Here is a 72089-nt window from a genome sequence, read left to right on the forward strand (position 1 = left end):
GATGGACAGGGAGGCCTGGCGTGCTTTGGTCCATGAGGTCGCAAAGAGTCGTACACGACTGAGTGACTGAACTGAACTAAACATCTAAAGTTAGTCAAAACTACATTGACACCAGGGAAAAAAGAGGCACTAACTGCCTTCTTTAAGGTACAAAAAATTTTTTCCAACTTTTTAAAAATTCCATTAATAGACAACCATTCTCCAGCATAACTTTTTGACAACTGGAAAAGCTGAGAGGCTTCTAGAGGAAGACAGGGTCACTTCTCTAAACATAGCTTTGAGATGAATACACCCTGACCACACTATTTAAACTGGGCAGCTGATGGCTAGAGGGAATCTGGCTTGTTTTCAAGTTAGAAAGTAACATAATACCTTGACCAATATCTGGCCCTCATTTCAAATCTATAGATTCACAAATCTGCTCAACATGAGGCATGAGCATTGGGGTTTGGAGTCTTGGAGTCTACAGCCCTCTGAACCTGAGCAGTTCTATGCAGCTCACTGGCAATGGCCACACCCTCCCATATCTGAAAGCCAGATGGAATAAATAGCACATCCCAAGGTTGTAATGATCAAGTAGACAGACGGAATTATCTGAACACTGAAAAGAGCGCCACAAATGCAAGACATCATTTGGTAAGTAAAATGTTTTACATAGTGCATGAAGTGAAGTCTCTCAGTCGTGTCCGACTCTTTGCAACCATGGTACACTGTAAATTCTGGGCTTTCCTTGTGGCTCAGCAGTAAAGAATCTGCCCACAGTGCAGGAGACAGAAGAGATGTGGGTTTGATCCCTGGGTCAGAAAGATCCCCTGGAAAAGGGCATGGCAACCCACTCCAGTACTCTTGCCTGGAGAATCCCATGGACAGGGAAGCCTGGCAGGCTACAGTCTACAGGGTTGCAAAGAGTTGGACACAACTGGAGTGACTCAGCACGCATACACGCACACTGTAAATTCTAGATATGTCCTGTTAGTTAAAAAAAAAAAAGTTCCTAAGATCTGTTGTACTAAAGTCTAGTATGAATTTCTTAGTAATTAGCTACACAGAATATTTCCATGGTTGGCCGACTCCCCACTCACTTCTTATCCCACTCTAACACTTCCAGAAACAGTTGAAATACAAACCCTAGCCCTGCTAGCACTCTTACCAAAAAGTTTATTCAGAAAAGATGCTTAATTAATGGGAAATACCCTTTAGCATTAAATGATACATAAGCTAATTAATGCATTAAATTAAAGGGATATCATATGGAAGCTGAAGCTCAGTATGTTACTCAAAGTCTCAGTCACTGGGGGTCCTTAGGCTCACTAATTAGTAAAAGGAGGGACCTTTAAAAGGTTTCCCTAGTGGCTCAGATAGTAAAGTGTCTGTCTGCAATGCAGGAGACCAGGGTTCGATCCGTGGGTTGGGAAGATCCCCTGGAGAAGGAAATGGCAGCCCACTCCAGTATTCTTGCCTGGAAAATCCCATGGATGGCAGAGCCTGGCAGGCTACTGTCCATGGGGTCGCAAAGAGTCAGACACTACTGAGCGACTTCACTTTTTCACTTTTACCAGATTAGCATCAGCAGTGATTCGTGTTTCAGTCCCTCTGACGCAGCAACGTGCCTTCCCCTTTCCTTGCAGCATACTCTCAGCTGTATGCTTGCCTCCTTGGACTTCTCTGACCTCCACCCACTGAGCATCCCCAGCCTTAGAAGGTGGACTTCTGTCTCCAACGTCACTTCCTGCTCCCTAGTTGCTTGGCAAGACACCTTTCTCCTTTTGACCTGACTTAGGTTACACAATATCAACATTCATTCATGATGTTGCGATAAACTGTCAGCTCCCAATGTGCCACCAGTGTCATACACACTGCACACTGATTACATGCTTACTGTATACCAGGCACTGGTGAATACAAAGATAAATAACTTCTTGTCTGCAAGCAACTTACAACAACTAAGATATTAAGGTCATTTTCTCACATATTAAAAATATGTAATTTTTAAAGCATGATTATATTTTATAGAAGCACAAAAGGAAGAGTTTGTATTCTCCTCACTGACCTTTCTCCCAACACTTTCTAGCCACTTCCCCTCCTTTGTTTTATCTATTACCTTATCTCCTCAATCTACCTATGTTACAGATCTGCTTTTTTGGTTATTTATCATTGGCTATCTCCAACATCCAGAATGTAAACTGCATGTGAGCAGGGACTCTCTTCTTATTCACTGATGGGTCCCCAGCTCTCAGAAGACCATCTGGTCCAGAGAAGGCACTGGATAAGCAGATCTTCCAGAAGAAGTGGCATTTGAGTTGAACCAACAAGAGGGGTTTCAATAGGTGAGAAACGGGGGGAGGAATTGGCTTGGACAGCAGAGTATAACTGAAGTAACGAAGTGGCTCAAAGATGGAGAAGTGAAAGAACTGATGGAATTTAACTATTTTAAATAAACTTCATGGTAGAAAATAATTTTTGTATGAACAGTAGCATATTTTAGGTATTTCAGTGATATTTATGGGTCAATCTAAGTACTTTTAGTGTGATCTAGATCCCAAAGGGGTAAACAACAAGTTAGATATATCTGTTAATATCAAGGAGAATAGATTGAATCCAGAAAGTAGGGAAGCTGGGGAATCACTTAATGATGATATATTTTTTTTAATGCTTAAAACTTTTAAAACAGTATTTGTTTAAATGGTTTATATCCAAATCATTCCTCTGGAATTAACTTGCTTCCAGGAAATGTTTGATGCCCCACTGTTTCTAATTGCCCTGATTAGGCTGTGATTTTTATGTCTCTATCTTTTATGTCTTTTTTCTCAGACGTAAGCCTCCTCCAAGCACTACGACTGATTGGATCAGCTCCAGGATGAATATCAAAAGCTGGGCCGTAGCCCAGGAGATGTGGGCCCAGCTTTTGTTTTCGTCCAGCCTTCAGCCACGTCTTCCCAGTCCATTTCCTGGTACAGAATTTAAAACTTGCTGTCTCAAATGTCTCTGAGGGGAGGCGTCTATTGTCCTCACCGGGGTAGCGGGTGGATTACGGCCGCCATCAGAGCTGCCTCAAGCAGGGAGTTCTGTGCGTGCTGAAGAGCAGTTTATCCAAGCTCACCAGGTCTTAATTATTGAGAGGGCACAGCAAACAATTTGAAATTCACAGCCAACTAGAAATGCCCACTTGGCCTCTAAAACAATAAAAGCCCTTGGGGAAGACTATGTTGCTCCTTAGTTGCCTCAGAAAACAGATTAATATGACAATTCCAGGAACTTGGAAATGAGGCTTACCAACCAACCACCCCTAGAGGATGCCAACCCACAACACTGCCTGCAACCAACCAACTGGGCGCTGTGGGTTAGACCAGCTCTGGGAACACTGTCAGTGCTCACAGAGAGCCTAAGACGACCAAACAGAAAATGTGGTTAAAAGGTCCAGGGGCTTCTTTTCTATCATCTCCTTCAAAGAAGAATGGACTTTTTTTAACGCAAGCTGGAGAATAACAACTTCCATTCTTGCAATCCAGCCAGGTTTGGGATGAAAGCAGTTACTTCAGAAAGAAAGGATAGACCGGCAGCACACAAGCTGTGGAGGCGAGAAAGGGTTAGAAGGAAAACTCTTCAGTTCAGCTCAGTCGCTCAGTCGCGTCCGACTCCTTGCGACCCCATGAATCGCAGCACGCCAGGCCTCCCTGTTCACCACCATCTCCCGGAGTTCACTCAGACTCAACGTCCATCGAGTCCGTGATGCCATCCAGCCATCTCATCCTCTGTCCTCCCCTTCTCCTCCTGCCCCCAATCCCTCCCAGCATCAGGGTCTTTTCCAATGAGTCAACTCTTCGCATGAGGTGGCCAAAGTATTGGAGTTTCAGCTTTAGCATCATTCCTTCCAAAGAAATCCCAGGGCTGATCTCCTTCAGAATGGACTGGGTGGATCTCCTTGCAGTCCAAGGGACTCTCAAGAGTCTTCTCCAACACCACAGTTCAAAAGCATCAATTTTTCAGCCCTCAGCCTTCTTCACAGTCCAACTCTCACATCCATACATGGCTACTGGAAAAACCATAGCCTTGACTAGACGGACCTTAGTCGGCAAAGTAATGTCTCTGCTTTTGAATATGCTATCTAGGTTGGTCATAACTTTTCTTTCAAGGAGTAAGCGTCTTTTAATTTCATGGCTGCAGTCACCATCTGCAGTGATTTTGGAGCCCCCCCCCCCCGAAAAAAAAACTCTTAAGCGTAGTCAAAACAAAAACTTGATCACAGCACACACCTCCCAGTCTTGAAACTTAGTATAAAACTGCATTGTGAAAAGGACAAAAGACTCTGGAAGGAAGGATGAAAACAAAAGAATGGCCAAAGGAGAGAGGGGGGCGAGACAGGGGCATTCTTCCAAGACCAGGAGCTAAATTCATCCTAGAAAGAAAGGGCACAAGAGAAAGGCAACTACTAACACAAAAATGGAAATAGAAAATGACTATGACATGTTGGGCCAGGAAGCCAATATGACAATATTTTCTCATAAAGTGACATTCCATTTCATCACCATATGCTTTAGGAAAATCCAATATGTTCCTGACAGACTTCTAACATTTTTTCCCAAGATGGTTAAAGCTTTAGGGAATGTGTCAAAGATACTTTTGAATATTACACGTTGGTAATTCTCTGGTTCATGAATTTTAATAATACCATTGCAATTCAGTTTGCCAATCACTCTCCCCAGCACTAGCTGATAAAAACAGGCAACAGCAGATCCTGTTTTGGTTTTGTTCCAGTATACTGTTGAATCTACAAATGGAAATTATTCATATACATATAAATATATGTAAATTTACACACATTATATATATACTTGTAACATTTTTAAGGCAAACGTATGCTAAGATGGGATGTAAACTTTATTTGAAAGAATTATTTCAAAATGCTGGTTGATGATATTTTAAAATATCACTCACTGGCTATTGCCGAAAGAAGTGAACATTAACGCTTTAATCATTCAGTCATGGATACACTGCTCCAAACTAAATAATACAAATTACTAAGAGAACTAAATGGAAGATTAAAATGAGTCATTTTGTGCCGTCTGCTCTGCACACTTCCATGTGGGAGATGTCATAAGCTATTCCCCAGCCTTTCCCTCACATTCTACCTGTATTTGCATATCTCTAACCAACTGTGGATTTCCAGTAGACTACTGCTTCATCACAAATGACTTACCATCCCAGCGATAGCATGCAGTAAGCTATATTATATAAACACTGAACAAGATGCTTTACCATTAATCATGATCTATTGGTGTAAAAATGAGATAATCCATTTTGCCTTTTGGCTGGCTTCCCTTTCTTCTCCTGGTTCACTTCTGTCAAGGGCTAACATTTTGCTTCCAGGCACCTGAGTTTCAAATGTCATCCTCCTTCGTCCTTCTTTTCCCACTTCACCTTCCCAAGGTTACCAAACTTAATTTTCTATTAATTCGATCACTAATAAAGCTTTTAAGTTACATATCCACTTTCTCTTTCCACTTCGCAAAACCAGGCCCTCATCTGCTATAAATCTCTTAAGAGTATCTTGCTTCTGGTTTGGGTTCTCTCCCATTGATTCCTTTTGCTGAACTTTCTAAAAATGCTAGTTCAATCTTGTCACTCCTCTACTCAAAAACAAAGGCAGCCACTCTTTACAGGATAAAGAACAAAATTCCTATTGTGTAGCCCAGGGCCAGGACAGACAGCCCAGATTCTTGCAGCTGTTATCTCCCACTATATCTCTAAAAGCAGCTCCTTGCTGCAGGTGGGTGCTCCACTCCCACATGATTGCCAGGGGCTGCATGCTGTGCCTGAGCACCTTTCTCCTCTTCCCACCTGTTTGAATCACAGTGCCCTGTTAGGCCCGGAAAGCTTCCTGAGCCAGCTTTGCCCACCGGTTCTCTCCACCTGGACACCCATCTGATGCTTGTTCAAAGTCTGATGTGTATCACAGGGCTGGAGGACTGCCATGTCACTGTCAAATCTGTAACTGTGTCTTGTATTTTTCCTAAATAGATGTAAGCTTCGTGGGGGTAGGACCCCTCCTGTAACACTTATTGAGCACCTGCTGTGTGCAGAGCCTGGCTTGAGGTACCACAGAAATAGGAAGGTATCTTAGTCCATTCAGGCTGCTATATATAACAAACTACCACAGACTGCTGCTAAGTTGCTTCAGTCGTGTCCGATTCTGTGTGACCCCAGAGACGGCAGCCCACCAGGCTCTCCTGTCCCTGGGATTCTCCAGGCAAGAACACTAGAGTGGGTTGCCATTTCCTTCTCCATTCATGAAAGTGAAAAGTGAAAGAGAAGTCGCTCAGTCATCCGACTCTTAGCGACCTCATGGACTGCAGCCTACCAGGCTCCTCCATCATGGGATTTTCCAGGCAAGAGTACTGGAGTGGGGTGCCATTGCCTTCTCCGACCACAGACTACGTGGCTTATTTTTAAAATGGGAATTTATTTCTCACTGTCTGGAAGCTGAAAATCCAAGATGAGGGTACCAGCATGGCCAGTTCTAGTGAAAGCCTTCCAGGTTGCAGGCTGCAGATTTCTTGTTCTCTCACAAAAATGAAAAGGGGAAAGGGAACTCTGAGGAGCCTCTTGTATAAGCCCTCTAATCCCATTCGTGAGAGCTCCGCTCTCCTGATCTAAACACCTCCCAAACCCCCACCTGCAAATACCATCATCACCTTGGGAGTTAGAATGTCAACATAGGAATTTTGGGGGAGACATTCAGAGCAAAGCAGGAGGGTTACACTGCTTTGGCTTTTTATAAAAACAAATATGATATTGTGTGCATCATAGCTGCCCAACATATATTTTGAATGAATTGATTTCCATAACTGATACTTTAAAAATACAATTTTTAGAATTAAGCTGTCGAAGTTACATCCCATAAATGTCTTTTTCATTTTACAGTAGAGAAACTATGGTAAAGAAAGCAAAATTGTCTTATGAAACCAATGTATTGGTAACAAAGTAAATATCTAGATGTACATGTTTGTTTTCAGTTCTGCCACTCCAACCGCCAAGCCCTTCTCACCTCTTCAAGAAAAACACTGTATCCTGGATTCAACTTTTCTTTCCACTGGTAAATTAACGAATTGCTCTTCTGCCTGAGGCACTTTGTGGCTTCAGTCTCCTGTCCAACAAGGCACTGAGTCATGCTTTCTGATCTTTCATTTTTTCATATGATTCTCCTTATTTAGACCCAATCACAGGAATCCCAAATCCCATGGAATTGGAGCCAAAGTCAAATAAATCAAAATAGATGTTTTCTTACTCCCACAGTTCACACTGCCAGAAAATTCACATTAACAGATAATTCCTGAGTTTTCCTGATAATTATAGAAATTCCCCAAAATCTGCTTGACTACATACCTCAGCTACTTTCCATTAGACAAAACAGACATATATCCAGGAAAAGTTTATCATGAAGAGATTTTGGTGCAGGAGGGATTGTTAAACCCTTGCTTCATCTTCACATCATGTTATTTGGAAGACGAGAAAACGCCAAATGATAAATCTTCACACTCGTTTAATAGAAAGAAGTGACTCAACACTTTGAAAATCAAACAGTCCAAATAATAAGTGATTTTAAAATACATCAAATATTATCAAAAATGTATAAAACAACAACAAAAAAGAAAGACAAAAAAGCACTAATACATTAACAAAGTTTTCTTTTCTAGTACCTTCATTCATTTATCATACAGTCTTGGAAAATTTACTAAGTGCCAGATACTGTGTTAGGTTTTGAGTTGTAAGACCCTTTTATCAGTTCTCCAAAATTCCATAACTGCCTGTATTAATTTTATGATGAAAAATAAGATTTCTAATAGTAATATAATTGTGATGGTTAATTTTGTGTGTCATGTTGACTGGGCCACATAGTACCCAGGTATTTGATTAAACATTATTCTGGGTGTATCTAGAAAGGGTGCTTTATGTTTGTATATATGTAATGTGTAATATATATAGGGGGAAAATATCAACTTTTATCTTTAAACATAAAGCTTAAGGAAAATTTGATAATCCTTGGGACTTCATTAAGAATGTATGTTTATTAAAGGACATTACTGAGAGAATGAAAATGCACTGAGACTTAAAGAATATACTTGCAACATACATATCTGTAAAAGTACTTGTATCCGGAATATATAAATTATACCTAAAAATCTGCATGTAAAAGAACCCAGTAAAAATTGACAAAAAACTTTAATAAGCACTTACAAATATCAACTATAATTAAACACATGAACAGGTGCTGAATATTATTAGTCATCATGAAAACACAAATTAAAATTACAACCACCTACCACTATGCATACCAGAATGGCTTAAAACTTATAAAGTCTGACAATTCCAAGTGTTGGCAAGAATGTGAAGAAACTGTAATTCTCACGCAGTCTAGTGGCAGTTTAATGATGGTTGGTAAAAACATTCTGGAAAACTGGCATTACCTACCAGAGCTGTCTGCCCCGGGAATTAAAGGTAAGTATTAAAGGATCCTAGCTTGGATTAATACAAACTAGATTCTAACAATATATAAAAACTTAGCTCCACATGGCTTCTGTTTCTTGGTGCTATAATTTTCATACAAATTATGCCTTTGTGTAATAGAATCTTACAAATACAATTTTAATACTATTACCCTATGCCCTGTGCCATTATGTTTTAGATCAGATAGAAGTGAAAAAGAATTTAACACAGATACATTCATACTGTTCTTTATATTTACTTATGCAATTACCTTTCCTAGATTTCTTTATTTCACTGTGTGGATTCAAGTTACTATCTAGTGTCCCTTCATTTCAGAGCAAAGGTCTTCACTTTGTATCTTTTATGTGGTACCTATTCTAGTAATGTAATCTTCTTAAAGAAAATTTTAGTCTCAGAAATTCTTAAATTTTCCTGCTTCGTATAAACATAGTTTTACTGGATATACAGCTCTTCATTGATTGTATTTTTCTTACAAGACTTTTTTCCCAAGACTTTCTAGTATGCTCCTCCATTGCCTTTTGAGCTCTATTGTTTTTGATGAGAAGCTAGCTGTTAATCTTACCGAGGATCCTTGTACTTTTACCTTCTTTCAAAATCCTCTTTCTCTTTTTCTTTTAGTAGTTGATTTTGCTGTAGCCAGATGTGGATTTTGGTTTGTTTTTTTTTTTTTTGAGTTTATCTTACTTGAAGTAGTTTATATCAAATTCAGGAAGTTTGGGGCTATTATTTCTTCAAATAGGCTTCCTGCTCTTTTTCTTTCCTCTCCTCTCCTTCTGGAATTCCTGCTATGCGTATGTTGGTATGGTTGATGATGTCACACAAGTCTTTGAAGCTCTACTAATTTTTCTTTATTCTATTTCCTTTCTGTGCTCAGATTTGGTGATGTCCATTGACTTATTCATGTTTCTCAGTTTCTTTGGCTGATGCTAAAATCTTCTTTTAAGTCTTTCTAGTGAATTTTTCATTTTCAATGTTGTATTTTTTAATTTTAGAATTTCTATTAAAAATAATTTATTTCATATTTTCCATTTGGTGAAATATTCTTAACTTTAGCTGTTTATATATGATTCTATTAAGTTCTTGAACATATTTATAATAGCTTATGTAGAATTTTTTCTCTGGTGTTCAAAATTTAGACTTCCTCAAGGACAGATTTTATTGACCTATTTTTCTTTCTCTATATATGTGCCATACTTTCTTCTTTGTTTATTTTTTAATTTTTTATTGGGAACTGGACTTTTAAAATAATATGGAAACTACTCTCTCCACTACATAACTCCCCAGCACTATGGCTTGTTGCTTTTTGTTGTTACTGCTGGTTTATTTAGTGAATTTCAGTAAGTACCTATAAGGTCTGATTCTTGGTCATATGTGGCCATTAAGGCTCTGATTAGGAAGCTCTATGGTTAGCTACTTACTAGACAAATTCATTTAGATCTTGAGTCAATATGCCTGTCACTATTTGCCAACGAGCTCTGTGTGTGATCACGCATTCAATGTGCCAGCAGTTCAAAATTATGCCTTATCTTTACTTTCTGCATACGCAGAGTTCAAGGTCAACAAAAGCTAATATATTAGGATCTTAACTGGTCTTTCCTAGGCACATGCTCCACCGTGCACATGTGTGGAGTTCCCCAGGGAGATGTTAGAGATTTTCAAAGTCACTTATAGGCATCTCATTCCTCAGAGCTCTTTTTTTTTTTTTGTATTTTGGCCACTCTCTCTCTGTTTTTGTTTAAGATTATCTGTTCATTATAAATTGGTGTAAGTCAGGTATAGCCCATGAGATGGGCTATGCAAGCTATGGGAAGGGAGCAAGAATCTTCCATGCCTTTTCCAGGAACTCTGCTCTCTCAATATCTCCAAGTGTTCCAACATGGACGTCCTTTCAACCCAGTCCTTTGGGGTTTTTATGGAGCCTTCACCATAAAGACTATGAAGCCACCAGGACTTCCCTGGTGGCTCAGACAGTAAAGCGTCTGTCTACAATGCGGGAGACCCGGGCTTGATCCCTGGGTCGGGAAGATCCCCTGGAGAAGGAAATGGCAATCCACTCCAGTACTATTGCCTGGAAAATCCCATGGACAGAGGAGCCTGGTAAGCTACAGTCCATGCGGTCGCAAAGAATCAGACACGACTGAGTGACTTCACTTTCACTTTCACTTTCACCAGAGCTGAGCATTTATATTACCTGTGTGCCAACAATTCTATTCTCAAGGAAATGCCCAAGAAAAATGTGTTCAGCAAGACATACACAGGAGTTTTCACAGTAGCATAACATATATATAGTTAAAACGTGAAAACCATCCAAGTGCTCATCAATAGTAGATTCAAAAAATAAACTGCATTATTTACAGAAATGAAAAATAATAAATCACTGCTACTAACAACAATACATATAAGCGTCACAAACATAATGATTGAAAAAAGGTAGAAACAAGATAGCAATACTGAATGATTCCATTTAGATAACGCTTGATCAGGCAAAACTAACCTATGGTGCTGGAAGTTGCAACTGTGGTTTTCTTTGTGTGTAGGGATAGAATAGTGGGGCTTCTGGGGTGCTGGTGGTTTTCTAATTGAAGTGTTGGTTACACACGTATTTTTGTGTGGTAAAATTTCATTGAGCTATACACTTGGGATTTATGTATTTTTCAGTATGTATGTTATACAACTATTTAACAAAAAGTTTAGTAAGTGGCACCACAGTCTGCTAAACAGCTCTCCTCATATGGCATTTAAGGTTCCATAGAGACAAGGATCTGGCAAAAACCTTAATTCTCATTACTCGCCAACTATAGTCACATTCCGCACATTCTTGGTGCTTTTACTAACAACCACCTTTTGGCCTCAGTTGTATTTCTCCACCCATTTCTTCCTGTCAAAATTTCTATTTTCCCTTCAATAGTGACTAAACAATCCAGTCTTCTTTCCGAAGCATTCTTTGATTTCTTAAGAAAGCATTTTGATCACATTCTACTATATCATGTTCCACTGATCGTGTTCACTGCATCTTCATAATTCCCAGTATATGGCAACTTTTTTCCTTTTATTATTAAGTACTTGTGACATTCTGCCTTCTTATTTTATTTCCATGTTTTTCACCCTTTAAGGGGAAATATTATATCTCAATCATTTTTTATTAGCAACCTTTGCATTACATAGTCCCTTGGACCTACATATACTATTTATACTTACACACTTCCCAAATTTACACCTTTAACCCAGTCCTCTCCCAGCAACTCCAGTCCTGTGTATCCATATGCCAACTCTTTATCTCACTAAAATTTCTAACAGGCATCTTAAACTTCACATGCCAGTCCCTAATTCCTAATCATTCCCCTCAAACCTGTGTCTTCCAGTCTCTGAATGAATGGCAACTCCATCAGTTTATCAGGTCAAAAACCTTAGAGCCATCCTTAACTCATCTCTCTCACTCGACATCCTATATCTGATCCATCAGTAAATCCTGTCAATGGTACCCTCAAAAGAGAACCCGAGGTTGAACCCTTCTGGACACTTCTACACTGGGGACCTGTTTCAACTCACCATCACCTCATGCCTGGAACAATGAAATGACCTCTTGCCTGTGACTTTGCTCGTTAGTCTGTCCACACCCTGGCTAGTATATCCTTTGAAAAATCTGAGTCAGATTACAACAGTCCTCCACTGACAATCCTGAAACGGATTCCCATGCTCACAGGGCAAAAGGGTTACTCTATCAGACCCTTCTCTACCAAAAGCATCTCCTACCGACTCCTCTCCCAGCTCCTGGTTGATGACCTGCTGCCCGACAAACTGTTGCTCCACGGCCTTGGGCATAGTTCTGTCCTTGGGAATTCTCACTTGTCATCCCCTTGGCCAGGAATGCTCATCCTTCTTTGAGCCAAGAAGCTCACTCCCTCACCTCCTTCAAGTCCTTCCTCAGAAACCACCTTCTCCATGAGACTATGAGAGTGTCCCTGGCCAGCGCACCTTAAAACTGCAATAACACTCTCTGCTGCACTCCTTTTCCTCTTTCCTTGCCTAATTTTTCTCCATAGCACTTAACACTGTCTATATCCTACATATGAACCACAAGGGAAGCCCTTAAACATTCCACATGTTCGGTTTTTTTCTATCATCTGATGTCACAATGTCAGAAATGTATAGCTAATGTGTTCACCGGTGTTTCCCTATAGTACAGAAAAGTGCATGACACAGAGTTGTTCTTCAGTCGCTCAGTTGTGTCTGACTCTTTGTGACCCCATGAACTGCAGCATGCCAGGCCTCCCTGTCCCTCACTATCAGTTCAGTTTAGTCACTCAGTTGTGTCTGACTTTGCAACCCCATGGACTGCAGCATGCCAGGCCTCCCTGTCCATCACCAACTCCCGGAATTAACTCAAACTCATGTCGTTGACTCAGTGATGTCACCCAACCATCTCATCCTCTGTTGTACCTTTCTCCTCCTGCCTTTAATATTTCCCAACATCAGGATCTTTTCCAACGAGTCAGTTCTTCGCACCAGGTAGCCAGAGTATTGGAGTTTCAGCATCAGTCCTTCCAATGGATATTCAGGACTGATTTCCTTTAGATGGAGTGGTTGGATCTCTTTGCAGTCCAAGGGACTCTCAAGAGTCTTCTCCAACACCACAGTTCAGAAGCATCAATTCTTCGGCGCTCAGCCTTCTTAACAGTCCAACTCTCACATCCATACATGACTACTGGAAAAAGCATAGCTTTGACTAGACAGACCTTTGTTGGCAAAGTAATGTCTCTTCTTTTTAATATACTGTCTAGGTTGGTCATAGCTTTTCTTCCAAGGAGCAAGTGTCTTTTAATTTCATGGCTGCAGTCACTATCTGCAGTGATTTTAGCGCCCCAAAAGATAAAATTTCTGTTTCCACTGTTTCCCCATCTATTTCCCATGAAGTAATGGGACCAGATGCCATGATCTCCGTTTTCTGAATGTTGAGCTTTAAGCCAACTTTTTCACTCTCCTCTTTCACTTTCATCAAGAGGCTTTTTAGTTCTTCATTTTCTGCCATAAGGGTGGTGTCATCTGCATATCTGAGGTTATTGATATGTCTCCCGGCAATCTTGATTCCAGCTTGTGCTTCATCCAATCCAGCATTTCTCATGATGTACTCTGCATATAAGTTAAATAAGCAAGGTGACAATATACAGTCTTGATGTACTCCTTTCCTGATTTGGAACCAGTCTGTTGTTCCATGTCCAGTTCTAACTGTTGCTTCTTGACCTGCATACAGATTTCTCAGGAGGTAGGTCAGGTGGTCTGGTATTCTCACCTTTTTTGATTAATTCATTCATTTTAATTGGAGGCTAATTACTTTAAAAAGCCTTTTGATGAAAGTGAAAGAGGAGAGTGAAAAAGTTGGCTTAAAGCTCAACATTCAGAAAATGAAGATTATAGCATCTGGTCCCATCACTTCGTGGCAAATAGATGGGGAAACAGTGGAAACAGTGTCAGACTTTATCTTTTTGGGCTCCAAAATCACTGCAAATGGTGACTGCAGCCATGAAATTAAAAGACGCTTACTCCTTGGAAGAAAAGTTATGACCAACCTAGACAGCATATTCAAAAGCGGAGATATTACTTTGCCAACAAAGGTCTGTCTAAACAAGGCTATGGTTTTTCCTGTGGTCAGGTATGGATGTGAGAGTTGGACTGTGAAGAAAGCTGAGCACCCAAGAATTGATGCTTTTGAACTGTGGTGTTGGAGAAGACTCTTGAGAGTCCCTTGGACAGCAAGGAGATCCAACCAGTCCATTCTGAAGGAGATCAGCCCTGGGTGTTGTTCTTTGGAAGAAATTATGCTGAAGCTGAAGCTCCAGTACTTTGGCTACCTCATGCAGAGTTGACTCATTGGAAAAGACTCTGATGCTGGGAGGGATTGGGGGCAGGAGGAAAAGGGGATGACAGAGGATGAGATGGCTGGATGGCATCACCAACTCGATGGACGTGAGTTTAAGTGAAATCTGGGAGATGGTGATGGATGAGGAGTCCTGGTGTACTGCAATTCATGGGGTTACAAAGAGTCGGACACAACTGAGCGACTGAACTGAACTGAATTACAATATTGTAGTGGTTTTTGCTATACAATGACATGAATCAGTCATGGGTGTACATGTGTTCCCCATCTTGAACCCTGTTCCCACCTCCCTCCTCACTTCATCCCTGAGGGTCATCCCAGTGAACCCACCCTGAGCACACTGTTTCATGCATTGAACCTGGATTGGCCATCTATTTCACATATGATAAAATACATGTTTCAATGCTGTTCTCTCAAATCATCCCACCCTCGCCTTCTCCCACAGAGTCCAAAAGACTGTTCTTTACATATGTGTCTCTTTTGCTGTCTCCCATACAGGGTTATCATTACCATCTTTCTAAATTCCATATATATGTGTTAATATACTGTATTGGTGTTTTTCTTTCTGAATTACTTCACTCTGTATAATAGGCTCCAGTTTCATCCATCTCATCAGAACTGATTCAAATGTATTCTTTTTAATGGCTGAGTAAAACTCCACTGTGTATATGTACCACTGCTTTCTTATCCATTCGTCTGCTGATGGACATCTAGGTTGCTTCCATGTCCTGGCTATTATAAACAGTGCTGCGATGAACACTGAGGTACACATGTCTCTTTCAATTCTGGTTTCCTCGGTGTGTATGCCCAGTAGTGGGACTGCTGGGTCGTATGGCAGTTCTATTTGCAGTTTTTTAAGGAATCTCCACACTGTTCTCCACAGTGGCTGTACTAGTTTGCATTCCCACCAACAGTGTAAGAGGGTTTCCTTATCTCCACACCCTCTCCAGCATTTACTGCTTGTAGATTTGGATAGCAGCCATTCTGACCAGCGTGAGATGGTACCTCATTGTGGTTTTGATTTGCATTTCTCTGATAATGAGTGATGTTGAGCATCTTTTCATGTGTTTGTTAGCCATCTGTATGTTTTCTTTGGAGAAATGTCTGTTTAGTTTTTGGCCCATTTTTTGATTGGGTTGTTTATTTTCCTGGAATTGAGCTGCAGGAGCTGCTTATATATTTTTGAGATTAATTCTTTGTTATTACATTTGCTATTATTTTCTCCCATTCTGAAGGCTGTCTTTTCACCTTGCTTATAGTTTCCTTTGTTGTGTAAAAGCTTTTAAGTTTAATTAGCTCCCATTTGTTTATTTTTATTTCCATTACTCTGGGAGGTGGGTCAGAGAGGATGCTGCTGTGATTTATGTCAAAAGAGTGTTTTGCCTATTTTTTCCTCTAGGAGTTTTATTGTTTCTGGTCTTATATTTAGATCTTTAATCCATTTTGAGTTTATTTTTGTGTATGGTGTTAGAAAGTGTTCTAGTTTCATTCTTTTATAAATGGTTGACCAGTTTTCCAAGCACCACTTGTTAAAAAGAGATTGTCTTTTCTCTATTGTATATTCCTGGTATTTCCATCTCTAAGAATTTTCCACAGTTTGTGGTGATCCACACAGTCAAAGGCTTTGGCGTAGTCAATAATGCAGAAGTAGATGTTTCTCTAGAACTCTCTTGCTTTTTCGATGATCCAATGGATGTTGGCAATTCAATCCTGGTTCTTCTGCCTTTTCTAAATCCAGCTTGAACATCTGGAAGTTCACGGTTCACGTACTGCTGAAGCCTGGCTTGGAGAATTTTGCACCTTACTTTACTAACATGTGAGATGAGTGCAATTGTGTGGTAGTTTGAGCATTCTTTGGCATTGCCTTTCTTTGGGACTGGAATGAAAGCTGACCTTTTCCAGTTCTGTAGCCACTGCTGAGTTTTCCAAATTTGCTGGCATATTGCATGCAGCATTTTCATTGCATCATCTTTTAGGATTTGAAACAGCTCAACTGGAATTCCATCACCTCCAGGAGCTTTGTTTGTAGTGACGCTTCCTAAGGCCCACTTGACTTCACATTCCAGGATGCCTGGCTCTAGGTGAGTGATCACACTATTGTGATTATCCCTGTCATGAAGATCTTTTTTGTATAGTTCTTCTGTGTATTCTTGCCACCTCTTCTTAATATTTTCTGCTTCTGTTAGGTCCATATCATACCTTTTTTGAGCCCAACTTTGCATGAAATGTTCCCTTGGTATCTCTAATTTTCTTGAAGAGATCTCTAGTGTTTCCCATTCTATTGTTTTCCTCTATTTCTTTGCATTGATCACTGAGGAAGGCTTTATTATGTCTTCTTGCTATTCTTTGGAACTTTGCAATCAAATGGATATATCTTTCTTTTTCTCCTTTGCCTTTCATCTCTCTTCTTTTCACAGCTATTTGTAAGGCCTCCTTAGACAATCATTTTGCCTTCTTGCATTTCTTTTCCTTGGCGATGGTCTTGATCACTGCCTCCTGTACAAAGTCACAAACCTCCATCCATAGTTCTTCAGGCACTCTATCAGACCTAATCCCTTGAATCTATTTTTCACTTCCACTGTATAATTGTAAGGGATTTGATTTAGGTCATACCTGAATGGTCTAGTGGTTTTCCCTACTTTCTTCCATTTAAGTCTGAATTTGGCAATAAGGAGCATCCCAGCGTTTACTTAAACTCATGTCCATTGAGTTGGTGATGCCATCCAACCATCTCATCTTCTATTGCCCCCTTCTCCTCCTGCCCTCAATCTTTCCCTGCATCAGGGTCTTTTCCAGTGAGTCGGTTCTTATCATGAGGTGGCCAAAGTATTGGAGCTTCAACTTCAGCATCAGTCATTTCAGTGAATACTCAGGGTTGATTTCCTTTAGGATTGACCGGCTTGATCTCCTTGCTGTCCAAGGGACTCTCAAGAGTCTTCAAAAGCATCAATTCTTGGCGCTCAGCCTTCTTTATGGTCATAAGCATAAAAATACTCTGTTTACATCATGCACCTAAATAGATCGCAGGTTCCCCATAGCTTTCCAACAAACACTTGTGCAGTACTCATTCCTCGCAAGGCACAGATCCTCGGACTTCCTTCCAGAAGGTCATCAGAAAGTCCAGGGTACTTTCTACTGTCTATCATGCCCTGTATCATGGTTAAGTCATTCCCCTTTATAAAACACTATGACGCAGATTGCAACAGTCACAGCTTACTCAAATTATCCAGACTGCCCAAATAATTTATATTAATCACAGACTCATACAACAGGATGATAAAGGGAATCCTAAAAACCATCCAGTTTAGTTCTTTACATTTGACGGATAAGGAAACCAAAGTCAAAGAATAAATAACATGCCACACAGGTCACCCACAAAAAAAGCTGGAGAGTTAGGACCACAAACCAGTCTTCACTCATCTATCCTACTGATAATACAGTAACTATTAAGCAGACATTCAGAAGCAACACATGGAGCAACTTAGAGTAACAAATCCACAGCCAGAGGCTCCTGGATTGTAATGAGTGCTCCAAAATACACACCAGCATCACTTACACTTTCAGAATCTTAATTTCTCTTCTGTAAAATGGGAATAACAATAATACCAATTCAGATTAAAATGATATAATATAGGTGAAGGACTTTGAGTTGTGCTAAACATAGTAAGCACTCAATGAGGAAATGATATATTCATCTTTATTACGTGTTACATAGATACTATGTAGAAACCATAGTAAACACTGTGTTAGCCTCCCAGAGCTAGAAATGTTGGTTCACCATTTCCAACGCAGAATTGTGCAATAGAGCTTCACAGACCACAAAGAACTGCCTTTACTGGCTGCCTTTGGGGTTACTATTCCAAGTTTAGAAATTGTGAAGACAGAAAACTGCTGAACCCAGTGAAATGCCAGATGTTCAAAACAGAATTGTTTTCCAGTCAATTCTGGATGGATATTGATCATTAAAACCTTTCTGTATCTACAGACTACTCAATCTAAATATTCTTAAATAGAGATAAATTCTTGGATTTCTCTGTTTATTTCCACTCAGCCTTTACCAATTATAATGCTCGGTGCTAGAGACATTTTTGCTAGTGTGTTACAACCACACCATTAGTATACTTTTCTCCTCCTTGAAACAGTCTACATTTCTGACACAGCCAGAGGAAACAAAGCAATTTTATTTTTAAACTACCATTGTTTTTAGTTCCTTTGTCCACAAAACCATAATGAGATACATACAGAGTATCCAATTTTAGATTTGGTGGGCTACCAGGGTATTTTCTTTCAGAAGAAAAAAAATTAGAGGAAATCACTGTGCAAATAATCATGTCCCTCTGTGCACTGTGCCGCTAACCAGCAGGCAATATAAATACTTTGTCACTCCCAAGGCTTTGTCATAGAGGCCACCATAACTGCAGCGGCTCCTATAGAAACTGCGTATTCCTCAGGACCTTCTGAAATGGAAAAATCTGGCTTGAATAAGTTAAAAAGGCAAGAAGAATTTACTCAGGGATGATGGGGTTCATTTTTTAAATTTTACTACAGAAATTCAGCAGAAGAGAGAAAACAGCAATTCTGAGAATTTTAAAGAAAGAGGATTCTGGCACTAATTCAGTTCACCTAAGTCTGAGTCTAGTTTTTCAGTAAAAAGGTTGTGATGGTGGGGAACTCCAATCAAAGCTCAAGTGTTAAGTCATTCCTGACCATTGGCCATGAATACCGCTGGTTCCATAACTTCCTGTTTTGTTTTGACTTGCATGTACCACTGACGCACTGTATTATTTTGCAGAAACAGGAATTTTTAAAAATATATTGCATAAATACTTTTAAACTTCTTGTATGTGCACATAACCAACACAATTCTGTAAAGCGTTTATCCTCCAGTTAAATAAAGTAATTTTTAATATATATATATATATATACATATATATATATAGTGTGTGTGGTGTTTGTGTGTGTCACGCTCAGTTGTGTCTGACTCTTCACAGCCCCATGGACTGAAACCCATCAGGCTCCTCTGTCCATGGAATTCTCCAGGCAAGAATACTGGAGTTGGTTGCCATTCCCTTCTCCAGGGGATCTTCCTGACCCAGGGATCAAACCTGCGTCTCTTGCCATCTCCTGCATTGGAAGGCATATTCTTTACCACTAGCACCACCTAGGAATCCATGTACATTATATATAATATATATATAATGAAAAGATTAGAGGCTATGAATCCATTCTTTGTTGTCTTGGTTTAGGTAAATAAATAATAATAACATTCAGGGGAGGAGATCATTAATCAAGAGCAATTCTTTCTTCCCTCGCTGTTGGTTAAGCTAGAAGAGTGGGTCTCTCCTCTCCTTGGACCTCTAGAATATACACATGCTCACACATTTACTAGAGTTTTTCAAACACACATACTATCTCCATGGATCCTTATGCCAGTTCTGAGAGGGAGAAAGATACCTGTAAGAAAGAACGTTTACGGGACAGAGGCTCGGCCAGGCACAGCCCCAGGTGTTCACAGTCAGCTTCTCAGCTGCCCTCTGAAGCTGGCATCAGCAGCTCCCTGTAGACATGAAAACTGCGCAGCCAGGAGATGAAGTCATCCAGTCCAGGAGTGTGGAGCGAGTGCTGGAGCTGGGCTGTCGGACTGTTTTCACTGCACACAACACCAAATTAGGACCTGCCAGACTTAAACCTTCCCCCACCACTGCCCCAGCTCCGGGAAAAACCACACTTGACGTTTACTGTTTAATTGCAGTCAGATAGGAATTTCAGGAGAGACAAGGAGGATACAAGGTGAGGGGAGAGGAGGAAAGAGGGGAGAAGAGGCGGGGGAGTTGGAGAGGAGATATGGGAACAGAATCTCCGACCTTCTAATGTTGAAGGTTTTGTAAGGTGGCCAAGCTGCTCAGGGAGTCAGGGAGAAAATAAGTTCTCTCCCTGCAAAGAAATTTTTTCCAGGAAAAAAGAGCACCATGAACAGCCCTCTTTTCCCCAGAAGACTGGAGTGTTTTTCCCTCAGGTCAATGACCATCACATAACAGATCATATATTTATTTTTGTTTTGGCCCCTGGCAAGCTGAGGATCACATTTACAGCTCATTTTATTAACCCTGTTGAACCTTCCAGTCTAAATATTTATTCTATCGTTTTACCTGACCTTGCCTTGGTATATTTATATATTCTCAGATACTAATTTTTAACTATTTTGTTAGCTTCTAGTTGTACCTACTTATTGGCAAACTCAATTCCTATATAATTAATAGATAAATTATTGTACACATTTGATCACTCTCTCTACTTCTATACTGTTAGTGTATATTGATCGTCTTTGACTAAGTAAATATGCTGACTTTGCATTATGGATTTTAGTGATTATATTCAAGTAATTTTCCCTGTATTCAATCAACAAATACTTAAGGTTCTACTACATGACAGGCACTGAGTTATGTGTTAGGCCCCTAGTGGAAGCAACACACACATAGTCTCTGCTTTCAGGAAGATACTGCAATTGTCCTACTAATAACATGCAGATGGTGTGATCACTCACCTAGAGCCAGACATCCTGGAATGTGAAGTCAAGTGGGCCTTAGAAAGCATCACTATGAACAAAGCTAGTGGAGGTGATGGAATTCCAGACAAGCTATTTCAAACCCTGAAAGATGAGGCTGCGAAAGTGCTGCACTCAATATGCCAGCTAATTTGGAAAACTCAGCAGTGGCCATGGAACTGGAAAAGGTCAGTTTTCATTCCAATCCCAAAGAAAGGCAATGCCAAAGAATGCTCAAACTACAACACAATTGCACTCATCTCACACGCTAAGCAAAGTAATGCTCAAAATTCTCCAAGCCAGGCTTCAGCAATACGTGAACTGTAAACTTCCAGATGTCCAAGTTGGATTTAGAAAAGGCAGAGGAACCAGAGATCAAATTGCCAACATCCATTGGATCATCGAAAAACCAAGAGAGTTCCAGAAAAACATCTATTTCTGCTTTATTGACTATGCCAAAGCCTTTGACTGTGTGGATCACAATAAACTGAGGACAATTCTGAAAGAGATGGGAATACCAGACCACCTGACCTGCCTCTTGAGAAACCTATATGCAGGTCAAGAAGCAACAGTTAGAACTGGACATGGAACAACAGACTGGTTCCAAATAGGAAAAGGAGTACATCAAGGCTATATATTGTCACCCTGCTTATTTAACTTATATGCAGGGTACATCATGAGAAACGCTGGGCTGGAAGAAGCACAAGCTGGAATCAAGATTGCTGGGAGAAATATCAATGACCTCAAATACGCAGATGACACCACCCTTATGGCAGAAAGTGAAGAGGAACTCAAAAGCCTCTTGATGAAAGTGAAAGAGGAGAGTGAAAAAGTTGGCTTAAAGCTCAACATTCAGAAAACTAAAATCATGGAATCTGGTCCCATCACTTCATGGCAAATAGATGGGGAAACAGTGGAAACAGTGTCAGATTTTATTTTGGGGGGCTCCAAAATCACTGCAGATGGTGATTGCAGCCATGAAATTAAAAGACGCTTACTCCTTGGAAGAAAAGTTATGACCAACCTAGACAGCATATTCAAAAGCAGAGATATTATTTTGCCAACAAAGGTCTGTCTCATCAAGGCTATGGTTTTTCCAGTGGTCATGTATGCATGTGAGAGTTGGACTGTGAAGAAAGCTGAGGGCCAAAGAATTGATGCTTTTGAACTGTGGTGTTGGAGAAGACTCTTGAGAGTCCCTTGGACTGTAGGGAGATCCAACTAGTCCATCCTAAAGGAGATCAGTCCTGGGTGTTCACTGGAAGGACTGATGCTGAAGCTGAAACTCCAATACTTTGGCCACCTCATGCAAAGAGTTGATTCACTGGAAAAACCCTGATGCTGGGAAGGATTGGGGGCAGGAGGAGAAGGGGATGACCAAGGATGAGATGGCTGGATGGCATCACCGACTCGATGGACATAAGTTTAGGTAAACTCCAGGAGTTGGTGAGACAGGGAGGCCTGGTGTGCTGCAATTCATGGGGTCAAACACAACTGAGCAACTGAACTGAACTGAAAGAGTACAAGGAAGAAGTAGACAGTTGGTAGAAGCACCTGTAACAGTAGAGTTGAGCTAATTTGGTGGGTGGTCTGGATTGTCCCAGATGTGTGACATTTGAACTGAGACTTATAGGCATAACCAAGACTGCAATTGGGAAGCATCTCAACCAAAGAAACAACACAAGCAAGGCTCTCAGGGGCAAAGGTGTGGCTTTCATCCAACCTGAAAGGCCAGTGTGATCAGAGCTTTAACAGCAAGGGAAGGATGTGTCTTGAGGTATAGAGACAAGCCATGCTAAAGACTTTACTCCTTGTGGAAAAAATAGTGACAGGATATTAAACAACTTGCTCAAAGTCACTTGGCCAGTAAATAAAGCAAATATGTGCAGCAAATATTAGTAATGTAGCTTGTAGCCAACGATCAGCATTAAGGAGAAATCTGGAACCACCATAATCATCACATTGGTGCTTTCACATATAGATCATTATCAAATTTGCTATGACATCAAAAACAAAATTTAACAAAAATCATGTTAAATAGTTATTACTAAATTTACTATCACATATCCCAGTTTACATTTGAGAAAACTGATGTTCAGAGAAATTAAGTCATTTGCTTGAGATCACTACAGAGAAGTAGCAAAGCTGGGACTAGCAATCTGCACTATTGACTCAAAAATTTGTATTCTCTCCACGAAGCATGCCCCCCATGTTGTTTTTCTGGCTCTGTAAATACATTTCAAGATCAAGTTCCAAGGAGTAAATTTGTGGATGTAAACTACATAATCTATCTCCTGTATTCTGCCTGCTGATGTTGGAGACACAGGAGATCTGGGTTCAAACCCTGGGTCAGGAAGATCCCATAGAGTAGGAAATGGCAACCCTCTCCACAGTTCTTGCCTGGAAAATTCCATGGGCAGAGGAGCCTGGTTGGCTATAGTCCATGGGGTTGCAAAGAGTCAGACACGGCTGAACCACTGAGCACACAATAAATAAAAAGTCATTATTTAGATTATTTATGCAAATGCATGAACAATCTTGAATTTTTACAAAAGAACAAAAACAAAACATCTTTCATCATTCAACAGTAATCTGAAATTTGTGACACTTAAGATGTTATGAAATCCAGGCAAATAGCTTTACATGCTTTGATTTTAAAAAGCAATCACTTCTGGGTGGAATTGATTATTCTCGCTCCTATCCCTAACGAGAGCAAAGGAATATTTGCAAGGGATGTAAAGAAATTAACTCCTCTTTTCACATAAACAGTGTTCTTGTCCTCCCCCTCCAAAAAAAAAAAGTACCTTCAAACAATGTCAAAAAATGTAAACAGAGTTTTATCAAAATGGCGCTCAACGATAAAGGAGAAGAAAGTCTCATGAAAATAAAGGAGCCACAGAAGAGAGAGAAGGGGCCCCTGAAAGTCACTCAGCTCCAGAGGCTGAACGGTCTCAGCTCTCAGCAGCAAGAGTTCCTGCACTGCCGTCAGGCGTGCTGCCCCCAGCAGGACCCCGTCACCCTCCTGTGAGTCACCTTCCTTCCCCACCCAACCCTCCAGCACTTGTTGAGCACCCCTGGGCACCAGAGGATAATGGACACACGGCCCTGGGCTTGGTCCCTGTCTCCTGTGGCCATCAGGGCTCAAGAAGCTCTCTGTCACATCCTGTTCTCCACTGCCCATGCGTGCTGCCACTCAGTCACGTCTGACTCTCCGTGCCCCCATGGACGGCAGCCCCCCCGGCTCCTCTGTCTTTGGGAGTCTCCAGGCAAGTCTGGAGTGGGTTGCCATTTCCTCCTCCAGGGGACCTTCCTGACCCAGGGACTGAGCCCGGGTCTCCATAACTCCTGCATTGCCAGGCAGACTCTCTACCACTGAGCCACCTGGGAACACCCTTTCTCTCATCCAGGACCACCCATTCTGTCCTTTACTCCGTGCCTTTCCCACTCACACCTCTGCTTACTAATGCGCCTGCCTGATCAGTGCTCGGGTCCGTTCACAGCTTGTCTAGACCTCTAGGCCTGCGGCCTCAGTCACGAGCTCTCCCCACAGCTGTTCTTGGTGGTGGCCCCTTCCTTCCATGATACTCTACTACATTCCTCTAATCATATTCAGGAGAGAAAGCCTGACAGGCCTAGTGAATAACCTCTGTTTCAATTCTGACACAGCTGTTTCCAGCAGGCCCCACCAGGGACTACTCGCCAGGCTGCGGATCTGCTACCGTCGCTTCAGTCAGTCACTGCTCTCCCTGCAAGCTGTAGCTGAGGGACAGACACCGCATGGAGAAGTAACATGGCACAGAATGCAGGGCAAAGCTGAGATCTGATGTCTGGGTTCAAGTCCCAGTGAGGCCATTTACCAGCTGTGGGACTGTGGGCACATTACCTCCTCCATAAAAGGAGGGTGACTATTAACGCCTATCTCATTGGGCTGTCGTGAGGATGAAATGAAATAACACATGAAAATAAACTTAGCCCTGTATTTAGGGCCTAGGAAGGGCTCCGTAAGCGTCAGCTATTACGATCCTCAGCAGGTGGCCATGAGCAGGCCAACTGCCCTTGACTGGAAACGGCAGGCCCAGAGGAGCTCATCGCTGCTGACCTGCTCATCACAAGCCTGCAATCTCTTCAGCCTCAGCTATGTCTGTCAGAGCTCTCTAACAGGTCTTTTTAAGTATGAGAGATGATTTGGGATTTTTTTTTCTGTCTAAATTATTTTCACATGACAAATTTAAATTCCCAAAATTAATGTACATTATGTGAGCACCTTCTGGAACAAGCTGTCAAAAGCACCCTTCTTCATTTGAACATTCTATGAGATATTAATGGCTGAGTTTAGGGAGGTTTCTACAGTTGTTTAGGCACTTGGGTGTGTGTGTGTGTGTTAATAAGAACTCCCTCACCATTATGTGACCCATAAATATGAAGAGAAATTATCTGCTAGCCTGGAAAATTAGCTTATTAAGCCTGGCTCAAATAGACCAAGTCAGTCATATAAGAACTAATTAAATATTTTCATTTGAATCAACTGTAACTGTTATATAACAGTACAGAAATGGATACTGTCCAATGCAGGGCAATCTCTGACCCCATCTAAACTGGGCTAGATATGAAATGGCCTGTTGAGTAGCTGAACTTGAAATGATATGCAGTCAATACATCCTTGGTGTCCAACTCCAGGGCATGCCATTCACACTGTGTTCTAGAATACCATGACAGAGCCCTTCTAAAGTCTAGACTCTCCAGAAAGTCTCACTAGGGAAGGGAAGAGAACCGGGCTCTGGGGCTGGGGTGGTGGTTTAGTTGCTCAGTCCTGTCTGACTCTTGCAGCCCCATGGACTGGAGCCCCCCAGGCTCCTCTGTCCATGGGATTCTCCAGGCAAGAATCTGGAGTGGGTAGCCATTTTCTTCTCCAGGGGATCTTTCTGACCCAGGGATCGAACTCACGTCTTTTGTATTGCAGGTATTCTCCTGTGTTGCAGGCGAATTTTTGCCAACTGAGCCACCAGGGAAGCCCAAAAAGTTGAGGGGGGAAGACTGCCCTGGTGGTCCAGTAGTTAGGAATCTACCTCGGAATGCGGGGGATGCAGGTTCGATCCTGGTAGGGGAACTAAGATCCCACATGCTGCAGGGCAACTAAGCCCGTGTGCCACACCTAGGGGTGGGGTGAGGGGGGGTGGTTTCTAATCCACTGAATGACATTTGTCCAGAGCTTGAAGCATAGTGCTGCAACATTAACATAAAGCTTTAAACTCACAAATTGGATTATAATTCCCATTTTCAGTTCTTTCAACAGTACAGAACATGAGCTATTCAGCACATATGAAGGCTCCTCTTTCCCTCTTCAGCCTCATCTCACGCCAGCACCCTCACCCCATCCTGGTTTAACTCAGCCCCCCCCCCCCGCCTCCCTTCTGTGCCCAGCACATGCCAAGGCTGCTCCCCACTCCGGGGCTCAGTCCCTCACTGTCCACCTGAGATTCCTCCTGTGTGTCCAACTCATTGTTTCCTACGTTTCCTACGCAGCACTTGCCATGATTTTAATTATTTTATTTATAAGCTCATTGTACTCTGAGATCTCTGTCCCTAGACTAAAGGCTTTACGAAAGCAAGAAACATCTTTATTTTATTTATGGTTAGGGCTCCAACATTTAGCCCAATGCCTGGCCCACAAGAAGGTCTCAATAAATGCTTGCTGATTAAGGACTGGAAAAAAATCTATTTATTCCCCAGTGCCACAGGGGAATGAACAGGTGTTTGTTCTTTAAGCGGGTAAACTGTATGATAAGGAAATTATATGCTATGTGAATTTTATCTTTAAAAAGCTGTTCCCAGAAAAAACAAAAACTTACAGTAAGTTTAAGCTCAGAACTTTGGTGTTCTTAATACATCTATGACATGCAACACTGTTCCATGCACAAGCGGCTCCTTAGGAACAAGGAAGAATCATGATGGTACCAAAAAAGGGGGCAATTGCTGCACACTGGTGATTAAAGCACAGACCAGTCCATAATGGAAACTGGAGATCAACAACCCCAATTAGAGGACAACTGATAACATGTTTACCCAGTGAGTTCATGGTGCCCACTCAGCCTTTGGTAGACCAGAGACTTGGCAAACGCTCAAGAGGAAAGTGGACTCTGCTTCTTTTGTAATAGGATCGAAGTGATGCTTGGTTTAGGGGATGGAGGAAGGATTTTCTTATTGTCTTCTCCCCATGAAATTTGCTCAAAAGCATTCAAATGTTTAAAATTTGATTATAGAAAACTTTCTATTTTATTTTTGCCTGTATCTCTGTACCATTTGAATAGGCTTCCCTGGTGGCTCAGTGGTAAAGAACCCACCTGCCAATGCAGGAGACATGGGTTCGATCCCTGGGTTGGGAAGATCCCTTGGAGAAGGAAATGGCAACCCACTCCAGTATTCTTGCCTGGAGAATCCCATGGACAGAGGAGCCTGGTGGACCACAATCCATGGGGTCACAAAAGAGTCAGACACAACTTAGTGACTAAACAGCAACAACAACAACAACAAAAAAACCATCTGAATCCTGGCAAACCAGTTTTTACTTACCATTTATGCTTCTTATTCAAAGCAATCTTGTGCTGAACAGGTAAGTATACGTCTCAAGCTGGACTATACTTGAGCCCCTTGTATGATGAGAATAACAGAATGTCCCAGTTAACTTAAAATAACCCAGTTGAAAGCTCAGATGATAAAGAATCTGCCTGCAATGTGGGAGACTCAGATTCAATCCCTGGGTCAGGAAGAGCCCCTGGAAAAAGAAATGACTACCCATTCCAGCATACTGAAAAAGCAGAGATATTACTTTGCCAACAAAGGTCCATCTAGTCAAGGCTATGGTTTTTCCTGTGGTCATGTATGGATGTGAGAGTTGGACTGTGAAGAAGGCTGAGCACTGAAGAATTGATGCTTTTGAACTGTGGTGTTGGAGAAGACTCTTGAGAGTCCCTTGGACTGCAAGGAGATCCAACCAGTCCATTCTGAAGATCAGCCCTGGGTGTTCTTTGGAGGGAATGATGCTGAAGCTGAAACTCCAGTGCTTTGGCCACCTCATGCAAAGAGTTGACTCACTGGAAAAGACTCTGATGCTGGGAGGAATTGGGGGCAGGAGGAGAAGGGGATGACAGAGGATGAGATGGCTGGATGGCATCACGCACTCAATGGATATGAGTCTGAGTGAACTCCGGGAGTTGGTGATGGACAGGGAGGCCTGACATGCTACGATTGATGGGGTCGCAAAGAGTCGGACATGACTGAGGGACTGAACTGATCCATTCCAGTATTCTTGCCTGGAGACTTCAATGGACAGAGCAGCCTGGTGGGCTACTGTCCATGGGGTCAAAATGAGTTGGACATGACTGAGCAACTAACACACACACGACCCAGTTGGAGGTAGGCTTCTTAGGAAATGGCTATCCTTCCCACTTGCAGACAGAGACACCTATGGGATTACGGGAGATCTCTTATGGACCCTTATGGCTTCCAAAAATCCTTTCTGGTCAGAGATGGGCATTGACAAACTGAGCCATCAATGGCAACTAATATAATAAATTGGGTGCTAGTAACTCCTTGTTCCATCCCTTTACACAAAGTCCCTTGGCTTAAAGGAGTCAAGTCTTTGATGGTCTCTGGCTCATTCTTGTTATGTTTCTTGCTGCGTACAGAATATAGTGGAAGGGGAAATTCCCTTCATAATACAGTTTCTAAAGGTTAAGATACTACTCAGATGAGCATCTCCAGAGATCCTGTAACAGGCAAAAATAACAAGTGTTTTCAGATTTTAAAAACCTGGAACTGAATTCTAGCTCCATAAGACTATATATGATATAGGCAAGTAATTTAACCTTTGAAAAACAAAGCAAGTTATTTAACCTTTGTTTACCTGTTGTACAATGGGAATAGGAATATCTACCACCTCATTGGGCTATTTTATGGGTCAAGTAAAACAGAACCTATCTATCACAGTACCTGGCACAAAGACAGCACCAAGCATGGTTTTTTTTAATTTTTACTGGAGTACAGTTGCTTTACAATGTTGTGTTGGTTTCTGGAGCACAGCAAAGTCAATCAATTGTATGTATAAATAGATATAGCTTCTCTTTTTCAGATTTCTTTCCCAGGTAGGTCACCAGAGAGCACTGAGTTGAGTTCCTTGTGCTATACAGAAGGATCTTGTTACTTATCTATTTTATACACAGTAGTGTATATATGTCATTACAATCTCCCACTTCATCCCACCCTCTTCTCCCCTGCCCCATGGCGTCTATAAGTCTGCTCCCTGCACGTGTCTCCATTTCTGCTTTGCCAGTACGTTCATCTGTACCATTTTTCTGGATTCCACATATAAACAGTATCACACAACATTTGTTTTCTCTTTCTGACTTACTTCCCTCTGGATGACAGTCTCTAGGTCTTAGATAGCACTCCGCATGCTTTAGTTGTTACTGTTATTTCAAGAGAAAGTTCTGTTTAAAATGATATGGTGAGTGTGTGAGCTCCATCGTGTCTGACTCTTTGTGACCCCATGGACTGTAGCCCACAAGGCTCCTCTGTCCACAGAGCTTTCCAGGTAAGAATACTGGAGTGAGCAGCCATTTCCTACTCCAGGGGATCTTCCCAACCCAGGGATTGACCCATACCTCTTGTGTCTCCTGCATTGGCAGGCAGATTATTCACCAGTGCACCACCTGGGAAGCCCCATAAAAAAATCACATGATGCTCAATGATTAAATTATAACCTTATGAACCTCAGTTTCCTCATTTTTAAAATAAAAATAGTATCTATAGCAAAAGTAAGCACTAAATAAGAAAATACATGTGACTGCTTTGTAAGTTACATGGCTGCATTAGCCTTATTTAATAGTTTTGGCATTGGTGTTATCAGTACCGTAACACTTGAAGCAATCATAACTATTGTCATATACATACACATGCAAAATCCACAACCAGTGCTCGCTTCGGCAGCACATATACTAAAATTGGAACACGACAGAGAAGATTAGCATGGCCCCTGTGCAAGGATGACATGCAAATTCATGAAGCATTCCATATTTTTGGAAGTTTTGGCCACAGCAATCAGAGCAGAAAAAGAAATAAAGGAATCCAAATTGGAAAAGAAGAAGTAAAACTCTCACTTTGCAGATGACATGATCCTCTACATAGAAAACCCTAAAGACTCCACCAGAAAATTACTAGAGCTAATCAATGAATATAGTAAAGTTGAGGGATATAAAATCAACACAGAGAAATCCCTTGCATTCCTATATACTAATAATGAGAAAGTTGAAAAAGAAATTAAGGAAATAATTTCATTTACCATTGCAATGAAAAGAATAAAATACTTGAGAATATATCTACCTAAAGAAACTAAAGACCTATATATCATCACTTCAGTTCAGTCACTCAGTCGTGTCCGACTCTTTGCGACCCCATGAATCGCAGCAAGCCAGGCCTCCCCGTCCATCACCAACTCCCGGAGTTCACTCAGACTCATGTCCATCGAGTCCGTGATGCCATCCAGCCATCTCATCATTGGTTGTCCCCTTCTCCTCCTGCCCCCAATCCCTCCCAGCATCAGAGTCTTTTCCAATGAGTCAACTCTTTGCATGAGGTGGCCAAAGTACTGGAGTTTCAGCTTTAGCATCATTCCTTCCAAAGAAATCGCAGGGCTGATCTCCTTCAGAATGGACTGGTTGGATCTCCTTGCAGTCCAAGGGACTCTCAAGAGTCTTCTCCAACACCGCAGTTCAAGAGCATCAATTCTTTGGCGCTCAGCCTTCTTCACAGTCCAACTCTCACATCCATACATGACCACTGGAAAAACCATAGCCTTGATGAGACGGACCTTAGTCAGCAAAGGAATGTCTCTGCTTTTGAATATGCTGTCTAGGTTGGTCATAACTTTCCTTCCAAGGAGTAAGCATCTTTTAATTTCATGGCTGCAGTCACCATCTGCAGTGATTTTGGAGCCCCAGAAAATAAAGTCTGACACTGTTTCCACTGTTTCCCCATCTATTTCCCATGAAGTGATGGGAACAGATGCCATGATCTTCGTTTTTTGAATGTTGAGCTTTAAGCCAACTTTTTCACTCTCCTCTTTCACTTTCATCAAGGGGCTTTTGAGTTCCTCTTCACTTTCTGCCATAAGGGTGGTGTCATCTGCATATCTGAGGTTACTGATATTTCTCCCGGCAATCTTGATTCCAGCTTGTGTTTCTTCCAGCCCAGCATTTCTCATGATGTACTCTACATAGAAGTTAAATAAGCAGGGTGACAATACACATCCTTGACGTACTCCTTTTCCTATTTGGAACCAGTCTCTTGTTCCATGTCCAGTTCTAACTGCTGCTTCCTGACCTGCATACAGATTTCTCAAGAGGCAGGTCAGGTGGTCTGGTATTCCCATCTCTTTCAGAATTTTCCACAGTTTATTGTGATCCACACAGTCAAAGGCTTTGGCATAGTCAATAAAGCAGAAATAGATGTTTTTCTGGAACTCTCTTGCTTTTTCGATGACCCAGCAGATGTTGGCAATTTGATCTCTGGTTCCTCTGCCTTTTCTAAAACCAGCTCGAACATCTGGAAGTTCACAGTTCACGTATTGCTGAAGCCTGGCTTGGAGAATTTTGAGCATGACTTTACTAGCATGTGAGATGAGTGCAATTGTGCGGTAGTTTGAGCATTCTTTGGCATTGCCTTTCTTTGGAATTAGAATGAAAACTGATAGAAAACTATAAAACACTGATGAAAGAAATCAAGGAGGACGCTAATAGATGGAGAAATATACCATGTTCATGGATAGGAAGAATCAATATAGTGAAAATGAATATACTACCCAAAGCAATCTACAGATTCAATGCAATCCCTATCAAGCTACCAGCGGTATTTTTCACAAAGCTAAAACAAGTAATTTCACAATTTGTATGGAAATACAAAAAACCTCGAATAGCCAAAGCAATCTTGAGAAAGAAGAATGGAACTTGAGGAATCAACCTGCCTGACTTCAGGCCCTACTACAAAGCCACAGTCATCAAGACAGTATGGTACTGGCACAAAGACAGAAATATAGATCAATGGAACAAAACAGAAAGCCCAGAGATAAATCCACACATCTATGGACACCTTATCTTCGACAATGGAGGCAAGAATATACAATGGATTAAAGACAATCTCTTTAACAAGTGGTGCTGGGAAAACTGGTCAACCACTTATAAAAGAATGAAACTAGAACACTTTCTAACACCATTCACAAAAATAAATTCAAAATGGATTACAGATCTAAATGTAAGACCAGAAACTATAAAACTCCTAGAGGAGAACATAGGCAAAACACTCTCCAACATACATCACAGCAGGATCCTGTATGATCCACCTCCTAGAATACTGGAAATAAAAGCAAAAATAAACAAATGGGATCTAATTAAAATTAAAACCTTCTGCACAACAAAGGAAACCATAAGCATGGTGAAAAGACAGCCTTTGGAATGGGAGAAAATAACAGCAAATGAAGCAACTTACAAACAACTAATCTCAAAAATATACAAGCAACTTACGCAGCTCAACTCCAGAAAAATAAATGACCCAATCAAAAAATGGGCCAAGGAACTAAATAGACATTTCTCCAAAGACTACAGATGGCTAACAAACACATGAAAAGATGCTCAACATCACTCATTATTAGAGAAATGCAAATCAAGACCACAATGAGGTACCATTTCACACCAGACAGAATGGCTGCAATCCAAAAGTCTACAAGCAATAAATGCTGGAGAGGGTGTGGAGAAAAGGGAACCCTCTTACACTGTTGGTGGGAATGCAAACTAGTACAGCCACTATGGAGAACAGTGTGGAGACTCCTTAAAAAACTGCAAATAGAACTGCCTTATGACCCAGCAATCCCACTGCTGGGCATACGCACTGAGGATACCAGAATTGAAAGAGACACGTGTACCCCAATGTTCATCACAGCACTGTTTATAATAGCCAGGACATGGAAGCAACCTAGATGTCCATCAGCAGATGAATGGATAAGAAAGCTGTGGTACATATACACAATGGAGTATTACTCAGCCATTAGAAAGAATACATTTGAATCAGTTCTAATGAGATGGATGAAACTGGATCTGATTATACAGAGTGAAGTAAGCCAGAAAGAAAAACACCAATACAGTATACTAACACATATATATGGAATTTAGAAAGATGGTAATGATAACCCTGTATGCGAGACAGCAAAAGAGATACAGATGTAAAGAACAGACTTTTGGACTCTGTGGGAGAGGGAGAGGGTGGGATGATTTGGGAGAATGGCACTGAAACATGTATACTATCATGTCAGAAACGAACTGCTAGTCTAGGTTCGATACAGGATACAGGATGCTTGGGGCTGGTGCACTGGGATGACCCAGAGAGATGATATGAGGAGGATGGTGGGAGGGGGGTTCAGGGTTGGGAACTCATGTACACCTGTGGCAGATTCATGTCAATATATGGCAAAACCAATACAGTATTGTAAAGTAAAAAATAATAATAATAATAAATAAGTAAGTAAGTAAAAAAAACAAAAACAAAATCCACAATCAGTTCTCAATTTTCAGCCTCAGGATTAAAGATGACAAAGATACAGTGTTTTGTTTCCTAAAGGGAAAAAAAGAAACACACAAAAGAAAACAATTGTTAGGGAATGAAATGGCATGCTACTGGTTAATTTTTAAAAGGGTAAATTTGGCTAAAATTTTCAACCTCACATTTTGCAATGATGAGCAATAGAGGGAAATAAGTATAATATATTTATGCATATGCAAGCAGAGTAAGACAGTCAGATTTAGTTGTAAGAAGGACTCTAAATCCTGTTAGTTTCTCTACAGGAAAAGTAAGAGATAATATGACAAAATAAAGATAAGACCATAAAGAACATCATGCCCCTTGCTCTCAACAGCCCAATCCCTAGAAAAAGCACCAAAGCACCTCCATGGGACAGAACTGACCTATTTTGGTAGCTGGAGGAAGGAGTTCTCAAGCTTGAGCAGGCATCATGTGGAGGGCTTGTTAAAAACACAAATTGCTGGGCCCTTATCTTTTTGATAACAGGTATGAAGCGATATCTCATTATGGGTTTGATTTGCATTTCTGTGGTGATTAGTGACATTTGAGCACTTTTTCATGTACCTATTGGCCATCTGCACATCTTCTTTGGAAAAATATCTGTTCAGATTCTTTGCCTATATTTAATTGGCTCATTTGCTTATTTTGCTACTGAGTTATATGAGGTCTGTCTTTCCCTCTATTACAAGATAAGGATCTTTTGTCGTTCCATACCAGCTTAGGATAGTTTGTTTCTATTTCTAAAAAGAAATACTACTGAAATTTGCAGAGGAATTGCACTGACTCTGTAGATAGATCATTTTGGGTAGTATGGACATCTTCACAACATTATTTCCCATCTAAGAACACAGGATAGCTTTCCATTTATTCGTACATTCTTCAGTCTCTTTCATGAGGGCCTTACAGTTTTCAGTGTACAAGGTCTTCCAGCTCCTTGGTTAGATTTATTCCAAAGTATTTTATTATTGTTTTTGACTCTACTGTAAACAAGGTTGCTTTCTTAATACCTCTTTCAGACAGCTCATTTTTAGTACACAGAAACACAACTGATTATTTTGTATACTACCACTTTACTGAATTCATTTACTAGTTCTAACAGGCTTCCCTGGTGGCTCAGGCAGTAAAGGATCTGCCTGCAGTGTGGGAGACCTGGGTTCGATCCCTGGGTTGGGAAGATCCTCTGGAGAAGGGCATGGCAAACCACTCCAGTATTCTTGCCTGGAGAATCCCCATGGACAAAGGAGCCTGGCAGGCTGCAGTCCATGGGGCTGCAAAGAGTCAGATATGACTGAGCAACTAAGCACACAACAGTTTTTTTAGTGGCGTCTTTAGGATTTTCTATATCATTTGAAAACAGACACTTTTACTTCTTCCTTCTAATTTGGGTGCCTTTTCTTTCTTTTCCTTGCTTAATTCCTATGCTAAGGCTAGGATTTCTAGTACTATGTTGAGTAGAAATGATGAGAGTGAGCATCCTTATCTTGTTCCTAATCTTAGAGAAAAGGGTTTTAACTTTCCACTAAGTTTAAAGGATTTTAAGTTTCTATGGAGAAGGAAATGGCAACCCACTCCAGTGTTCTTGCCTGGAGAATCCCAGGGACGGGGGAGCCTGGTGGGCTGCCGTCTATGGGGTCGCACAGAGTCAGACACGACTGAAGCGACTTAGCAGCAGCAGTATGATGCTAGCTGTGGGCTTGTCATATATGACCTTCATTATGTTGAGAAATATTTCTTCTAAACCTACTTTGCTGAAGCTCTTAATCATTAAAGGATGTTAGATTTTGTCAAATGCTTTCTCTGCACCTGTTGAAATGATCATATACTTATCCTTCATTCTGTTAATGTGATGTGTCAGATTCATTGGTATATGTATGCTGAACTTTTCTTGCATCCCAGGGATGAACTCCACTTGATCATGGTGAATGATCCTTTTAAGATGCTCCCGAATCCAGTTTGCTGGTATGCACCTATGTTACTCAGGGAGACTGGCCTGTTATTTTCTCAGTGTCTTTGTCTGGCTTTAGTATCTAGGAAATGCAGAATGTGGAAGCATTCCTTCCTCTCTAGTTTTTAGAAGAGACTGACAACCACTGAAATTCTTTCAATTTTTTGGCAGAATTCACCTGTGAAGTCATATGGTCCCAGGCTTTTATTTCAAATGGAAATAAAAGCATCTCTGTAAACAGTGGAGAGTAGGAAATAAGGGGATTGAAATGATGGTCAAGAAATGCTGTTATTTGTGGTGACATCTGATCTGTGAATCACTGGAAACCAGAGATTCCCCTGAACTTACTGGCGTCTCCAGTTCAAAGCACTGGTGGGTTCCCAACTGGTCCCCAAGAATATAATTTAAGTGCAAAGAGAAGTCAGTTTGGCCTGAGAAGACACCACAACCTTTGCACTGCTACAAGAACCCGGAAAGGATGTGAAAGGACACGAGGAAGTCTTTCACCAGAGATCTGCAAGGGGGAGCCTAGGCTTTTGTTCTTTTTGAGTAATTTCATGTGTTACCAGATACCCAGCTGTGACTGAATTCCTGGCTCCTGGAAATTGCTATTATTACTATAACTGAGCAAAGTTATTAATAATAATGATCAGCACTTATCTAGGGCTTACTATGTGCTGAGCACTTTACATGCATTATCCTTAAGTTTTATCTATTATCTACCAGCCTATAAAGTAGGAACTACTATAATTTTGAGGCTAAGCAACTGGCCTTAAATCAAAAAGCCAGTAAATAACAGAGGTGGGTTTGAAACAGAGCTCAATGCTCCTGATCTTGGTCTATATTCAGATACCTCTAGCACATGTAAAGAATGATCTCAGGTACACACCTATAAAACTTAAGTGGTGCCTACAAGGCTATGGTTTTTCCAGTGGTCATGTATGGATGTGAGAGTTGGACTGTGAAGAAGGCTGAGTGCTGAAGTATTGATGCTTTTGAATGTGGTTTTGGAGAAGACTCTTGAGAGTCCCTTGGAATGCAAGGAGATCCAACCAGTCCATTCTGAAGGAGATCAGCCCTGGGATTTCTTTGGAAGGAATGATGCTAAAGCTGAAACTCCAATACTTTAGCCACCTCATGCAACGAGTTGACTCATTGGAAAAGACTCTGATGCTGGGAGGGATTGGGGGCAGGAGGAGAAGGGGACGACAGAGGATGAGATGGCTGGATGGCATCCCTGACTCGATGGACGTGAGTCTGAGTGGACTCTGGGAGATGATGATGGACAGGGAGGCCTGGCATGCTGCGATTCATGGGGTCGCAAAGAGTCGGACACGACTGAGCGACTGAACTGAACTGAAGAACCTTTAGAAACCAAACACATTTCTATATGTATATCTTCCCATTCCTCTTGAAAAACATTGACAATTTTTTGTCACTGCTATGCTATGACAATCTACAAAATGGTACAGAGAGAAGCAAACAGAATTCCTTTTGTTCTGTCATAAATATTTTTTGTTATTTTATATTTTGTTATTTATATTTTGTTATAGCTCAACAGGAATTCTTTGTCCATAGACTGTGCATTGATTTCTACCCCCATTACAGTATCCTCTTACCTCCTTTGATATGAATCTTGGTCTTTCTCTTAGTTGCCTGACGTCTCTAAGCTAAGGAAACAAACATCTGAAGAAAGCACATGGTTTCCATGATTAAGCACCTAAACATATTTCACAACTTAGCCTTAATTTTTAACTTTTTTTGGCTGTGTTGGGTCTTAGTTGTGACACATAGGATCTTTTATTGTGGCGCACAGGCTCCAGAATTAATGGGCTTTGTGGCTGCCACAGTGGGTTTAGTTGGAGAACAAGAGCTTAGCTCCCCCATTGTATGCAGGATCCTAGTTTCCCCAACCAGGGATCCAATTCACGTCCCCTGCATTGGAAGACAGATTCTTAACCACTAGACCACCAGGGAAGTCTCAAGCCTTATTTAATATTCCCAACAATGTGCAAGGCAGACACTGTCCTCCAACTTTGTGCATGAGAAGTCAAGCACAGGGGTGTGAGATGATGTCAAGGTTAAGATCACCAAGAAAGGAGACCCGGCACTCTGAGTCCCTGTCCTTAGACAACAAAGCCTGGCTCTCTGGCTTTCTCCTTATTCTCCTTGCTCTTTCCACAACTCCTATACTTTTAAAACATCAATTCCATAAAAACTAAATAGGAAGCGGGAGTGTAGGGTCAGGATGCAGAACATTTTTAAAATAAAAATTTAAAAACAGCCTTTCCTGGTTTCCTGATGTCCTGGTGGAGCATGTATTCCTGCCACCCCACTGTCACTCAGCTGAGGTCTCCAGAATCCCTACCCCTAGAATTAGCTAGTGAGAAATGATTTCCATGTGTCTGTATGTAGAACAGGATGAACCACGAAGGCCAGTCTTGCTGACAGTGGTCTGTCTCTGCTGTTGGTAAGATGCACAGCCCTTTCCCTCATGTGGGAACTGCATAATGTAACACTGCCACCTTGTGGTTCCTTGACACAAGCTCAGAAACAACCCAGGAGCTCGGCAAAACCGGTGCTGTAAAACCACAGGGGGCTGGGAGCAGGGGCTGAAGGCGAACTGCAGGTTTCAGAGAGAATACAGAAGAGACGTCCTAACTTAACAGGTAAAACATAATTCCGTTTGTCATGAAATTATTTACTGGTCATGAGCACAGGGCTAGAAGGCAGATAGACCACAGTTTAAACTTACCAACTAAATGACTCCTTTGGGTCTCAGTTTCCTCGTCTGTATAATGGGAAGAGTAATAACTTCTTAGGACTGCTGTAAGAATTAAATGAGACAATGTGTGCAAAGTGCTTGGCCCTGAACTTACCACGTAATACACCCTGCTGTCTTCATGAGGCCAAGACAAGAACCATGTTCTCTTCTCTGAAGACCCAAAGCAGCTTTCCCTCCCCTGTCTTTTCCCAGCATCCTCCGTTTCTGCTTTGCTGTTCTCTAGCTTAAACACTTCAGCTTTTGCTACCCTAGAAGTGTGGCTTTGGGGGCATCAGAGGACATTTCCAATCACACCCGAAGCCTCTCGTAGTTTTGTGACCTTGGCTTCCCTAGTAGCTCAGATGGTAAAGAGCCTGCCTGTAATGCGGGAGACCTGGGTTCAATCCCTGGGTTAGGAGAATTCCCCTGGAGGAGGGCGTGGCAACCCACTCCAGTATTCTTGCCTGGAGTATCCCCATGGACAGAGGAGGCTGGCAGGCTACAGTTCGTGGGGTCACAAAGAATTGGACACAACTGAACAACTAAGCACAGCACAGTCAAGTCATGTTAACTTCCCAAGTCTTAGTTTCCTCATATGTAAAATAGGGGGAATAATACCCATGTCTCCAGGTTACAGAACGAATTGGAAACAACACAGACAGAATCTCTGGCTGTCTTCCACACAGTCATTATTCCATGTGGTAGTCATTATTATTGCTGTGATTATATTTATTCATTCCGATTTTCCAACCCTTCAAGAAGCAACAAAACCTTTAAAGCTCATCTTAACAGGGAAGCCTGGCATGCTGCAGTTCATGGGGTTGCAGAGTCAGACGGGACTGAGCACCTGAACTGAACTAACCATCAAAGATTCACTGGGCACTTGGAAGGGAAAGAATCAGTTCAACTGATGACTAACTATTCAGTTCAGAGCAAAAATTATTTCCCCATGATTTCATAATATACTTATTTTCTCAAGACTAAAATGCAATTTTTCACATTGTGATGTTTCTGATATTGAGGTTTTTTTTTTTTTAATCAACATGTACTTTTAGGTTTGTTTCTTCTCTCCAGTCCCAACTTCCTCCAGAAAAAAAAAAAATGTTACTAAATTGGGGTATATCTGATACCGGACAGTAGCATAAGACTAAGGAATATAAGTGGATTCTACTATTATCCTCCCCAGTGATTTATGGTGATACCCTGAGTGTTCTGAGCCATAAGAACATGAATTCCCAAAACCACAGTCTTGTCGGTGGAATAATCACTATGAGGACCCACCCAAGGGTCTGACCCACCTGGTTACATGACAGCTGCCTTCCTCTGCAACACAGAAGGAGATTGGAGCTGTTCTATTTCCCATTTTTTCATGTCCCAGAAACAAATGACAAGCCCTGAGCCCTCTAAATGCAAGTGGAAGTCAGCTTTCTTTCCTGAATATGCACACATTTAATCACTCCCGGGATACCTGAGCAAGCAGCTCGGATGCTGAGCACTGAAACTGCTCAACCCTGGGTCAGGTAGAAAGCTGCACTTTCAAAGCCACAGAAATACAGCTCGGATCACCGCCTTGGTTTCTAATGAATGGAGACTTGTTGCATAATTGAAAACAGCCTAACATGCTTCATTCATTATTGTCAGAAGTAAGAAAAATAACTGAGAAAAAGTCCTGATGCCAACACTTTAAAATGTCCCTCCGGTCCATTCGCCTGCATAAAAACTAGCCAGTCAACCCCAGCCACTCCAAGTCTTGGCAGCGCCTTCTCTGGCCCACCCCCTTGGTGCTGCAGATAAAATGATCTTTGTAGCTGCCTCTTTAGAAAGGTAACTCCAGTGCAGTGGAATAACTAATAGGATGGAGAAATAACTAACATTTCACTCTGACCTAAACAGGCAGTTTCCGCCACAGGGTGCAGCGGGGAGGTCAGCCAACCAGTACCTTTGCTAATTCTTCCAAAGAAAAACAAAGTGAACGTGGATACCGCGGGGCCCCAGAGAGTGTGCTGGCAGCTGGGCTAATACCTGCAACTCGGATTCCTGAAAAACTGACAACTTACTCTTTCTTTTCTCCTCTCAGTGCATTTCTCCTGATGTTCATTCTTACGGTCGTTGTCCAGGACACCTCAAAGGGACAGGCATCTATTAGGACTTAGGAGGGGAGCCATCAGATTGCCGTCAGCTGCCATCTTCACCTGAGCTAAATGCAAACTGACACCAACACAACACAGATTCTGTGCACAAGTCCCCTCCTTGAGATAAGCCACTGAAAAGCAATTACTGTGAGTGATCGCAGTTGAACTGTTATGCCCAGGTACTGCTGCTTCTGTCTTGTTTGTATCAAAATGAAAAACTGAAGAGGGCTTGGTTTAAACTGAATAGAGATCTTTCTGAGATGCTATGGCTGGGCTGCTGTCAAATCAACTTCTAGATCTGCGAAAAGAGATCCATGTATCTCCACAGCTAAAGTCAATCTCCACAGAAAGAAAACTTATAAGAGAGCTGGTCTAAAAAATGCCCTTGCATACTGGGCAATTCAGACAGGAAGACCAAAAAAAATCTTAAACCTAAACAAGTGAAAACTCTCTAGCTGAGAAGTCCTAAAGGATCATATTAGGCTTAACAGAGATGAAATTACAGTAAGTCATTTATCTTCCAGGAACCAACCTCCCTTCCTGAAGAAGAGATTCTCACATCTTTCAGCTCCATTTCACTCCCTAAGAGCATCAAGGAGTAAGTCAACTTATGACATTGTACATATCATTTAATTCTTTATTCAACAAATATTTCTGGAGGGTCTACTGCAGCAATGAAGAAAAGTGAGGTCTACTGCAGCCTAAGCATATGGCAACAATGAAGAAAAGTGAAAGTGAAAGTGAAGTCGTGTCTGACTCTGCGACCCCATGGATTGCAGCCTAAGAGGCTCCTCTGTCCACGGGATTTTCCAGGCGAGAATACTGGAGTGGGTTGCCATTCCTTTCTCCAGGAGATCTTCCCAACCCAGGGATCAAACCCAGGTCTCCCACATTGCAGACAGACGCTTTACCATCTGAGCCACCAGGGAAGTCACAATTCCCAAGTAATAAACCCAATTCTTTACAGTCTGTTGGAGCCAACCGCCCCTCCAACAATGACAGGCAGCACTAAGGTACATTGGAAGGAGCAGTGGACTCAGAGTCAAGAACAGCGAGGTCAAGTCTTGGCTCTGCCATTGACCTTCGACATGACTGTGTCTCCTGAAGCCTTAGTAAGATGAGGAATGTTCGTGAGTTGCCACTTAGTTCACTTTCTGCTCATGTTCTTCAGAGCTCAGAGCATCTTGAAGGCAGGATAGGTGTCCACAGGACCAGGTTGGCCACAGACCTTCAGCCCTCTGCTTCAGCTTCAGAAATTCTGTTTGCTTCTGTTTTAGTACATCAGATTTCAGAGTAAGATCTCATTTGGAAGAAAAAGGGGAAAAAAAATCAACAGCTAAAATAAAATGTGAAAACTACAGCCTTAAATGATTGTAAAGTTCATTCCAAAGTTCTGTGGTTCGTTTTCCCAAATTTCATTGTTTCTGCCTCTTGGAGAATACATCAGTTTTTCAACTCTGGCAGATAAATTGCATGGGGAAAGGTCTCTGAGAAAAGTTCCTTTCCTGTTAAGATGGACTTTTTAGGAATTTTATCCTACCATGAATTCATATGGCTTCTTCATCTCTCCTCTTATTCCCAGATTTCCTCTTCTCATCCTGCACTTATAAGGTCACTGATATGAGGCCACCACTGGTATGAATATCTCATTTCCTCTGTTACTGTATTTGACCTATTTTTCCTGCATAAAACACTGTTTCCTATTTTAGCCACCATTATAGGCTGCTTGCTCTCCTTGGTTTTGCTTGGTTGTTTATATTCTATCTTGTTCTCAAAAAAGATATAAAGTGATTTATAGGAATGCATAAAACACATGACTTAACGACATCATTAAATGATATCAAAATCAAAGTTATATATGCACATTTTAAAAAATAAAGAGTTCAACTGGAATTTTTTTAATTAGCCCCATTTTCCAGAGACAAATGCTTTAAATCACTTAGCTATTTTCTTTTTAATCCTGGAAATCATTTTTCATATTCCTTAACAATACGCTGATATTAGGGCTTTCCTGGTGACTCAGACAGTAAAGAATCTCCTGCAATGCAGGAGACCTAGGGTTCGATCCCTGGGTCGGAAAGACTCCCCTGGAGAAGGCGATGGCTACCCACTCCAGTATTCTTGCCTAGAGAATTCCACGGCCAGTGGAGCCTGGGGCTACAGTCCACGGGGTCACAAAGAGTCGGACACAACTGACTGACTAACATTTTCACTTCACTTTGATGCTGCTATTGCTATTCTTTTTTCCAGTTTTATTGAGAAATAATGGACATACAGTTCTGCGTAAGTTTAAGATGTGCAGCATGATGGTTCGACTTACACATATTATGAAATGCTTATCACAACAGATTTGGTTAACATCCGTCAAGGCATATAAATACAATAAAAAGAGAGCTATTTCTTGCTCTTTCCATTTTTATACCTGATCTATTGATTTCTGCTATTATCGATAAGGGGCTAACACTCACCATCCCCATCCTCCCCCTCTATTTTAGATAAATCAATATGCATTTTCTACTATACATTATCTACTATACATTCTACTATACATTACCTACTATACATTTCTACTATACAATATACATTTTCTACTATAATGATTATATAAAGGTTTTTCTTGGAAAGGCAAAGCAGTTTGTTAAGCATGAAGCTTAAATGGGAACCTCAAAGTGGAAAAACAAATACTAAAGAATAAAAAGGAGATAGCAGTAAGATTAAAATGCACTCTGTAACAAGGGTATTTCTCTGGTGCCATGAACAAACCACCACCTAGATCACTCTCAAAGTATAATACGCATAAAAATCACCTGAGATCTTGTTAAAACGCAGATGCTGATTCTGAGGTCTGAATCGTGTTTCTGCATTTTTGGCAAGCTCCCTGGTGATGCCAAAACTGCTGTCCCATGAACTTTCAACTGATGACTTCCAACTCTTTCTCCAGAGAGCCCTGGCTCTTCACAATGACCTCATCTTATTCCATTTCTTTCTCCACAGTGCCAGGCAGCGTGGTATTAACCATAAGTCATTTGCACAGCAAAATAAGGGAGGAACAAGTATCCTGTGTCTGTTTTGCAGATGAGAAATGCTGTGGCAGGTCAGAGACTCACAGGGGGCTGAATGGCAGAGCCCTCTAATGTAGAAGGAGTCACTCCATCTCTGCCTTTCTCCCTTAATAGACTCAGGTGATGTTTAAGAAGATCTAGCTTGAGTCTGATGAGAGTCTAAGGTGATGAGATAAGCAAAGGACCAAGCACACTTCCTATCCTTTCTCTTGTGTCTGCTTCTTTTCATTTCTCAAAGGTGCTCTTACTTTACTCACATCTGACTAGGCTCAAAAATCACTGCAGATGGTGACTGCAGTGATGAAATTCAAAGATACTTTGCTCCTTGGATGGAGAGCTATGACAAATATAGACAGTGTATTAGAAAGCAGAGACATAACTTTGTCAATAAAGATCCATACAGTCGAAGTTAAGGCTTTTCCAGTAGTCACGTGTGGATGTGAGAGTTAAACCATAAAGAAGGCTGACAGCTGAAGAACTGATGCTTTCAAACTGTAGTGTCAGAGAAGACTCTTCAAATGTTCTTTGAACTGCAAGGAGATCAAACCAGTCAATCCTAAAGAAAATCAACCCCGAATATTCATTGGAAGGACTGATGCTGAAGCTGAAGTTCCAGCATTTTGGCCACCTGATATAAAGAGCCAACTCAGTGGAAAAGATCCTGATGCTGGGAAATATTTAGGGCAAAAGGAGAATGGGGTGGCAGAGGATGAAGTGGTTAGATAGCATCACCGACTCAGTGGACATGAATCTGAACAAACTCTGGGAGACAGTGAAGGAAAGGAGAGCCTGGCCTACTGCAGTCCAATGGATGCAGAGACTGAGCAACTGAGCATAACAACAACAAAACTAGACTCCCAGCGATCTGGAGACACAGGTCGATGGGAAAGATGCCAAGGGAAGCTCTCCCTGCTCTTCTGTGGCTGTCGTCCGTGGCAGAAGCAGCTTCCTTTCGATATTCCTAGGAAGTGGTGCCTGTCATTTTTTCTTACCAGTGGTATGCTATAAATGTTTAATGACTGACTGTTCAATAACTAGGGTGTAAATACTCCCACTTTGGCCAATCCCAAGCTAACAATGTGACTTTTCTGAACATGGAATTAGAAAGGGATAAATACAGTTGGCTCTCACCAGCTGGTACAAACTGGCTCCAGCACATTACAAAGTAAAGTCTCTAAGTTTAATGCCAGACAATTAAAGTTGCATATTCAGTAAAGATTCATGGCTGTTTTATCAACCTTCTCATCATCTCCCTTTCCCACCAAATCAAACTGACCTGGCAAAGTCTTTAACAGTTGATAATTTTTCTTTATTACAAATTATTCAGCAGAATGTTCTCACTACATAAATTAGGCCCTTGGTCTACAGATAGCTTTTATAAATAACTTTCTTTGTCTCCTACTGAATTACTGCTTTGATCCAGAGAATTCCCTTCCTGATGGTTCCCATGCATTTGGCAACCCCCTAGACAGAGAAAAAAATCTGCTACTCATATGCTGAAATTAAAACTATTAAAAATCTTTTATTATACTCTGGTTATATATCTTAAGAAATTTTTTCAGACACTGCAAAGATGTGTTTGAAATAAATGCATCCATTCATTGAACTTGCTTTATGAAGAAAACAAGACAAAATTTTTATATAGGAACAAAAATATGGCTCCTAATCCAGTGTTTCTCAAAATTCAGCAAGCGATCAATTTTTCCTAGTTTTCAGAAGAGTTCGTTTGCACTTAAAATATAAACTTAGGTACACTTGAAAGTGTAAATTAAATATACCTCAGTTATGTTAAGTTAGGGCTATGGTTTTTCTAGTAGTCATATGACGAGCTGGACTATAAAGAAATCTGAGCACAGAAGAATTGATGCTTTTGAATTGTGATGTTGGAGAAGACTCTTGAGAGTCCCTTGGACTGCAAGGAGATCCAACCAGTCCATTCTAAAGGAGATCAGTCCTGGTGTTCATTGGAAGGACTGATGTTGAAGCTGAAACTCCAATACTCTGGCCACCTAATGCGAAGAGCTGACTCATTTGAAAAGACTGTGTTGCTGGGAAAGATTGAGGGCAGGAGGGGAAGGGGACGAGAGAGAATGAGATGGTTGGATGGCATCACCAACTCAATGGACATGAGTGTGGGTAAATTCCAGGAGTTGGTGATGGACAGGGAGGCCTGGTGTGCTGCGGTTCATGGGGTCACAAAGAGTCGGACATGACTGAGCGAGTGAACTGAACTGAACTGATATACACACACACACATAATATATGTATAAACTTTAGGAAATAAGTATTCTTTGAGGGTTTTTAAGGGTTATAGAAGCTCAAATATATTTGCCTGGGAAGAAATGGAAGGTAAGTGGGTTCTTCTTATGTAGTCATGTCTACATAACCTGACTTTGTAACCTGACTGCAACATCTCACGTTACAAGGTGAGATTTACTTTCCTACCTCATGAGTGTGAGCTGCCCTTCTGACCTCTTAGGCCAGTTAGAATGTGACAAGGCAGCATGCTCACTGAAAGCAGAGGCTGCAAGCCGCTATGGAGTTCCCGCGCACTGTGTAGGGAAACCCAGCACCACATGAACAAAGCTAGGTTAGCCTCCTGGGGATGAGACCACACAGAGAGCAAAGATGAACCCCTAACCCCCTCCCAGCCGTGACCCACACCCAATCACACCTGAGCCTAGCTCAAACTGCCAAACCACAGAATCCTGTGCTAAATAAAAAGACTGTTTACTTAAACCTCCAAGTTTTGCAGTGGTTCAGCAGCTAAATCACTTAACTGCTACAATCACTTTTAGATTACAGAAAACTCAAAAGTTTTCTTTTGAAACGCAACAACTTTGTGCAATGTGTGGTTGAAATGTTGATGAAATTGTGGTCAGCGCTGACTGAAATGAAACCATTTGTAAAAGGAATGCTAAGATAATTGAGGAAATGTTAAATGGAATTAGATATTATTGAGGAGTCACTGCCAATTTTGTGAGATGTAATAAAGGCACCGTGCTTAGGTTTGGGACATAAACGTATATTTCAATATATTCATACACATATATGTAATACATGTATACACACACACACATGCATGTGTGCCCAGAAACATTTAATACTTGGAATTTGCTTTAACACACTTTAGCAATGAAAAAAAAAAAAAAGGAAAGGCCAGGAAACAGGAGAGAAAATAGGCTGAATGTTATGGTGATGTCTGAAGGTTGATAATGGCTGCATATCATTTCATCATGTGATTCTCTCTACTTTTGTGTATGCTGGAAATTTTTCCAAATAATTTTTTAACATATTTCACCTGGGAAGAAGTTATTATTTCTGGGATTTTCTTTTCAACTACCTGAAAAGAAAGCAATCACAAAATAGAAAGACTGTGTAATACAATCACTGCCCTGATTGTCTGCTCAAATAACCAGTGAATTTCACCGTGCCACTGTGGAAGCAGAGGAATCAAGTAATGGCAGTGAAGATTAGATCAGCTCAATCGTCATGGTAAAAGTCAAACCTGAGAAAGCAAGTAAGTTTACAAATGTAAGCCCCAAACACACTTAGTGAAAATCACAAAGTGAACAGGGCAAGGGCAAGGAAGCTGGGGACTCTGAGTTTAAGTCCAGTATTTTTCCACTGCCAAACCACCATTCCTTTGCTTTCACTGCATTCAAGTGGCCAGGTGTTGCTATAGGACCTTTTCCAGCGTTACAGCTGACAGAGACATACCCCAAATTAGCTTAAGAAATGAAAGGTTAATTTCTAGATGGATTAGTTAAAGTATTAATCACCGGGTACTTTAAAAGTTAAACCCTCGAATCTCAGTGTCTTAACACAAAGGACATTTGGGTATTTCCATGGTGGTATCCTGGTCATATGGCCACAGGATCCACCCTTCTCCAAGACTTCAGCCTCTTGCCCAGTGGGTAGGGAAAGGAAACAAAAGATCCCTTGTGGGATGTGTTAATGAGTTAAGACTGGAAATGGTTATCTGTGTGTCAGCCACATCTGGAGAGAACTCAAGCCCATATCCAAGTGCAAAAGAGGCAAGGAACCATAACCTAGCTGGGGGCACTGGCAGAGGTGGAAATGGGTACTGATAAACACACTGCAATGTCTGCACAATTAGATTTCATGCCAGGGAAGGCTGAAGTGGCATATCAGGCACAGCAGGGGACAGGGGTCCACCCTGATGCGAGATCTCTCCTACACTCTCTACTTGTCTCTACCACATCGCATCACAGCTCTGCCTTAGATGCTGGCATCCTTTCTGTTTACGACAGGATGTTCAGGCATCATTAGTTCAGTTCAGTCGCTCAGTTGTGTCCGACTCTTTGCAACCCCATGAATCGCAGCACGCCAGGCCTCCCTGTCCATCACCATCTCCCGGAGTTCACTCAGACTCATGTCCATTGAGTCTGTGATGCCATCCAGCCATCCCATCCTCGGTCGTCCCCTTTTCCTCCTGCCCCCAATCCCTCCCAGCATCAGTCTTTTCCAATGAGTCAACTCTTCGCATGAGGTGGCCAAAGTACTGGAATTTCAGTTTCAGCATCATTCCCTCCAAAGAAATCCCAGGGTTGATCTCCTTCAGAATGGACTGGCTGGATCTCCTTGCAGTCCAAGGGACTCTCAAGAGTCTTCTCCAACACCACAGTTCAGAAGCATCGATTCTTCAGCACTCAGCCTTCTTCACAGTCCAATTCTCACATCCATACATGACCACAGGAAAAACCATAGCCTTGACTAGACAGACCTTAGTCGGCAAAGTAATGTCCCTGCTTTTGAATATGCTATCTAGGTTGGTCATAACTTTTCTTCCAAGGAGTAAGCGTCTTTTAATTTCATGGCTGTAGTCACCATCGGCGGTGATTTTGGAGCCCAAAAAAATAAAGTCTGACACCGTTTCCACTGTTTCCCCGTCTATTTCCCATGAAGTGGAAACAGGCATCATACTGTTTGGAAATGTAGCTACATATATGATGTAGATACTGACTTCTCCTGAACATCCCAATATTCAGTTTCAACCATTCATTAAAACATCACGGTTGCAAAAACTGCTTCATACTGGGGCTTCCCTGGCAGCTCAACTGGTGAAGAATCTGCCTGCAGTGCAGAAGACTCCGGCTCAATTTCTGGGTCAGGAAGATCCTCTGGAGAAGGGATAGGCTACTCATTCCAGTATTCGTGGGCTTCCCTGGTGGCTCAGATGGTAAAGAAATTCACCTGCAATGCAGAAGACCCGTGTTTGGTTCAGCAAAGAGTTGGCCAAAACTAAGCACATACTTTATACTGACATTTAGCAAAAGCCAGAATAACCTAGTTCTTCCCTCTTACCACTCAGTTTTGCCGGCAGGAAGGGCATACAAAGAAACATAGAAAAAATAAGCCAAGGTAGAGTGCGCTATGCTTGAATTATGAGTCAAGTGCTTCAAGAATCCAGAAGAGAATGGCTACGTGGCCCCAGAGTTGGAAGAACTTCGCAGAGAAGCGGTTTCACTTTCCTCTGCTGAAGGAAGGGGATTTCAGGAAGAGGAATCACTGCATTTGGAAGACAGGTCTGAGAGTGCACGCATTTGAAGGAGAAAATCAATGCAGCCGGAAACAAAGATCATGGGGTGAGTGGGCACCAGGGAGATATAAGGAAATCGAAATACACAAGGTCTTAGCTACCAAGCCCAAGATTTTTGCATTTGTTTTCACAAATACTCTCTCTATGACCAAACTCTAGCCAGCTCCTCTGAGGCTGCTTCTCAGGACCAGCTTCCAACTCTGGCCTATAAAAGACCTGAACAAACACCAACTAACTTCTAAGAACTCAAGTCTCCATCCCGAGGATGACCTTGAAGTAAAGAAAAAGTGTTAAGTCGCTACACTGTGTCCAACTCTTTGCGACCGCATGGACTGCAGTCCACCAGGCTGCTCTGTCCATGGAATTCTCCAGGCAAGAATAATGGAGTGGGTTGCCATTTCCTCCTCCAGGGGATCTTCCTGACCCAGGAATCGAACTCAAGTTTCTTGCACTGCAGGCAGATTCTTTATCATCTGAGCCACCAGGGATGACCCTGGTTCATCTTAAAAGCCCTGCCTGAGGAGACTCCAGGCTTCCAGGAGAATTTCCCATTTGTTCTAACCAACACCTGAAGATAAGGCCCTGACTCCAAGCCTCTGTGGAAAGGCAGGAGCTTTTGATAAGCATCAGCTGGGAAACCCAGATGGGTTTCACATGGACCAACCTTGACTTCTCACGTATTATGACTTTTTACTTCCCTGACTCTGCTGAGTTTCTGCTCACCCCTTATCCCTGCATTCTTCCTTTAAAATGTCCCCCATTGATTTGTTGCTTCAAAAAGAAATATAATTCATTTAACCATATTTTCACAAGTTTAAGCTATAAGGAAGGGGAGGGAAAGCACCAGAGGAAAGGTCTCTGAGAAGAGATCTGGGTATCAGAGGTTTTCAAAGCAATTATAGAACACAAGGTTTGAAAGAAAACAGCAGAAGTTACACCATATAAAGTTTGCTTGCCAAATATAGTACGTATGGCGTTTCCAAATGAAAACCAGGGTCATAAACCAAAGTCAACAACTTTGATCCTACTAAATCTTCTCAGTTTGAAGAGCTGAACACACACACACACACACACACACACACACACAATGCTATATTCTTCTGAAAAATGTGCATTTCCTTTTTGCATTTAAAATTCAGATTAAAAACTAGAGGAGTTAATCAATAAAGTTATGCTACTACCTGTAGTAGCTTTAGTTTGTAAATTTTTAACTGGAAACAAATTAGAAGACTAAATATTTCAACAGAGAATTTCTAAATGACATTACCTGGAATAATGTACAAGAACTGGCCAGGGATGTTTTAAGAGACTCTTCGCAAGGTTTTAGAAAAATAAGAGCAGAGACTGAATATCTATCACAAATGCTGGGAACCAGAGTTGAAGAGAATGACACCTTCATCCTTAAAATTCTTTGGAAAAAGGACATAAAATGTCTCCTATTCCCGCAGAGGTAACTTAATATTACAGAATAAAGTAAAGAGAGCTGGAGAGAAACCAGAGTACTTCTTTAAGATTATTCAGGAAAAGTCATTATGTCCTTATTCTGAATAGACAGCAGTTAAGACACTGTTGGTAAGTACAGAGTATTATACTCATACCATCAACAGATTTCACTTAGTTACCACACCAAGGACTTCCCTGGTGATTCAGATGGTTAAAAATCTGCCTGCAATGTGGGAGACCCAAGTGTGATCCCTGGGTTGGGAAGATTCCCCTGGAGAAGGAAATAGCAACCCACTCCAATATTCTTGCCTAGAGAATTCCATGGACAGAGGAACCTGGTGGGCTACAGTTCATGGGGCCTCAAAGAGTTGGACACGACTAAGCGACTAGCACACACACACACCAACACCAAATAGTAAATGCTGAAAATACAGTAGCACAATTCCCATCCTGGGGAGCTCCCCACCCCGTGCAGCCAACACTGCATCCTTCACAGAAGATGAGGAGGGGAGAAGCAAACGTTCTTCCCACCAGCTTTGATAAGTGACCCTACCCACCAGGCAAAACCCAAGGACAGAGCGGCACTGGGAGCTACAGGGCAAGAGGGAGAGGCAGGGTGGTCCCAGGAAACCACTGGACCTGCCCTCCTGGGACAAAGAGGGACGGCCACTTGCTAACCGTGCGTCCTTCCCACAGTGACACTCTTTCTGGACCTGTTTCCCCATCTGTAAAACGGGTAACATAGGGAAACCATACTCATATTGCCAAACTGTTACAGTACTTAGGGCAAGAGGTAAAATTATTTCTCCAATCATCTAATACAGCCACATCAATCCTGAGTCTGCAGAGATTTCTAGTTTGGGCCATAATGTCAGTTTTCTCTTCCAACTGGGAAATTCTTAAGAGTCCCTTGTTATGTTGACCAATTTTTATATTCTGTATACACTGTATTCATATTGCACATGAGCATGTATTGAGAATGAACAAAATATATCTTATGAAAATGTATCTTGGAAGTTAGCATATTGTGTAAGTTTCAGTCATCCAGCTCTGTTAGCAGTGAAAAATCAACAAAAGAACTCACGAAACTTTATTGAGACTGATCTAGGAGGTAAACACATCTGACAACACATAGAATACCAGGAATACTTTTATTAATCGAAACATAATGTCTATATAACATGACATTCAATTCCCTCACCTTCCATCTAAATTTGTATACATCATATCCTATAGAACTAATGGGATTTTAATAATATTTTTTAAGTTGTCACCTTTACAGTTGCAAAGAAAAATGCTTCTTAATTTGTTTTTCATTACAGTGCATGAAAAGGGCACAGGGGAAGTGGATTCAACAAACATTTGTTACACCAAACAACAAGTTTTGTCTCAATCCTGGCTAGGAGACAAAATCATTGGAACAACATAGGCATTTGCAAAACCTCTTTAGTTTCTGTTGATTAGGCACTTGTAGACGTGCTAAGAGGCTGCAGCAGGTGCCAACACAGCACCTGTATTTGCGGGTCTTGAATAATGCCGTTTGCTTAGGATTTCAGTTATCTCAAATGGTAAAGAATACGCCTGCAATGCAGGAGACCTGGGTTCAATACCTGGATTGGGAAGATCCCCTAGAGAAGAGAAAGTGTACCTACTCCAGTATTCTGGCCTGGAGAATTCCATGGACTGTATAGCCCATGGGGGTAACAAAGAGTCAGACATGACTGAGCGACTTTCACTTTTCACTTTCACAAATACAAGAAGTTGGTTTCAACTTATGTTAGGATTAACATAAGTTAACGGGTCTTAAATTATGAAATATATTAAAAGAGCCTAAAAGGAATCAGACTGAAAGAGAGTGAACATGTCAGTACTTTTCTATTATTATTTTCATTATTATTAATGACCCCCCCTTGTGTATATTCTAGGATATTGATGAGCCTTGACCTTGGGTGCCACACCGTCATGTAATTATTGTGTCAGAAGAATTGATAGCTTTTAGGAAGTAACAGCGAGGCTGAAATTAACTTCCAGCCAGTATGCTGTTGACAGCAGCTGATGGATGAGAGTTCAGGAAAGATGTGGGTGCGAAGAAAATCACAAGTTCCTACCCGCTGAATCTCCAAAATCAACTTAACCTGACTCAGATCAGCATCTTTGCTTTCACCCCATCATCATGAATTCTGGTGGTAGAAGGAAGTGAAGGCCTTTCTTTTTCTTCTGTTGACCACCAAACCCGAGGATACCGATCCATGGATTCCCTTGTTAAGTGGAAAGCAATCCTTTGACTGGAGTTTTCTTTTATAGCCAGTTGGAGTTTCAGAAGGCTCTGACTTCTGGTTTGGTCAACATTATCTGAACGTAGGTGAGAAACACAGAAGTTCAGCTAATTATAAAATAATAATTTAGAAAAAGAAGCTAGAGGCCAGGAAAAAGATGTTCTTAACACAGAGGGATTTTTTTCTAAGTCAAGAAGACAAATAATTCCTGGAAGAGTGATTCCTCTGTATAGCAATTAGCTTTGACCTTTGGTTTGAGTGCCATGTTCCACTGAGGGCTCTTTTAAATGCAACCACTACCACCCTGAGTCCTTGGACAGAAATCATGAACTCTGGTCTCAGCGCTTGGGTTGGCACTCCACTCCCATCTGTGATGGCAGTTCTTGGCTGGGTCTCACCTCTTTTACAAAAACAAAGACCCCAGGGAGATTTCTGGAGAACTCGGGTATGACTCTTGCAAAGCGCACTGTGCTATAAGCACTGGCCAGGAAACTGCAGGGCCTGAAGACATTTAGCTGGGGATCCTCACCCACATAATCATGAAGACGATTACGAGCTCTCGGTAGACCAGGTATTTCTTCTTTGGAGAGACCCTCTGAAAACTGTGAAGGCAGGGGAGGTGTGCAGAACATGTAAGGTTTATTTCATCAATGCACATTTCCTCCAGAGAACTGGGGGAGGGAGAAGGGAAGAGGGAAGAGGAAGAAAAGTTTTCAATTAGCAAGGTCACCCATTGGCAACCCTCTACGAAAATTATCTTACAGTTTAGTCACTTGGCTTCTATTTTTTATTGAGACATAATGGACAGAGAGCATTATATTAATTTCAGGGGTCATGGCTTCTTGATGAAGTAGTAGATGTGATTGCCAGCCACTAAAAGAGAAAGCCTTGTTGCAAGCCAGACACAAAATAAGAATTAAAAGATGACAATCAATGCATTTCAAGGGCTGCTGCTCCCTGAAGTGCCCTGACCCTATTTCCCACAGGGAATCATCTTCATCCTCACTCTCAACGTTGGTTCCTCCTTCTGTAGTGAGGTCAGAATCACCGACTGGAGAGGAACTTTGAAGTCCTTAGCTGGGAGCCTAGATTCCAGCCAGAGAGTGTTTGGGGAATACAAGAAAGGAACTGAGGGCAGTTTTAAAGCTAAAGAGAAAAAACAGCAATGACAGAGGGGGTCAACAGGACCTCCCAACAAGGTTAGCTCCTTTCCTACCTGACCCCCAGCCTAGACCCCCGCTTGAGAGCTTCTCCACATTCTATTCTTGATCCTAACTTTTTCTACCACATTATCAGCAACCTCAGCAAATCCCCTTCTCCCCTATTTTCTTTATTATGTATCTCTTTTCTCTTTAGTTTAAATGGTTTGGATTTTTTTCACCCTTTTTAAGCCACTCTAAACTCATTTTCTAAGAAGTAGGAGTAAATAAACACACACATAAATAAACCATCAAGAGTGACCTTCATCTCAACCACTCTCCTGGGTTTAACTTTCTGTGAAGAGGATCCTCGAACCTGAGTCTTCGGTCCTGGGACTTTGTCCCACAGCCCAGGTTCACTGGCTCGGTGTCTGGTGAACATCTCCACCTGACTCCCCTGAGAGCAACTCACATGCAGAGCCCAGAGCTAGTCTCCACCTGCCCATCCACGTCTGCTCCCACCCCTATGCTCCTGACTGACACAATGATGACTGCTGTTCACCTGCTCAGCCTCACAAAGACCCCAAATCGCCTGCGCTCCCTCACTCTCTCCTGCCCTAAATATCCAATACCATCACCCTGTCCGGCGCTGCTGCAGCTCATGAATCCATCCCTTTCTCTCTCTTTGTGCAAGCCACCCCTTAATCTCAAAACTCGTACCTTGCTCTTGGGTACTTCCCAGCCAGTAGTCTTTTCCTGCCTCCAAACCTGCCCTATTGGGTTAACCATTTATCACTCAAACCAGGACACTGAAGAGTCAAAGGGGACACTACCTCAGGACAACAGGCATAATCCAGGTCTGTCCTGAATATATGCTCAGAGTGATCCCAGGCCTTCTGACAGACTGACCCTCTCTCTAAAGCTGAGCTCTGATACTGTGCAACCCTGAGTGAAAACCTTCTCAAAGCTTCTCAAATTCCATGCAGCTTATACAAAAGATTCAGAGTTTAACACAGCATTCAAGAACACAGCAATGAAGCCTCTGGCCCCAGCCATTCCCTACATGCTCTCTTGCGCTCTCTCTCCTTCCTCACCCTCCACTCCAGCCAAACTCTCCCCTCCGGAACCCCAATGTTTGTCTCTGTCTTTACCTGTAATATCTTAAACTCCCAACTACTACCAGTGTCCTGAAATCCACTATCTTCTCTCACTTTTAAGACTGACTTTAAAGGCCACCTCCCCTGAGAAGCCATCCCTACTATCAACCTGGCATGTTCTAGATTCCAACAGCCTGGATTAAGATCATAGCTCTTGCACTGACAAGAGTGCCATTCGACAGCTTACCTCTTCCTTAGTTTCCTCATTTGTAAAAGCCTTACAGAGTTTCTGTGAGGATTATCTGTGTAAACACTAAAAAGTGCTTAGAACAGTGCCTGGCCCACAGAACATCTATGTGTGTGGGTCATCAGGATTGCCTTCTAATATAGCGCTCCTGCCTATATACATTCAAAGTCCTGCTCCCCACTCTCCACCCCACCTCACCTCACCCCCACTCTCCCTAGGCCCCATGTAGGATCTTAGTTCCCCAATCAGGGATCAAACACCTGCCCCCCACAGTAGAAGCAAAGAGTCTTAACTACTGGATCCTGAAGTCCCCAAAGCCTTGCTTTTTTATAAAACTCCCATAGAACCCTCATCCTATTTGACTTTGGACTCCATTGTTTCCCAGGATGAAATAATAAAGAGTTTTAATAAGAGTAAACAAAACCAATAGAAAGAGTAGTTCACTGGCCCACCCCAGCTGATGTGAAGTCCCTCCAGGCAAGTCACAGCACTTCCAAGCTGTAGTCAGGATTTCAGAGGAAAGGTCCCCTCATCCACTTTATAGTACTGGGGGAGGGGCAGCAAGTAAATAACCCTCAGTGACATGCACACCGTGTGTTAGGAAGCCAGCAGGTGCAGACCAGAGATCTGAGACACTGACCACAAAGCAGAAGGATGGTGAGGAGGGTGGGGAATGTGAAGAGGGGACAGGGAACCCCTCCTCACGAGGACAGAGCTGTCTGAAGGTCCTGAGGACTGAATCCACCCACCCTGGCCAGGCACCATAGTACCCGTGTGCGTGAGTTATTTTACGACCAGAGGTCTCAGTAAGGAACACGGAACTAATAAGCCACCACTAACCGGAAGAGTTTGGCAAAGGTCAAAGGGAGATACCACGTGTCTAACCACCTCCCAGAATCCTTCTCGCTGGCACCCATCTCGCTGAGCACAAGTGCGCCACCAGAAGGAGTCTGCGTCAGAATGATCGGCCAAGGACAACCCGGAAACTAATGCCATCACCATAAAACCCAAGACTGCGAGCCGCGTGGTGGAGCAGTTCTCCTGGGTTCCCTTACCCTACTGCTCTCCACCCGGGTGTCCCTTACCAACGAAATCTCTTGCTTTGTCAGCACATGTATCTCCTTGGACAATCCACTTCCAAGTGTTAGACAAGAGCCCACTCTCGGGTCCTGAAAGGGGACCCCCTTCCTGCAACAGCAGGAAGGACTGCATTCATGCTCAAGGATATGAAAGGGGGCCAGTGTCCCCCAGAGCAAAGGGCAGTATGGAGGGAGGGGAAGCCAGCGCACTGGGCATGGGGCTGGGTTGGGGGGTACAGACCACACAGGCCAAGCCTTGTGGGCCATGGTGTAGATCCTACTTCTTCCTGAGAGCCATGGCAAGGCCCTGCAGGGCTCTGAGAGGGAAGGGGTAACACACTTGTCTCTAGAGATGATTCCTCTGGCAACAATGTGGAGGGTATGTGCTAGTCTGGGAAATGGGGTTAAATAAAAGGACTCCACTCCCTTTCTTGTGGGACTTCTCAAAGGCTGCAGAAATGAACGTGTTGTGAGTCTTTGGGGAGAGGGAAAAGTTAGGATGCAGATTTTCACTGTGTTTGACCATGGAACTCGATTTTTTTTTTTCTTTGAGCCATATATCTTCTAAAAGATTACTCCCTGGAACAGCAGTTTGGGAAACACTAGAAAAGATCTGTGCTGTCATTGTTGAGTTGCTCAGTCGTGTCTGACTCTTTGTGACCCCACAGACTATAGTCCTCCAGGCTCCTCTGTCTGTAGGATTTCCCAGGCAAGAATACTGGAGCGGATTGCCATGCCCTCCTCCAGAGAAGATCTGTGCTACTCAGATGTTAATGTATGTGAAACACATCCCTGAAGGAACACCGTCTCCTGCCAAATGGGCTGACCTACTGAATTTTCCTACAGAACTTCACAGGCTGCCTACCTTGGAACAAAGGAAATGACTGTCTTATTGCAGTATTACTACTATTCACTATTTATTGAGAATTTGCCATGGGTGCCTGAGTACTTCACATATTCTATCTTTTTCCCTGTAAGTTTCCTCTGAATTTAGTGGATCATTAGCAGGTAAAAATAAATTTTCATGTAGTTTTAGCAAAGACAGTGAAGCCATCCAACATAAATCTTAAATTCTTAGCAATTAATTTCACTAGTGTTATTTTCCTTTCCTGTTTACTTTTCTTTAAAAGGTGGGGGATATTTTTCTTAAAAAATGAGGGGTACATTTAAAATCCATCAGCAAAAGCTCTATGTGTCATTCTCTGCCCCTGTCAGGAGTGGCCTTTTGGTGATGCTATAATTAAAATTATGACAAACTTAAAGGGCTAATTTTAGATTTTTTTTTTTTCTCAAAGCAGAAGGAATGAAATGACCCCTTGCTCACAGATGATGTGTGTTGTGCATGCTAAGCGGCTTCAGTCACGTCTGGCTCTGCGACCCTACAAACTGTAGCCCGCCAGGCCCTTCTGTCCATAGGATTCTCCAGGCAAGAATACTTCCTCCTCCAGATCTTCCTGACCCAGGGATGGAACTTATCTCTTAAGTCTCCTGCACTAGCAGGCATGTTCTTTAACTAGTGCCCCCTGGGAAGCCCTGCTGCTGCTGTAACTATGATCAACTTGAATGCCTAATTTTAGAAAGTGGTTTTTTTTTCTCAAGGCAGGGATGAAATGACAGCTTGCTCACAGATGAGATAATTCAGTATTCAAAGGACTCTTACTGGAGAGACAGGAGCCAGAAGACTTAATGATCAAGTACTAAAACCCCTTTTGGCCACCTGCCCAGCTTCCCAGCTGCAGTGTCAGGCGAGCTCACTCCTGCAGGCCCGCCCAGGGAGGATGGGGACTCTGCGGGACGTCCCCTGGGTCCGCAGTAATAGCATCTGCCTTCAGGAGTCAGACACACTCTATACAATCCAGAGGAACCCCAGAAAAGCACTGTGGATAATTTAATCCCTGAATCTGGCCCGCAAGAGGTCTCCTGAGAAACAAAGGAAGATGGCACCTGGGTCTCCTGCATTGCAGGAAGATTCTTTACTGTCTGAGCCACCAGGGAAGCCCTTCAAAGGAAGATGGAGCTTGTTCCAAATAAAGGGATGTTTCCACCTTCACGTATATGTGAGTTTGCATAATTTACTAAACACTATTAATGAAGACTGTCGGGGGTGGGGGCTCGGGCAGTAGAGAAGTGACACCACTCCCATCCGTTTGAAATTAATTTTAAAATAGGGATAGTTAAGGTCACAATCAGTTTTTATGACTGATAACAGCTGGATGGGAGAATGTCACCACACTGGTCGTTTAGTCACTAAGTCGTGTCTGATACATGCAACCCCACTACAGACAGATTCTTTACCGATTAAGCCATCAGGGAAGCCTCTGTGACCACATTAGGATTCCTGAACATCCCCCTCCATAAAAAAAGGATTTACCCTCCCTCCAAAAAAAAAAAACTGTATGGCTCCCTTGTACAAGGCAGAATCCGCATGGGTAAGCTCTAAGTATCATGAAGAGCTAATGAACAAACCTTCTCTCTGCAGAGAAGCTGACAAAAGGGAGCGCAGTGTGCCCCTTCCTTCCCCCCAGGCGCAGTCAGGAAGCCAGGCCTCCTATTCCAGGAGGAAGGGAGTGCAGGGACAGAGAGAAACTGGAAGGTTTCTTCCCGGTCTATTTCCGGGGACTGGAATGAAAATCCCAGCCCTTCTACCAAAACGTGAAGGGGTAATGAATACATCTCCCACAGACGTCATCATCATTATTATAACCACAGCCATAAGGGCAAAGCCCTCACACAGACCATGCCCAAACCCCCACCAACCCTGGGAGGGCAGCACTCACGTCACCCCTACTTCACAAATGAGAAAAGAGAGACCTTGTGAGGTTACTGACTTGTTCACATTTACCCAGTTAATAAGCCAGCATTCCAACTCAACCTGACCCTGAAAGCATCTCAACCACTTTGCTGTGCTGCCTTAAAATGGTGCCAGTATGTAACCCCAAAGGTCTGATCTCCTTAAGAATTAGTTTTAAAAGAAGCACTTTTTTGTCTACAATTATAGGCTTTAAGATAAAGTTATCTACATGTTAGTGCTTCTGATTTCCAGGGACCAGGAAAACCGTTCAGTGGCTTGGTCCTGTGCTTGAACATGTTTCTAAGCTGTCTAGACAGTGTTCTAGCTGTGACCACTGGGAGCGGAACACACCACTGCTTGTAATACCTTGCTGTGCCAGCTGTACCCAACCACCACTGACGTGATCTTCAGAGTTGGAAAAAGAACCAAGGGCTGGAGACATTACTTGCAGGAGTCTGATATAAATACTGTGTTTGCTACATCTGGAATGTCTCAGAGGCAAATACAATGAGGAGCCCACAAAGCAGGAGTCAGTGATGGTTCTCAGCCCTTGTTCCCTCCTTGGGCTGTCCTCTTGCATGATTTGGGGGGACCAATTCCAACTCCATCACATTAAGCAAGAGGCGCATCCACAGGTATAGGAGGCAGCCGCTGAGGTGAACCTAAGGATCCTCACCTGGTATTCATGCCCAGTGTAGTTCCCTCCTCTTCAATGTGGGCTGGATCCAGTAATTTTCACTTTTTAGAACAGAACACAGCAGAAGTGATGAGATGCCACACCCAAGAAGGTGAAAGCCACTCAGTCATGGCCACCTCTTTGTGACCCCATGGACTATACAGTCCGTGGAATTCTCCAGGCCAGAATACTGGAGTGGGTAGCCTTTTCCTTCTCCAGGGGATCTTCCCAACCCAGGGATTGAACCCAGGTCTCCCCCATTGCAGCCGGAGTCTTTACCAGCTGAGCCACCAGGGAAGCCCAAGAATACTGGAGTGGCTAACCTATCCCTTCTCCAGAGCATGTTCCTGACTCAGGAATCAAACTGGAGTCTCCTGCATTGCGGGCAGATTCTTTACCAGCTGAGCTACCAAGACTACGTTATAAAAAGACTGCCTTCTGTCTTGGATACTCACCTTCTGCTGTCTCAATGGCTCTAAGTGAAGCCAGCTGCCGTGTTGTGAGCTGCCCTGTGGAAAAGTCTATTTAACAGGTAATGATGTCTCCAGTCAACATCAAGTAAGGAACTGAGGCCACCAACAGCCATGAGTGAGCATGGAAGCAGAGGCTCTTTCAATGGAACTCAGAGATGATACAGCCTTACCCAACCTTGACTGCAGACTCGTGATAGGTCTGAGTCTGAGGCTCCCAGCTAAACCTAAGTTTCTGACCTGCAGAAACCATGAGGTGATAAACATTTGTTGTTTTAAGTCACTAATTTATGGGATAATGTTCTGCCACAACAAATAACGAACACGACAGGAGACAAGTCCATGGATGAGCACCAAATGCTGACCTCAAATCATCCCAGCAGATTTTCCTTTTAGTGTTCTTGTTCTTGTAATTATCTGTGGAGGAACAGTGGAATTTCGTAGGTCCCTGATATGATGGTGAGCAAGGCTTTCTGAGCTGAGCATTTGAGATTTTAAGTATGAAGAGCTCTCCATTCACTGCCCTTAATGTCCAGGACCTGCTTCTTCAAGAGGAGCTGGTTAATGTCTTATTCCATCATCTGCATATCTGAAGACCTCCTTTTGTGTGTTTGTGCTCTTATTTAAATCTGTAGATCCATACAGAAACATATATGTGATATATTTTCCTTATATATTAACATAAACTGTCAGCTCAAAATGATATGAATAAACAAAGAGAAATGCATTAAAACATACTGCATAAAAAATACTTAATAAAGATGTGCCTCTATTCACAGACTACAGAGTTATTGTGCTAAATGGGAAGTGCTCTAGCAGAAAAGGAATAAAAACTGGCACTGCTTTAGCAAATAGCACTGGAGCCGATTTGCAGCACATGTAACAATTTATCTCTTGACAGAATATGAAAGCAAAAATCACTGAGTTATTTCATCATTAAACAGTTAATCATTACGAGTCATTTCCAACATCTGTCATTTCTGCATTATAATCACCTCTCTATGAATTTTATTTTTTTTCCCATAAAGAAATACTCTTTGCAGATGAATACTCTCTCTCTCTCCCATTTATTCAAACTCCACTCTCATATTCTGAAAAGTTTATGACTACATTTGGCACTGGAAAAGAGATAATAAGGATCCTCTGTAAATTAACCCCACTGTAAAAAGGCAATTAACCCGTCTTCCAGAAGGATGACCGCCACTATGAATATAGTATATTCCTTTTCTTACACACACACACACACACTCACTCTCTCAATCCCTTCCCCCAAAGGAACTGTATTTTTCCCAATTACTACTTGAACAATGGTAAGGATTTGACTCTCAGGGCATGGCTGATTATTACGGTGACACTTAAGACCTCCTAAATGCAAATTATTTTCCAAAGCTGGACAGACTGTAATGCCAAGAGCAGCACATTACCTTCCCCAGAGGAGAAAGCAGGTATAATACCAGACTCACAAGGCAAATGAAGCACTGACTTTCACGCTTTAGGGATCACATTTGCACATTCCAGAAACAAGCTCTCTGTACAAAACCACGGCCAGATTGACCCTTTCCTCACAATGCTTCCATGTGGTGCAATTTCAGCCTCATTAGAGTCATCTATGCAAATGAGATGGAAAAACAGCCAGGTGACCATTAACAAGGAGGCGACGCCGTGCAGATTCACGCTGCCCTTGCTCATGCACAGCTGCTAAATGAGGGGCTGGGACCAGGTGGTCTACAAGGGTCTGTCAGCTCTGCAGTTCCTCAGCTGCATACCAAGAATGACAAAACAGCAAAGCCTGGCCATCTCCAAGAGGGCTTGGTAACGCCACAGAACTGAAGCCCGTCACTCAGGCTGGCCTTGTCCACTTCACTGCAGGCTCAAACGACTTACCAAAACCGTGAACCCAGCCTCTGCATTCAAGGCACAAGACCTGGGGGTCAGGAAGCCCATGAAGTCAGAGGTTGCGCCTTACAAGGGCCCTAGATGGATTGTCCCAAAGTCTCCATAGAAACTCCTGGTTCTGTCGTGATCTTCTGCAACAGTTCTTGAACAGAATACAATTCCTGGACCAGCGAAGCATAAGATTATCATCACACGGATGTGGCTGAATCCTATCACTCCACATCCAGCCCTGTTGGGAGAGCTGTGGATAAAGGCCCAGAGCCTAGGACCACATGCGAAAGAGCAAAGCAGTTAAAGAGCCCTAGAGTCAGAGAATCTGGATGCAAATCCAAATCCACTCTGCTGTGTGAAACCTTGGGTAAGCAGCTTAACTTCTCTAGGCTTTGGTTATCCTCAGTCAAATGTGGACCCCAGAGTGCTTAATTCATAGGGTTTATAGAGAATTGATTGAGATAATCCTTGTACAATGCTCAGCAATGTGTTAAGACAAAATAAGTGTTAGACAAATGTTTACTAAGGAAAGGAGACCTACCTGGAAATTATCTTTGCTTTCTGATGACAGAGATTACCTTTAATTGAAGGGAGAAGACCCCGATGTAACAAGGTTCCTTAAAGAAACCTTCTCTCAGTGACTCCTCTGGAATCAGGCATGTCAAGGATCATCCTGACTGCAAGAACAACAGCAGGTTATAGTTGAAGGTTAGCTTCTAGGACTGACTCCCAAACAAGAAAAGAACAAAGACCCCAAACTGCAAACTCTAGCACTCCATCAGGCAAGGAAAGCATACGTCCTTGGAGAAAAGAGAACCAGAGTGGTCCTGGGTGCACAGGATGCGGGGTGGAGCTGGGAGTTTGATACCACAATGTCACTGAACTTCTCTCTCCTCCCAGCTCAGCCAGATTTTATATCAGGCATTAATTGTGGGTAAAACACAAAGATCATAACTTCAGGAGCACAGGATGAAATTAAGAGTGTGCTGACCAGGTTTGGAAGCTTAAGAAGAAGCATTTCGATACTTTTCCAATGAAAGCCCTTATGCCTGCTAACATGGGGCAACCACTGGAATAGAAAGCAGTCAACCTGAGACAGCCAAGTCATCCAGGGTGACGTCAAGAGGGACAACAGCATGGCCCCATTATTAGGGGGGAAACAGCAGGGAAACTGCAGTGGAAGAGACAGGAAAGACTGAGGAGGGAGAACTCTGCAGGCAGAAGGTGACAATGGCGCTGTTTAGCGAAAAACTAAATTTGGTTTTCACAACAAACTATGAGTTAGAGCTTCCATTTTTCCATTTTGTAGATGTGAAATCAGGGATTCATAGCAAAAAATGTCTAAAGTTACCTCACTAGAAAACAGGAAACCTGGAGATTAAATCCAGCTCATGCCACTTTTATCATTTGCAAGTGATGAGTAGATGGAATCTAACTACTGTCTACAAAGATGCAATGGTATCACTGTCTCCATTATTTTTATTATTATCACTAATGTTACATCATAAGATTCTTTAGATGAACAAAATGTATGTGAACTTTGCCTTCCAGGAGCACATCATTTAGCAAATGCATTAAAAATAACTCTCTCCTGGGACCTGAATAAGGTTGGTCTGAGCCACCTTCCATGGTTTAACGCCAGGTCCCAAGATTTCTGCCACTTCCAGTGGGTCCTTGGTATGGCTATGTCTGGCTCTAGGCTCTTCTTTGCCATCTATGCTGGCTCTGTTTGGTGCTGCTGCAACTCAGCCCCTTCTGGTATTTCCAAAAACACATGTACACACTCTCAAACATGCAGGACCTCACACCAAAAAGATTTCTGGTTATGGCAAAATTTACCAAAGAGAGGTTAACATTTTCTGGTTTATTTCACTTCAAACTAAACTGTAGGTTAGACATTAGGTTTCTCTGTTCTTGAGATACCTTTTAGCCAACCAAGCATCCAGGAACTTCGACTAAGCCACTTCAACCCCAAGTCAACAAACCTAGCCACAGCACAAGTCTGCTGGGGTTCTAACTGCACAAAAAACCTCGCATTTTATGTCCTCTCTCTCCTTTCATTTTTCTCTTCAAAGGCTCACAGATGTTTATCTCGTCGTCTCCTTCAAAAGACTGTAACCATCACCTTCTCTCGGTTCCTGCTGAAGCCAGAGCCATTTTTTTCCCACGTGTACCTTATCAATATATCAATGTGTTTACTTCTCTGAGGGTTATTTCTGTGCCAACTGTTAAAGTAATCCACTAAATACTTTGCTAAAACTGTATTATTACAAGCTTGATCTGATAAGCCCAAGAAGATAAAATAAATTTTCAGGTAGAAAGAACCAGAATTACTTCCAGTTATAGATACTGATGAAATCTTAAGTGAGAAGGTTGGATTTAAGAAGGACATTCCAGGCAAAGAGGACATCACGGGCAAAGATGAGCTACTGGCATATGTCAGGGGAAAATGCTTCTTTCAGTACTCAGACCTAAAGGGATAAAAATGAAGAAAAAGATTGGGAAAGTACACTGGAGACAGGATGTGCAGGCTGGAAGAGACCTCCATTCCATTCTATAGGCAACAGGAAGCTATTTTTGAATAGGAAATTATTTTACCACCTCAGTGTAGAGACAAGAAATATAGGAAATCATTTATCAGCACAGAAATAACTCTCCACAATAGCAAGAAATGTGTATTCCGAACAAAGGAAGACCATGGGGTTCAGGTTCAAGATTTCTCCAGACCATTTCCTTGACCCTTTAAGAAGCTCCTTACCAGCTTCTGAGACCAGAAGATGGGAAGCAAGGGGGAAAGAGGATGGCTCTCTTATGTCTGCTATGCTGTCAATAATTTTGATTCTCTACTAATTAAGATTTTGCAGTTGATAATTTTCCACTGTTTTCAAGTAGAATAGGGTATGTCAGCCCAGCGACACTCCTGTGAACAGACTTGACCAAGAACAGCCAATTGTGAAGGTGTCTTAAGGAATAATATTTAGGGAGGGAGGGCAGTCTAGCTATTTGCACACAGACTATTTGTACTTTAGAGATGGATAGACTGGGTATTAAACCTGGTTCTGCTATTTATTAATACTAGCTGTGTGACCTCAAGCAAGTCAATTAACCTCTGTGAGGACCAAACAAAATACAACTGCAGCCCAGATTAAGTGTGATGGAATCTGATATACCTAAAATGTGTCTGGCAAACGAAGAGCTGATGTATGGAAAATATCAGGCACACAGTAAATGCTCAAAAAATAAAAGTTATCATCTTCTTCTTACTCCAACACACTGGGGAGTGAAATACCACGTCTGGCTCTCCTAGTGTCCTCTCCTGGGCATCGGGTCCTTACATAAACCACCGCAGGGTGCTGCCTCATCCTGGCCCTGTCAGTGGAGAGAGCTGGCTGACCCCACACCTGCTGAACTTGCCCTGGCAGCAGGAACCCTTCTGTCCGGTCACCACTTCATGCCCATGACCTTCGTCTACTCACCCTGTTCAGACTCAACTGCAAGTTTTATTGAAAAGGCCTCTACCTCCTCTCTGCTTAGCCAAATCCCAATTCTGCTGCAAACAGGAATAGGGCCAGATGCTGGAAAGAAGAATACGATAAAAAAGGACCCAGGCCTGCCCTCAAGGGGCCCACAAATTGGCAAAGACTATGTCTTATTCATCTTTTTGCTTCTAAATCATGACACAAGGTAAGAACTCTACGAGTGTTAATACTATTGTTGTTATTATTTAAACGCTTGTTAAATGAAACTAGTAAATTAGTATGTTAACTTCAGTAGAACTTTACTTCCAATGTGGAACTCTTATAACACTGGAGCACAACAAAAAAAGGTAAAGCAGATAAATGAAGTATAAACTAAACATGCTTTTTAAAATAGATTTTTACTGGTGTATTTTAGAGGCATGATCTGACTAGGAAATGCTCTGGCTAAAGAGCCAGATATTAGAATCAGAACAGTAAGCTTACTGGAGACAATGAAAGAAGTGGGGGATGCAGATCAAATTTTTAAAATAGTAAACAAATACATACAATAAAAATAGATACACTCAATAACTACATCTATAAAACAGATATTTTATGACCACACCTTCATTTGCGTCTCGCACACCAAAAGACCCTGTTCCTCACTATTTCTTTGGTTCAATACAGGTGCTGTGGGGCTTACACAAGACTGGATACTGAGACAATGCTCCAGTTCTGATTAGAATGATCTCTGTGTGCTGCTCAGACCTTTGCATGATACACAGTTCTTTAAAAAGGGTCAAAGACAAAGCCACCAGAAAAAAATGCTGCCATTAACTTCTCTGATATCACAGATAATGGTTATAAGGTCCTCAGATGCCTGTTCCTGAAATGTCAAAGTAAAATGAGGATTCCTGAAATGCTACTCTGTAAAGGAACAAGTCAGAAAATGCAAACGGTGGTGTCATCCTCTTTGGCATTATTTTGAATGACTTCATAACAAGGGCCTGGCAGGCAATGAGCTTTTGGAAAGAACACTGACCCCGGATTTTAGTATCAGCATCACACAAGAAGCTAAATTATCTTGGTCAAATATACTTTCCATATACTCCAATATACCCCATCCTCCAGTATACCCCATACTCCAGTATACCCCATATATGCTCCAAATATACTCTTGGTTTCTACAACTGAAAATGAAGGGTTTTTCCCTGGTGCCTCTGTACCTTTCTCCCAGTGTTTGATTCTCTGCCGCCTGTGAGGTCTAAGAGGTACATTTCCCTGAGAAACTCGTTCCAAGAGGAGCAGAGATTGTCACCATCTGTATTTTTCTGTGCCTTTCCCTTTTTTCTCTGCTGGCTGGAAATTTCTGAGACTCATTTTGCTTCAAGCAAACCACGGAAGAGAAAGAAGCACTCATGGGAGTTTTGACCAAAGGCAGCTAGAAAATGTGAGAAAATGTATATAACGAGACCAGGATAACACAGCCATGGACCATCTAATGAAACAACTGTCTGAAAAACACTTGAGGAAAGCCACACTTAGAACCAAGTAACACATGCGGGAGCAATGCACGAAGGATGCTCCACCTCCATGTCCCTCATCTCTGGGTGATACTAATATCAGGAAAGAATAGCCACACCCACAACTTAACAAAACAGCAAATCTAGCCTTGTGTGCATGCTCAGTCGCTTCAGCCGTGTCCGATTCTTTGCAGCCCTATGGACTATAACCTGCAGGCTCCTCTGTCCATGGGATTCTCCAGGCAAGAATGCTGGAGTGGGTTGCCATGCCCTCCTCCAGGGGATCTTCCCCACCCAGGGATGGAACCCACATCTCCTTCTAGCCTTACTCTATGAAAACCCTGAATTGAAATTACTTTTAAGTCCTTCCTACAAACTAAAGGGCTTCCCTGGTGCTTCAGAAGGTAAAGCATCTGCCTGCAATGCAGGAGATCCGGGTTCGATCCCTGGGTGGGGAAGATCCCCTGGAGAAGGAAATGGCAACCCACTCTAGTACTCTTGCCTGGAAAATTCCATGGATGGAGGAGCCTGGCAGGCTACAGTCCATGGGGTCGCAAAGAGTCGGACATGACTGAGTGACTTCACTTTCTTTCTTTCACTTACAAACTAAAAAATACATGGTTCTACTGATGAGAAACTGTGAAGAAGTCAAATTAGTGTTTAAATATTGGGACTTAAACACTTTAAAATTTAACCACATCTTAAATAGCAAGAGTTCATTTGAAATAGTGCCAGAAATAAATTATATGAAGGATTTTTTCCTGATAAATGTCAAGATATTATTCACATGTTTCTCACAGTATGGCTTTGAGATTTAAACACAGCAGTGTATGGACATATGCCTATTTCTCTGTACGGATAGATTCGTTTGGTAAAATAAAGGCACCATTATTATGTTCCGTGATCTAATGTCCTTCTTCTTATAAATGTTTATCATAAAATGATTAAGAAGAAGTCAGACAGACCTGGTTTGAATGACAGCTCTGCCACTTATTAGCTGAGAACTAAGTGACTCTGGGGGCTTTCCCAGGTGGCTCAGTGGTAAAGCATCCACCTGAAAATGCAGGAGCTGCAGGAGACATGGGTTCAACTGCTCCGTCAGGAAGATATCCTTAGAGAGGAAATAGCCAATCATTTTAGTATTCACGCTGGGATGATCGGGTGGACAGAGGAGCCTGGTGGGTTATAGTCCGTGGGGTCACAAAGCTGGACATGATGGAGTGGACACACACACAGGTGACTTTGGACGATGTGCTTTACCTCTTCAGTTCGGTTTGCTTTACCAGTTCAGTTTCTACACCTGAAAAACAAGGATGTAATGATACCCTCCTCACGGAGTGTTTGAGAAAGGGCTTAGACTCTAAAACAGTACACGCTCAATAAGTTGTTTGTATAACTCCTTGTTTCTGTAACTGGCATGTGCATGGTCCCACTGCACATGATTTAGATTAAAAAATAAATGCCAAAAAGTTGTTTGTATGTCCATTAGTTTGTGAGTTCCAAATGACTTAGAAGATGTTTAAACATGTTGGCTCTGTATGAATTCATAGTAGAGGTGGTTCGAGGAAGCTGCTATGAACTACTGGGCAAGACATCCCTTTCATCCCATCCCTTGTAGGAGGCAGTAGGAGCGGCAAGCCATCATTCAGCTGCAGTACTCGATAAAATGAAAAGACCTCCCTATGTGAACTGAGATTGTTAGCTGTTTCCTTTCCTGAGGAAGCCCTAGTATCTTAATGGAAGAGCAGCCCAAACGGAGGAAGCAGTGAGTGCAAAGCCCCTGAGTTAACAGAAGCATATCTAACGTGTCCAAACAGCAGCAAGAAGGTCACTGTGGAAAGAGAGGCGATGCAACAGAAGACGAGGGCCTGGAAGTGGCCAGCGGGGAGGGGAGAGCACAGGCCTGCCAGGCCTTTGGCTTTTACGGTCAGAGGACACGCATCACCACGCTCATATCTCAAAGATACCGTTAAGCGAAGAGCACAAATAATGGCCGTACAGCATGATGCCATCCCTATAAACTTTGCCACATACAAAACAATACCATAGCCTGTTTTTAAAAGATCTTGAAGTACAAACTAAACTGTGGGAGTTGGGAAGTGAAGAATCGGGAAAGAAGTCAAGGAGGTCTTGTCTCGTCTATTCAGGCTGTTGCAACAAATACCACAGGCCGGGTGACTTGTGAACAACAGAAATCTCATTTCTCACTGTTGGAGGCTGAGACAGCCAGGAGGGAGACACCAGCAGACTGTCTGCTGAGAACTTGCTTCCTAGAGGGCAACTTCTTGCTGTGTGTCCTTACCTGGGGGAAAGGATATGGATCTCTCTGGGGACTCTTTTTTTTTTTTTCTTTTGAGGAGAGCCTGACAGCTCTGCTTAGTTTATATAAATTGTTTCATCTGTAGAAGTCAGGGCCCCTAGACGAACAATCCTCCCGCCATCTTCCCCATGTCTGCCTATCCCTTGAACCTCTGCACAGAGTCTGCCCTTAGCCTTGCTGGGAGCTGAGCATCAGAGCTCCAGAATCTTGGGCCAGAATGACCTAGACTATTTGGCACGTGGATGGAAACAGGGCAGCCTGCAGAACTAAACCTGGTTCTCTAAGTCCCCCACCATCACCCCAAGCCCTCTGGATCTTCGCTGAACCCTGACTGATGCTGGAGTCTCTTCTGCAGGAACACTGAGCCCAACCATGAGGGTCATGACCTAGTTACCTTCCCAAATGCCTCATCTCCTAACACCATCATGCGTGGAAGTTAGGATTCAACGTAGGAATGGGGGTGGGGGGACACATCAGACTGTAGCAGGACTTAGCTTTACCTGTAATATTTTTTCACAGGCCAACATATATCTATATTAATTATATGCACCCAAAATATATCAATAGAGCTATATGTATGAGCATGAATACACACATATTTTTTTAAGTCTCTAAGAAAGCAAGCCAAAGTGTTAGCATTTAGAAAGTGAGTGCATGAGAAACTTTTGTATGATTTTTAAACATTTTTCATATCAAAAATTAAAGAGAAATGTAAATCTCTTCAGTGCGTACCCCAGTCATATACCATCTTCTTGGACTTCTTTCATTACCCTCATCAGTGAACAGGCTGTCTTGCATAATTTTGATTCATTTGTCTATTTCACTGACCACATTGTCTATCATTGTGACAACTGATAAACCAGACTTTTATGCCATCACACAAACATTGATAAAAATGTTAATCAACACAGACCAAACAGGAACTCGTGGACCCCTCTATAGCCTGTCCTCCACATGAGCCCTTTTGGGATACAGCTGATCCCCATTAACCTACGTGAACTCCAGCTTAACCCACGTTTCCCCATCTTGCCCAGAAAGACAGCGGGAGAATCTTTGTCACATACAGTATTAAAAGTAGAATATACTACATATTTTAAAACTTCTCCTTGTCAGATGCAGACATAGAGAACAGACTTCTGGACATGGGACGGGGGAAGGAAAGGGTGGGACAAATGGAGCGAGTAGGATGGAAATATATACACACTACCGTAGGTGAAGTGGATGCTGCTAAGTCGCTTCAGTCGTGTCTGACTCTGTGTGACCCCAGAGATGGCAGCCCACCAGGCTCTTCTGTCCCTGGGATTCTCCAGGCAAGAACACCGGAGTGGGTTGCCATTTTCTTCTCCAATGCATGAGAGTGAAAAGTGAAAGTGAAGTTGCTCAGTCGTATCCGACTCCGCGATCCAGTAGACTGCAGCCCACCAGGCTCCTCTGTCCATGGGATTTTCCAGGCAAGATTGCTGGAGTGGGGTGCCATTGCCTTCTCCGGGGTAAAGTGGATAGCCAGTGGGAATTGGCTGTATGACTCAGGGAACTCAAACCAGGGGTCTGTGACAACCTAGCGGGGTGGGATAGGGTAGGAGGTGGCAGGGAGGTCCAAGAGGGAAACCACATATGTTTACCTCTGGCTGATTCATGTTGATGTATGGCAGAAACCAACACAGTATTGTAAAGCAATTATCCTTCAAGTAAAAATAAATAATTTTTAAAAAATTCTCCTTATGAAGAGCAGAAAGTAAGAACATGAAACACTGATGTTTTTCAGACAAGGCTCTCCAGACCACTGTAATCTTTCCTGAGTTAATCTGTTTGACCCGGTGAGATGCTGAGTCTTTAACCACACACAAAGGGCACTCTCAGGGTTAAACAACATGCATAGGCACTGAATACAGCAACCTCTGCTGAAAGAAATGAAACCAATTAACTGCAAGTGACTATTTAACTTTCTAATATGATAGTATCAGCCTTGTGCACCGATTATTCCTCAATTAACGCACTTACCAGGCTATTACACGTGCACGAGTATCAGATTATATAATCCCATGGACAATAACCTAAGAAATAGTTCTGCATGCAAAGACAACAAAATCAGGTAAAATGTTTTTTGGTCATAAAACTCTGAAGATGACTATCTTATATAATGACTGCAGGTGGCATAGCAAAGAGTATGTATTGTGCTTTGAAACACTTTACATCCATAGATAATGTGACAGTAATATGACCCATCTCACAGAGTGCCTTTGCTTGAGAACAATTTCATGAGCACCATTTGAGAAAATTAGATCCATCTTCGCTCCATTTAGAAATGATTCTGGCTTATGTAACAAACCATGTTTTTTCTCGACCCTCACTCTGCGGTCTTCAGGAACATTTTTCAGAACAGCAGAAGGTTTATGCCTCTCCGTTTCTCGGGCTCCTGCTGCTTCTGCTTATTCACCACCCTAATTCTCTGGTTGTAACACCACAATTGACCACTGCAGAGATAATTTTGACATAATCATGCTAGAATTATGACTTGGGGACAGTGATCACAGGGAAGCGGATGAAGTCTTACAATGGGTCCTAAATCACAAAGAAGCAACAATAATTTTCACTCAAATGATCTGTTCTAGTGTCACTACATCGAAAACTAAAATTCACAGGCTTGCTTTTCCTCCTCTCTTGGGCTT

This window comes from Capra hircus, chromosome 5 (genome assembly GCF_001704415.2).
Source record: "Capra hircus breed San Clemente chromosome 5, ASM170441v1, whole genome shotgun sequence".
Classification (NCBI taxonomy): Eukaryota; Metazoa; Chordata; class Mammalia; order Artiodactyla; family Bovidae; genus Capra; species Capra hircus.